Genomic DNA, 72089 nt, shown 5'->3' with positions numbered 1-72089 from the left:
AGACTCGAACTCGGGACCTTTGCCTTTCGCGGGCAAGTGCTCTACCAACTGAGCTACCGAAGCACGACTCACGTCCGGTACTCACAGCTTTACTTCTGCCAGTACCTCGTCTCCTACCTTCCAAACTTTACAGAAGCTCTCCTGCGAACCTTGCAGAACTAGCACTCCTGAAAGAAAGGATATTGCGGAGACATGGCTTAGCCACAGCCTGGGGGATGTTTCCAGAATGAGATTTTCACTCTGCAGCGGAGTGTGCGCTGATATGAAACTTCCTGGCAGATTAAAACTGTGTGCCCGACCGAGACTCGAACTCGGGACCTTTGCCTTTTGCGGGCAAGTGCTCTACCAACTGAGCTACCGAAGCACGACTCACGTTCGGTACTCACAGCTTTACTTCTGCCAGTTCCTCGTCTCCTACCTTCCAAACTTTACAGAAGCTCTCCTGCGAACCTTGCAGAACTAGCACTCCTGAAAGAAAGGATATTGTGGAGACATGGCTTAGCCACAGCCTGGGGGATGTTTCCAGAATGAGAAGTTTCATATCAGCGCACACTCCGCTGCAGAGTGAAAATCTCATTCTGGAAACATCCCCCAGGCTGTGGCTAAGCCATGTCTCCACAATATCCTTTCTTTCAGGAGTGCTAGTTCTGCAAGGTTCGCAGGAGAGCTTCTGTAAAGTTTGGAAGGTAGGAGACGAGGAACTGGCAGAAGTAAAGCTGTGAGTACCGAACGTGAGTCGTGCTTCGGTAGCTCAGTTGGTAGAGCACTTGCCCGCAAAAGGCAAAGGTCCCGAGTTCGAGTCTCGGTCGGGCACACAGTTTTAATCTGCCAGGAAGTTTCATATCAGCGCACACTCCGCTGCAGAGTGAAAATCTCATTCTGGAAACATCCCCCAGGCTGTGGCTAAGCCATGTCTCCGCAATATCCTTTCTTTCAGGAGTGCTAGTTCTGCAAGGTTCGCAGGAGAGCTTCTGTAAAGTTTGGAAGGTAGGAGACGAGGTACTGGCAGAAGTAAAGCTGTGAGTACCGGACGTGAGTCGTGCTTCGGTAGCTCAGTTGGTAGAGCACTTGCCCGCGAAAGGCAAAGGTCCCGAGTTCGAGTCTCGGTCGGGCACACAGTTTTAATCTGCCAAGAAGTTTCATATCAGCGCACACTCCGCTGCAGAGTGAAAATCTCATTCTGGAAACATCCCCCAGGCTGTGGCTAAGCCATGTCTCCGCAATATCCTTTCTTTCAGGAGTGCTAGTTCTGCAAGATTCGCAGGAGAGCTTCTGTAAAGTTTGGAAGGTAGGAGACGAGGTACTGGCAGAAGTAAAGCTGTGAGTACCGGACGTGAGCCGTACTTCGGTAGCTCAGTTGGTAGAGCACTTGCCCGCGAAAGGCAAAGGTCTCGAGTTCGAGTCTCGGTCGGGCACACAGTTTTAATCTGCCAGGAAGTTTCATATCAGCGCACACTCCGCTGCAGAGTGAAAATCTCATTCTGGATTGTTTGGTGTGTTTAAATATCTATTTTTCGCCGACACATAAGTGTCGATGGTTAGAAGGGTTTGTTGTAGTAGTAATAATTACATTCATCTGTTGATCTCGTTTACAGGAATATTGGACATGTCTTGGTATTACAGTTTAAGAACAACAAAAATAAATTCACATATATACATACTTTCAGTCTAGTATGACAATGACTAGACAGGTACTCAGCCCTTGACTTCTCATAGGAACTATTTTGGCATTTGCCTGAAGTAATTTAGGGAAACCATGGAAACCCTGGATCAGGATGGCTGGATGAAGACCGAGGCCTTCACCCTCCCAAATATGAAGCCACTCCATTTCAAACAGTGCTACCTCATTTTGTTCCTCTGTAATGTACAATATTGTTTTACAAATAAGTCATTTGTGTATTGTATTGTAAGTAACAAGCAACAGCATAGCCACAATGAACCAAAATTTATTCTTCCACATACAAGTGAACAGCAGTTGATAATGAAGACACAAACTTAGAAACAATCCAGGTACTGATACAAACAGTTGATGAGAGTAAGTGTGAACACAATATGAGAGCAACTGCACTTATAAAGAGGAGCATTCCAATGGACATGGCGAATGTTTTGCCTCATGCGTAAGTCCTGTGGCCCACCACAGGCAGCCTCTAGTGGTTGGCCAACACAGATGTCATTGACAAAATTTGAAGTGTAGCACGCTGGTGGCCTGGTGTTGCAGTATGCATCTAAGTATTATGTACATGGGTATAGCATCTAATCCAATCCCTATTGGGGAGAAGGACTCCACAGACCCAGCATCAGGGTGTTAGTTGAAACATCCACAGGCGCTGGCAACAGCTGCTGAAGGAGATTCTGGGCCAGAACCAGTGAGTAGTGGTAGCAATGGCTGGGCTGTGGACACATGCGGTGGCCATTCCTCCATAAACTGCCGTAAGAGAGGACTGGTAACAAGGTCCTGATTGTTTCTTGACATGTCGTTCTTCGACATGGTGGAACTGTGCTGATAGTGAAGACACCAACTCTCAGATGGGTGCGCTGGGGATGCCAATGTCCAAGACACCAAAGGCGCCACCTCAGCTGGTGACAGGGTCGACAGTGACAGCCGAGCATCTTGGGAAGGCCTCACAGCATATGCTGGGAGACTAGAGCCTTAAGAAAAGGCAGGAGGCGGCAACATCCACAAGGAGGACAGGTCCACCTCCACAACACAAGATACCCCACAATGTTAGGACAGGTACTAATGGAGGAGGCACAGGTGGCTGCCCCAGACCTTCACACTCATCATGGCTTCATGGCTTCAAGACACAGTTGGTTGTGGTGGTGCACCACCAGCCCATAAGTGGTGCACGTCATACAGAAGTGGTGACCTTGGCAGCTGTGGACCATCTACCTAATCTACTTCAGTCAACGACTAAACCCTTGAGCCAGGACTTCAGAGACAGGAGCAAATATGGGCAAGAGCCATGTGGATGGGTGTTAGTGGGGCAGCATGAGCAGATGCAGGAGTGTGTGTGGCTGGCGATCATGGCGCAGCTTGGCTGGACTCTGATTCACCACCGATGTAAACTTGTAGGAAATCAAGAAACATGTCAAGGCTTCATCTGTGGAGGAGTTCACGATGTACTTCCTCATTTGAACTTCAAATCCCAGGCGAGACATTCTGCCTCACTATTAGATTGGGGGTGATAAGGAGGTGCAGTCATGTGGAGAATGCCTTGATGAGAGCAGAAATTGTGGAATGTCTGAGTCATAAGCTGTGGACTGTTATCTGTCACGGGCTTATAAGGTAAGCCTCAAACAGAAAATTTATTGGAGAGGCTCTGAATCATAGCTGCGGATAACGTTGAAGGACAGCAGGTACCATATGGAAATTTAGAGAATGCATCGAAAAGCAACAACTAGTAAGAATTTAGAAAGGTTCATGTGAAATCAACATGCATGCTACCCCACAGATGCTGTGGTGCAGGCCACACAGAATTTACTTTACTTATGACAGTGAACAGTGTGCTCTGTACGGACAAGTTACTCTGTAACTACAACATATGATCTGAAGATGGGCAGCTGGCCCGAAACCGGTAATTGAAAATAAAGAATAGCGATCGAAGACTGAAACTCCATATTTTACACACAGAAAGTGTCACCTGCACTGCCGCCTGTGGTGTAGCACATTGAGAGTAGGTGTGACAAGATGCACAATATCACCATTGATGAAAGGCCAAAGCACATGTTAGTGGGTCAATAACTTGGTATACGAGACTCTCCAATCAATAACCCTTATGTAGGACTAGAGCACAAGGGATCACAGCCTGGGCGATAGCCCATCTATAGTTAAGTGAACAATGCCTTCAGATACTGAAGGGAAGTGACAGAGGGCAAAACAGTTACTGAAAAGATCAGAAACTCTGTCCAGAGGCCTGCCCGGCCAACCGTACTGACTGAGGTGAATAACTTGATGTAAAATCAGATCAGCAGCAACGGCAGCTGTGATCTGGGAGCCCATAATAGGTATATCATTTACCGTATGTTGTGCGTCTGTGTGTAAACAATGGAGTTCATCATGATAAATGTGGAATCTGGCCCTATTAGAAGCCAGGGCACTGTATCGGCGATGGCATGTCGCGTTCTAAGCCTAAAACGTATTTCATAGTTATAGTGAGACAGAAACAAGGCCCAACACTCGAGGTGATGTGCTGCTTAGTTGGACAATGAACTAGAAGGACTGAACAACCGAACCAGGGGCTTGTGGTCGTAATGAGGTGTAAGTTAGACCCATACAAGAACACATGAAACTTTTTGAGGGTATAGACTATACAAAGCACTTCTCTTCAACACTGAAGTAGCGCTACTGCGCGGGATTGAACGTTTTTGATGCGTAAGCTATCAGAGTTCAGAACCATCCTTGTATCATTGTACGAGAACGGCCCTGAGCCGATACTGAGAGATATACGTAGAGAAAACCAAGTGGTGGCCAGGATGGAAATTAGCCAAATAAGGAGCAGAATGTAATTTAGATTTCAAAACATAACACACGCTCACAGGCGAGCGTCCACTGAAAAGCAACGTTCTTTTGGAGTAACTTGTGGTGGCAATGGACCAATGTGGCTGCACCTGCAATACGTTTGTGATACTGAGCAATTTTACCTAAAAATGCTTGAAATTCTTTGATATTTGTAGGACGAGGCAGAGCTGTGACAGCGGCGACATGATGACGTAAACGCTTAACACTGTCCTCAGAATATTCAAACCTCAAATACTTAATGGATAGCTGGGAGGCGCTGATACTGGTACGAACAAAAGGGCGTGTTAACCACAAAGAGCTGTTTAGAAACCCCGCCCAATGGAACCTGTAAATAGTATGCGGATAAATCAGTTTTGGAGATGCTCTCCCACCAGCGGGTTTAGCCAATAACTCGTCTTGATGGAGCGAAGAGTAAGTGTCAATTATACACTGAACATTTACTGAAACTTTAAAGTCACCACAGAGGCGAAGCTTACCAAAGAGTTTTTAAACAGTCACGAGGGTTAGAACACTCACTCGATGTAATAGACTGTATGACACCCAAGATCAGACAGTCCAATTCTGATTTCACTTGATCACTCAAATACACTTAAATAGGGCGCACATGGGAAAAGTGCGGCGGCGCCTTAGTTTTCAGGGTAATGTGGTTGCGAAATTAGTGGTACAACCGAACCAATCCGAGAAAAGAGACGAGAACGCAGAATGCAGAGAATCTAACTGCAGAAGGGACCTGGTTGGAAACGGGGTGCACCATATCCAAACAGACGAGAACGCACAGCACAGAGAATCTAACTACTGGAAGGGACCTGGTTGGAAACGGGGTGCACCATATCCGAAGTGGAGAAAGCAAAAGCATTGAAAGCATTCAGTCTGAACAAATTATCGGTGCATCATCCACCAGCAAAAAAGTCCAGGAATGAACCACAGGCTTATACACTGTGGGAGCCATACTTGCACCAAAACTGGCTGGTTCTAATGGCTCTGAGCACTATGGGTCTCAACATCTGTGGTCATCAGTCCCCTAGAACTTAAAACTACTTAAACCTAACTAACCTAAGGACATCACACACATCCATTCTCGAGGCAGGATTGGAACCTGCGACTGTAGCAGCAGCGTGGTTCCAGACTGAAGCGCCTAGAACCGCCTGGCCACTCCGGCCGGCCCCAAAACTGGATTTGCTGCTTGTTGTAACCCACATATCACTGAGTAACCGGAGACAACGCTGGAAATTCTAAATTAACGTAAATTTGTGAATTCAGTAAAGTCTTACCTGTACCCATATTCACTTGTAGTATGAACACTTTGTCCACGACCCACACTTTTATGACCAGGATTTTATGATTTAAAAGCACTGCAGACACACAATTAACATACATGTCCATATCTACAAAAGGGGGGCTGGGAATGACACACAGATGTCCTCTTTTTCTTCAGTTGTTGCAAGTTGCCCAGGGCTTAGGGCACCCAGCCCTGCCATGTTACACAAAACAGTATGAGCTTGATGGGAGCGGGGAGTGCTGCTGTTGAATTGGCTGCTGTGGTAGCTGTTGATGTTTGGCACATTGCTATTCTGTGCAACACATAAGCCATGTTTGTTCGGTATCATGTCATTCTCTGCCTAAGAACTGAATTATGCCCAACGTCTAGGAACAGGAGCCATCGTGGCAGTGTCACACCTAGCCTCAATCTGATAACCAGCTGCAGGAGATACATTGAAAGATTGAGCAGTATTCATCGTTTCAGCCAAAGATGGATTTTCGGACTATAGTGAGCTTTAATACATCTCCTTGACAACAGGCGACTGAATCACTGAGTATCAGCATAGAAATCATGATGAGCTTTCACAACCAACTTGCATTTGCGACTGAGGCCGTGGAGTTCTGCCACCCAAGCCCAGTAGAACTGGTAAAACTGTCTACATCAACAACGGAACTCTACTTGTGCTGCAATGACACGCATGCATTTACTGTGATAATTTGAGAACTTATACATTTCATTAGATTTACTTTGGAGGTTGAGAGTGAGGTCGGTCTCCCATTCCTAGATGCATTAGTGTACAGAAGATCCGATAACACTCTAGGTCACAGAGTGTACAGAAAGCCGACTAACACAGACAGATATTTAGATGCCACTTCGCACCACCACCCAGCCCAGAAGCAAGCAGTACTCAACACTCTGCCTTCATGTGCCTTCCTTACAAGCGATGGCGACAACTTGGAATCGGAGTTGAATTTTTTAAACAGGACATTGAAGGCAAATGGATATGACAGTTATTCAATCGACAGGGCTTTTAGGCGGAATATTTATAACGCTAATAAGAATGACGAGGAACCCTATTCTCACTCCCTTAGGTTATCGTTCGTTTCTGGGGTCACTGACCGCATAAGCAGAATTCTAAAGAAAAATGATATTCAGACATTTTTCTTTAGTCAGAACAAAATAAAAGATTTTTTCCGACGGAAAAAAGATGCACCTGATTGCCTCCACAATGCAGGCATCTATCAAGTGACATGTGGCTGCGGCAAAGTGTATACAGTTGAAACGGTAAGAACTGTTAAGGAACGCATTAAGGAACACGAACGGTACATGCGACTAAAACAAAGCGCAAAATCGGCAGTAGCGGAACATAATGAGATCCGTGACTCTGATATCGATTTTAATAACGTACGTGTACTGGCTAATGAAACAAACATTTATAGAAGGAAAGTCCGAGAAGCGGTTGAAATTTCCAAGAATGCATGTAATTTCAATAGAGAGGACAGCTATAGGCTTCCGGCATCATGGCTCCCTGCCATCAAGGAAGTAAATATCGGCCGCGACGTGCGAGCGCATAAACAACGCTCTGCAAGTCACTTCGGCGGACAATAATATTTAGGGTAAACAGTACCATTTTCTTGCTCTGTTCATTTTGAATCTAGCCAATGATGATGACCAACCAATAGCAGTAGCAGGAATTTCAACCAATACCCCTTTTCCAATGTAAGTGTGGAATAGTGCCTTTCTATCCAATGACGATGGGCTGCCAATGATATCCACAAGAGATCAGCTAACAACGCCCCTTCTTCTGCGGGAATATTAGCCTATGAATGTGGCCCACCAATGGTAGACATATGAAATCTAACCAATACTATCACTTCTCCAGCACGAACGCGACAAAACTCCCTTTTATAAGAGGACGCGACACTCGTCTCTGACAGTGTTCTAGGAGTAGTGGACACCATAAGATCCTGAGGAAGATCGCAGCAGAGGGGTCAAAACATCGATCATTTTAGTAGAAATATGACGTGGCCTAATAGCCCAGAAGATTTTAACTTCAGTGACAACGGCCACGAAAACCTGCAGAATTATATCAGTTCGTGATAGCAAGCATAAGAGCTTGCTGCTGGTCAAGGAGAGATTTGAGCACTGGCTCTATGGACAGAAGGACCAAAGCAACAACCAGACAGATTGATCACATAGTAGTGAACACTTCACTCGTCGCCAATTGTGCGGTACTGTAAGACATAAACAACAGCATGGCCACAATGAACCAAGTTTTATTCTTCTTCCACATGCAAGCAAACAACAGCCGAGTACATAGACACAAACAGAAAAACCCAGGTGTTGATGTAAACAATGGGTGACAGTAAATATGAACACAATATGAGAGCAACTGCATGGTGCGCTGTGCTTATAAAGTGAAGAGCTCTGGCAGATGGGACAGCAGATGCTGTGCCATTAGCACGAGTCATATGGTCCTCTACAGGCGTCCTCTAATGGCCAGCCCACACAGATGCCACTTACAGAGTATTTGAAATGTAGTGTGCTGGCTGCCTTGTGCCATGACATGTATCCAAGTATTACATACAAAACTATAGCAATTTATAACGTAATATGCTAGTGCTGCACTGTTCATTCATCTATCACTCCAAAACACTGCACAAACTGCACACACTATACACACATTGTTTTACAGCAGTAAACATCCTGTCAGCTGACATCAGGAACATTTTGGATACTGCAACATCCCATCTGCTAGCCTGAAAAAGTGAATCAGCGTCCCTCTAATAACGAGTGAGATGCTGAACTAAAAAAGAGGATAAACAGTTAGTCTTAGCTTTGGGACACAGTATAATGTGAAAGTGTTATGAGAAATGACAGACGTTTTATTATCATTATTATTATTTATTTGTGATATGTATTATACCAAACCGCTACTCTGTGCCATCTAAGTAACCCTTCAATGTTTAAAATGTATAGCTTAATGGGTATTTTTAATTACCTTTTTAAATAAGTTTGTTTTATCAATGTTTAGAAGTATAACCTCCTATGGCAATCAGGTGTAGCTTTATTTCTTGATAGAGTATCCTGTTTTGAGTTTTGCATTTTTTAATTCTTGGTAAATGTAAGTTAAATCTAGATCTTCCTCCATTGTCATGGACAGAGCTGATTGGCAGTAAATATTACAGTTATTTCTGATGTGTACATCTGATCAGTAAATATACTCACATAGTATAGTTAAAGTCCCCAGTATTTTGAAGAGATATTTATTAAGAGCTTTATTACTACTTTTGGCTATTATTCTTATGTTCCTCTTTGTTGCAGTTTGAAAACTGTATTTATATTTTGTGCATTTGTTCCTCACAAAAGAATGCTATACCTAAGAATACCAGGTGATTAAAAGACATTAGCTGTTACACACTGATGACATGACTCCAGGGATGTAATGTGCTGACAATATTCTGTTTATAAATATCTTTGTATGTTCACACTTTTCAAAATAGAATCAATATTCGTTTCCAGAAATTTTGCATTTGGTAGAGAATTCCCAAAGGCACACTCTACATTTAATTTAATAGTGCCTTTTTCATTCTTCAAACTGAAATTTGTGGCTTTAGTTTTCTTTATGTTCATTGTCACTTTATTTACTTAATGACCAATTGTAAATTTCATTGAGGGTTTCATTTGCTTTCTCTGCAAAGAGTTTTATTGTTTTCGCAGTGATTATAATACTGTTGGAGTCAGCAAAGAGAATTCTTTAACCATGACTAACACTACTCAAAAAGTCATCGATGAATATCAGGAACGCTACCCTCAGAAACTTCTATATTAACGTGTTTTGGTTCTGATAAGTGTTTCACTAAAAGTTTAGATTTATTTCAGGCAGATGTCATCTCTGCTCTTTGGACTCTTAACTGTTAGGTATGATCAGAACCAGTCATTAGCTACACCTTTCATTCTTAATTCTTCTAGCGTATTTAGTATAGTCATATGGTCACAAGTATCAAAGGCTCAGCAGCATAGCTGAACTTGTACTTCTATCACTTTGGAAACAAATCTGTGATTCACTTAAAACATTGTATTTCAATGAAACTTTTTCTGTTTTTCCACTTCTCAGCAATTTAACATGCAAAGTCTATCAAGACTATCCTTTATGAAGTTTACTTTGGCCATCAATAAATATTATTGCTGCTAGTTCCTAAAGTCTGATATTATATTCCCACTTTTTGAATCATGAATTATATCTCATTAACTTACAACTAAAGCCTGAAATACACAGGACAGATGTTCCACATTAATATTTATTTCATAGTACGTTGTGAACTGGTTTTTAATTCGAATACATTCCATTATCCTTGATTCCAACTGATTTTAGCTTTCTGCCTTCACTTGCTCTCTGGAGAACACCTTATTTAGTCTCATAAGAACGACATTCGTTCAAAGCATGTTCAGCAAAGGTGGAATCTTTTTCTTTTCAGTCTCCAACTTCCTTCTTTTTATAAGATACCTCATTATCCCCCTGATTCAAGTGAGTGTTTTTTTCTATCCATTTGCATCACTCAGAATGATGAGCACCTAAGCAAACTTTTTTCAAGAATTAAGAAAATATCTTATAATGTATATTAATTGTAGTTATAGTTATTATGCTGCATGTACTGTAAGTTGCCTGAATGAGGTGTGGCGACAGCAGAGGCTCCTACCAGAGGTAATGTAGTCCACAGAAGCTGCATGGTTTCTATATCATGTACCAAAGTATATTTGGCCAGTAACAGTAAAGGCTGTTATTATTATAATGATTGTAACTAATTAAAAGCAGCATCTTTGTCCATAGAAAAATGGTGTAAGCGAGTTTTATTGAAATTAAGGTGTTGGAGCCAGCTATTATAATTTTATGATGTATAATACTGTATATATTTATCTTAATATGCTGGAAGATAGTAAATGAGCATGTTTCATTTCTCAAGCCTGACATTGTGTTTGTGTAGAACTAGCAGAATCTTGTATAAAATCATATGTTAAGCTTTCTGATGATAGATAGAAGGCAGCATATGATGAGAATAAATTTAGTAGCTTGAAAAGTGACTGGGCCAAGTAGGGCTAGCTCGGCATTATGTTATTTTTTATGATAAATATGCTTACCTTTGTCAAGTGGAATAGTTGGATGCTTATTTTGATTCAAAAACCATGGCTACGAGTGTGATGGCCTTGGTAAATGAAAATAAATACTGGTTCATTATCCTGTGTTCGGTATTGATCATAGTAAAAGTAGTGAATATTTGCACCAATGCTCTTTTAATGTTCGTACCGGAGGTGCAGGTTTCTATTGTCGCTAAGTAAAAGAATAAATAAGGATTATTAAATCTAAATAATACCAGATAAAATACTAATAACCACACACTATACATTTAACCATTCCTTCAAAGCGAATGATAGGCGCTAAATCTTCCCAAAAACTTCTTAAATATTTTGTAGATCAGGATTGAGAAACTAGGTAGTATAACACCATGAACACTTTTTACAAAATGTTATTAGCACAAGACAACTAAGTAAGTGATCCTTCTCTCTTAATCAGCTCAAATAACATCAAAGACAAATGACAGAAAGAGCCACAGGCATTAGTGATAATGTATTTTATTACTTCATACCAACAAGTGAGTTGCGTTGATAGTAGCAAGGAGCCCTAAAATATCACTGAAATATAGTTATTTTGGATTCATATGGTATGCTCCAAGCAGAGACAAATCTGTAGCACAAAGTGGACACTCATAAATGTAATACTATATTTACCCCAGTGGCAATTCTTCTGTATTTTAAACAAACAAGGGTTCAAATGGTTCAAATGGCTCTGAGCACGATGAGACTTAACATCTATGGTCATCAGTCCCCTAGAACTTAGAACTACTTAAACCTAACTAACCTAAGGACATCACACAACACCCAGTCATCACGAGGCAGCAAACAAGGGTGGAGCCCTTGAATTTCTCTTGTCGTTATCTGAGAATTATTTCTTTTTAAGAAATCAAGACTGGTTTCTGTAATTCTTTACAATTTTTTTTCATGTGATTTGCTATTTTAAGAAAGTGTTCATGTGAACTTTACATCGATTGCAGATGACTCATAATGCTTCGAATTTTCGAACATCATGTATCATAGTACACATTTTCTGAAGTTACAAGATTTTTGTTACACCGTTAATAAAATTTTCGTATACATTTCTCATAATACATGATTCAATGCTGACACTGATCAGCTACTCATGAGGCTGGTAATTTATTAATTGTGGTGATATTAATTATATAAGCCTTCCCGTTCTGGTGCAGTTTCTTGGGAAACCCAGAACAAGTCTTGAAAAACATCTGCATCCTCATGAGAAATGATGGGAACATGCAGTTTCAATTTACATAACATATATAAGCTCTTTTGATACATTTTTATTTGAAGTTAGATTGTGTTTCTTTGAAATTGTTTCGAATAGTACGATTCTGACCTTAAAAAATTTACATATCTGATAAATGAACTTTGGTTTCAAAATGTTTACATACGATATACAGCAAGATTACAATTCCTTCAATGCAGATTGTGACAGATTTCCATACGAGCTACAATAACGATTCCAAAAATCATTTCACATGCCAAGTTTATCTGACTTGAGAGGAGATAATTCTTTTTCATTTCAATTGTTTGAGCTAAATAAATTTTAACAAGTGATTCTTCAGTTTCTCCCATCATATTTCTTGCTCGAACAGTCCACAGGTGTACTGCCGGTCCAATGGGCACAATATTTCGGCGATCAGACATGTCGCCATCATCTGATGTGCTGACGAACTGAGCTCCTGAGGGCGGGCAGCCGTCTTAAATCCCCTCCCGTCGCGAGGCGTTCCCTCCGCGGTGCGCGCCCGCGCGTCAGCGGTCAGTGAGACGCTGTCGTCGGCGTCTGTGGTGGCGTCAGTGCCTCGTCCGCCCTAGTCGCCCGTTCGTTTCCTTTGCTGAGCGTCTTTTTCATTAGACTCAATGCTGGTTCCCATGCCCTGCTGAGGTTGTAGAGGCAGTCTCGCTTGATGAGTCCATCCTTGGTACGAATTTCGATAGACTCTCTAACGACGCTGTCCCAGTGTTTAGATGTATGTGCCAAGACCATGGTATGTTGGTAGTCCATTTCGTGATTTTCGGCCATATAGTGCTCTGCGACCGCCGACTTGTTGGGGTACCCAAGTCAAGTGTGCCTCTGATGTTCTCAGCAATGATCTTCGGTGGTGCACATTGTCGATCCAATATACACTACTGGCCATTAAAATTGCTACACCAAGAAGAAATGCATATGATAAACGGGTATTCATTGGACAAATATATTATACTAGAACTGACATGTGATCACATTTTCACGAAATTCGGTGCATAGATCCTGAGAAATCAATACCCAGAACAACCACCTCTGGCCATAATAACGGCCTTGATACGCCTGGGCATTGAGTCAAACAGAGCTTGAATGGCGTGTACAGGTACAGCTGCCCATGCAGCTTCAACACGATACCACAGTTCATCAAGAGTAGTGACTGGCGTATTCTAAGGAGCCAGTTGCTCGGCCACCATTGACCAGACGTTTTCAAATGGTGAGAGATCTGGAGAATGTGCTGGCCAGGGCAGCAGTCGAACATTTACTGTTTCCAGAAAGGCCCGTACAGGACCTGCAACATATGGTCGTACATTATCCTGCTGAAATGTAGGGTTTCACAGGGATCGAATGAAGGGTGGAGCGACGGGTCGTAACACATCTGAAATGTAACGTCCACTGTTCAAAGTGCCGTCAATGCGAACAAGAGGTGACCGAGACGTGTAATCAATGGCACCCCATACCATCACAACGGGTGATACGCCAGTATGGCGATGACGAATACACGCTTCCAATGTGCGTTCACTGTGATGTTGCCAAACACTGATGCGACCATCATGATGCTGTAAACAGAACCTGGATTCATCCGAAAAAATGACGTTTTGCCATTCGTGCACCCAGGTTCGTCGTTGAGTACACCATCGCAGGCGCTCCTGTTTGTGATGCAGCATCAAGGGTAATCACAGCCGTGGTCTCCAAGCTGATAGTCCATGCTGCTGCAAACGTCTTCGAACTGTTCGTGCAGATGGTTGTTGTCTTGCTAACATCCCCATCTGTTGACGCAGGGATCGAGACGTGGCTGCACGATCCGTTACAGCTATGTGGATAATATGTCTGTCATCTCGACTGCTAGTGATACGAGGCCGTTGGGATCCAGCACAGTGTTCCATATTACCCTCCTGAACCCACCGATTCCATATTCTGCTAACAGTAATTGGATCTCGATCAATGCGAGCAGCAATGTCGCGATACGATAAACTGCAATCGCGATAGGCTACAATCCGACCTTTATCAAAGTCGGAAACGTGATGGTACACATTTCTCCTCCTTACACGAGGCATCACACGTTTCACCAGGCAACGCCGGTCAACTGCTGTTTGTGTATGAGAAATCGGTTGGAAACTTTCCTCATGTCAGCACGTTGTAGGTGTCGCCAACCTTGCGTGAATGCTCTGAAAAGCTAATCATTTACATATCGCAGCAACTTCTTCCTGTCGGTTAAATTTCGCGTCTGTAGCACGTCATCTTCGTGGTGTAGCAATTTTAATGGCTAGTAGTGTAAGTCTTCCCACATTGACATGGAATCTGGTATGTGCCGGCCTTCCGTAAACCGAGATCATCTTCGACACTTCCAAATAATGCTCGCGTTTTATTTAGTGGACAAAAGACATTTACTACTCCGTGTTTCCTCAATATTTGTCCTATATTCCCCGATAGTGTACCAGTATGTGGTATATTGGCAGTGGCTATCTCTTTCTCCGTGACTTCTTCCGTCTCCACACGCTGTACCATAGAGGTGGGGCGGAGAGCGCGTCTGATCTGACATTCCGAATACCCGTTTTTCCGGAATACAGTTTTCAGGTGTTCCAGCTTTTGGGCAGACTCTCTGCGTCAGAGACGGTGCGCGCCCTGTGCACCAGTGTTTGTAGCACCCATTCCTCTGTGCAGGGTGGTGACAACTATCCGCTTGCAAATACAAGTCGTTGTGCGCTTCCTTCCTGTATACCCCGTGGCCCAGGGTGCTATCTGCTCTTGGACAGACAGTGCGCACCATTGAAGATCACTGCCGAACACACTAGACTTGGGTACCCTAACAAGTCGGCGGTCGCAGAGCAATGTTTGTCCGAAAATGACGAAATGGACTACCAACATAACAGGGTCTTGGAAAAGACATCTAAATACTGGGACAGCGTCGTTAGAGAGGCTATCGAAATTCGTACCCGGGGCGGACTCATCAACCGAGATTGCAGATACAACCTCAGCAGGGCGTGGGAACAAGCATTGAGTATAATTAAAAAGACGCTCAAGAAAGGAAACGAACGGGCGACTAGGGCGGTCGAGGCCATTACACCGACGCCATCACAGACGCCGACACCAGCGTCTCTCCGACCGCTGACGCGCCGGCGCGGACCGCGGAGAGAACGCCTCGCGAGGGGAGGGGATTTAACATGGCCGCCCGCCCTCAGCAGCTCAGTTCGTTAGCACTCCTGGCGATGGCGATATGTCTGATCGCCGAAATAGTGTGCCCATTGGACACTATGGACTGGCAGTACACCCCCACTTGTGAATTTCAACTCTGATATTTACACTGATTTTCATATGTAAAATAAACTTGTATCAGACAGAAAGGTTACTTTCATGTACTCTTGACCATCAGGCATCATAGGTGGACAGTTGGAGCAGGTGGTGGTAGTTTCAACTAAGTGTTTCGCGTAGGTACAGCTGTGGTTTGTTTAGTGGACTTGGAAATGCTTTGTTCGCCATCCTGCATCAGGTGGAGATGAACATGAAACATTCAAATAAAATAAGATAAATAATACATATTGATTGAAACTTCCTCTGGCAAGAATGTGAACTTGATTAATTATTATCAGGAGACAGAGATATTTTCCTTGCCCTAACTCATAATCCTAACCTGTTTTCTGAAGTTGGAGGCATTATTGATTAGTGATCTCTCAGAAAATTAGTGCAATGGTTTCATTGTATCTTCTCCCTTGCGAATCCACATGCATTTTATTTGTTGATTCTCTTTGGTTTCTTTCACCACACCCTCTCAGCATCTTCAACGTTGCATGTACTTGACTCTCAATTCAGATGATTGCTGCTGTGCTGCAATGACAATGCTGTCTCCTGGTTAAAGTGATTGTTGGTTCCTGGCCAGGCTCACTCTCATTACACCTGCTCTCACATGAGGAAAACATACTGTCTTTCCCTGATAAACACTTAGATTAGGTTTCATATCCTGCACTGTCTTTACACATACACCCACTGCTATACTGTTCACTGCCAATCATCTGCAATTTCAGTGCAATGTTGGTGTCATCTATTCACTGTCCTTGTGTGCTAACTGCTTCCCACATTCACTTCCTTTATATAGGGCCCACTTACAAACATGTGGCTGCATATTTTAATATTTTTCTATTCATTTATGCGTTATGTGCAAATTAATCTTTACGATTTTTATCACTAATTCACTATATGATTTGTTAAGAACACCATCTTAATACTACCTGAGAACAGGCTAACTTAAGCTTTAAAATATGGCTAACGTCATGCAAAAACATACTGATTAAAATTGTAAAAATCTTGTCCACGTTGCTGCTCCTTCATTTTCTGGGGATGATACACTTGTCTGAAAATACTTTTTATGGCAATCTAGCAAGTGCTTGTTATTGAATGTATACTTTTTCAGATAAAAGCTGCTTGTGTCAAGCATAACAGTGCATCAAGTGGCCTATAAATTACTTGAATACTATAATTCTTCAGATCAGCTGTAAAGTATGAATATGGCTCTATCACTCTTAATTTACTGGAAACAGAATATCTCACTATCCTTAGGCTGTATTAAGTTTAACCAAGCACATGTATGCAGTAACTTTTAGCTATCTGAATTATGTTCACCTTTCCAGGTGTAAACGGCATGTGTCATTATTATTTTCTACAAAGCCAAAATATACACAATTTGCTTGGCTGCCAACAAACAACCAATTGTTGGTATTGTTTTCTTCTATCTCTCATACTGGAAAGGTCAATCTGACATGTAGAAACCTGCCCTGAAATTTTTTATACATAAAGAATTCACCGACGGAACCATCATGTCAAAATTTTAGCTGCTGAGATAAACTGCAAGTATTTATTTTTTAAATGCTGATAATTGCCTGATTTATTGCTTGCAGGTGACTGGAGAAGTGTACACCCATACTGTAGTTGTAGCAGCCAGCACACGCACAACATGAGAGATGTGTATCCTTGTTTGTCAGCACATCGATCAACAGATGACACAGCATGACGAGATCGTAATTTGTAAAGCGAATTTCAGTTTTCGTGACAGTTTTTCTGTCACAATTGTTCACAGATACTGTACTATAATTCACAACTCATTTAATATCCAAATAATTACTAATTCTCATGCAGTACTGGTAAGTGTTAACAATGGAGATGTTACTGAAATAATTTTCTCTGTTTTTTCTTTGTATATGCTTGATAATGGCGTCTGTCTTTGTGTAAGTTTCAGCATTTCACACTAACACGGAATCCAATAATGTTTTAAATCTTGCAAACACGAAATAAGAATGTGATATGCAATTGAAATCACCTATTTCTCCTGAACATCTACATATGTATTATTTATTAGTTAACTTCTTGGAAATTATTGTGAATGATATAGACTTTTCGTTAGAAATTGTGTAACATTAGACGAAACAGAAAATAATAATGAAGGTTTGTGAATTGTGGTTCAAATGATAGTTTTCTGGAACAAAAATACAGTACCTTCCAAACCCATATAAAACATATGCAGTGATAAGTTTCTATGAAAAGGCTGTAAATTTTTGATTAAATGAAGGAGAGAGATGATGATGAAGTCCCACACCCCGTGACGGAGCTTAACGATGCGGGAGACCCGCACCGCTGTACTAGGCAAGGTCCTAGTGGAGGTGGTTTGCCATTGCCTTCCTCCAACCGTAATGGGGATGGATGATGATGATGACGATGATGATGACACTACAACACCCAGTCATCTTGAGGCAGGAAAAATCCCTGACCCCGCCTGGAATCGAACCCGGGAGCCCGTGCTCTGGAAGCGAGAATGCTACCGCGAGACCATGAGCAGCGGACAAAGGAGAGAGAAAGCACTTAAAGCTAAGTAGTATCTGTTTTGTAAAATCTGAATATAGATTGTATAAATGGAAGAAGGATTCGCACAAAGCACGAAATATGCACCAAAATGAAACTCACAAAAGTATGAAAGAAAAACTATTCAAAAGATTTTGAACTACTCTTGACAGTCACTGCACCATTACCAAGACTGATTTCTGGTTACACAGATTCTGGAAATTATAGGGAAAACGAAGTCTTAAAATTACGAAGTTTACTTGAAGTAGAGATGTCATTAATTGTTAATATTACACATGATTTCTCAGTAAAGAAATTTTCACACAGTTGAATGCACATTTTTTAGAAAATTCTCAAACAAATGTATTTTCCATAGTATTGTAAAACATCAGTCATTTGTTCATTGTCAGTTTGAGCTGTCACATTTTACGAATTTTATCAAGTATTCCTTGTACAAAGCACTATACAGAGAATGGCCACAACTATTTATTACTCCATCCCATATCTGTCTAAAGAAACTAATAATTACAGTGAAGTGCCACAACATATTAATTTTTCTTTTATCAGGTGTACATGATGTAAGGAAAACTTTTTTTCCTCATCCAACAGACATTTCGCATTTTTGTCATGACTGCAGGGAACAAACAGGGAAATTTTCATTGTTAGTAAAATACAAATTATTCAAAACTGTGCTACAAGAACTGTTATAAAAATATGTATTGTCAACAAATTGAAGTCCCATTTGGTACATCATACAGTCCCCTGATTTTCTACTCACTTGTGTAACAATTGCATCTTCAACAGCTTATCAGACGCTATTAACTGCAAGTTATTCAATTCATTAATTATTTGAAGCATTGTTGGTATGATTTCAGTTCTTAAAATTCGCATGTGTGCACTTTGGGCTTTACACCTCATGGCACTACGTTTTCTTGTCATTGCTAATTCGCCGGCTCATGGCATAGGCAGTAAGGGCTGTAGAAACTGCTGTCATAAGTGGTTCTTTGAGCAGCAAAAATACTTGCAATGTGCATTAGTAGCTAAAATTTTAGTGCTCCATTTCCTTCAGTGTCTTTGTCCTGTAATAAAAATTTCAGCATGTTTTTCAACATGTTAGACAGTAACATTTAACTAGTAAGAGAAGTATTCATTAATCTCTGACTAATTATACACAATCAGAATAAAATGGTCTAAATAATTCTTCATATCAGTTCACTGTTCTTGTCACTTAACTACATTATGCTGGTATCTTTCATCTGGTTCTTCCTATCTACAACTGCAGTCCTTTGAACAAATATTTCTTGATAAATATGTGAATCTATGTGAATGACTCTAGATGACCTGTCCTTCTGAATAGGTTTCATCCCCATCTTGCAAAAAAATACTTAGTTTCTTAGGAGGTTTGCATGGAAACACGGAGGAACTTATCCAAGCATATACACACAAATTACCTTTAAATACTCAGTATTAAATTTTCATTAATGATTAGCATTATACAAATACATAATGAATAGCTTTGTACTTATTTACACAATGCGTTGTAATTTCACAATCAACATATTAATGAAACATTTCTTTAAATCTTGGTGAGGACAAGGCTGTATATTTCTGAGTTTCTTCCTCTAAATGCCAATATCACCCTTACAAATTTGTCTAAGTTCGATATTCAGCACCATGGAAACTTTGTATCATCAAGGTTTTCAGATCTAATGCTCACAGGTATAATTATTTTGTTTACCGCCATTGTGTCGATCATGGATCTGATGTTGCCCCAAACTTTGGCTACAGCTAGTAGAGGATTGCAATATGCAGTTGAAGATGGTTCTATAATTTTTCAGTTTAGCATTTTTCTAATTTCTTTTGACATGGCTGGCATCTTTGAGTGTATCCTTTTATCTTTCATTGTTTCGTCTCAAACACATTAACATATTGCAGTAAAACCTTACTAAGGTCTGCCCATTGATCTTTAGTGAAATATTGTGATTCTGTGACTTTACTCGTAATTTGTATTTCCTGACATAGCTCAGTGAGCTATTTGGTTTGCTGTGAGTATTGCATTTGCGTCTCCTTCCCCATATGTTTTATTCTTTCCCCTGGCAGTGTCTGCTGTGTCCAACTTCCGTTTTTACGAAATCGGTCGCCACTACGTCGCTATTAAATGTTAATTTGCAATTTCCAGTAGGAAGCTCTTTTTGTGCTTGTCTCTCACATAGAAAATCAATAACATGACCAATGCATTAACTATAAAGATCGTGCAAACTGTTGCTACATTTCCTATGGTAACAGATATATAAGCTTGTCATCTCACATTCATTGATTGGGTGTCAATAGCTCCCATGATTAAGCAATTACTAATCTGCATACTCACATCTATCATCTGACGTATTTTTTCGTAAAGGTTAAGGGAGATCTTGCTAGCTGTAGCACCTGTGTCCAAAATTGCCACAGTAGAAATATTACATACATATGCAGTGAGAGCCGACTGTGACATGACACTAGCCTGAGTCTAACAATTTTAGGTATCAGAATGTAATACTGTAACTATCTGATATAAGTACCGTAATCGTATCTTACGAGCTTAATTTCTTCCTGTTCATCCTTGTTCCATTCTATGATTACCATTTGGGGCTACAAATGCTCAAATTTAGTGTCCCTTCTCAGAATGGATGATCCAGTTTCCAAATTACAACTCTGTCTGTTAGGAATCGTGTTATTAGTGTCTGGTTGCCGGATTGCTCTGCCTGCTGGATTAACCAGGGTTCAACCTATGGACCTGCGTTATTTGCTGTCTACAATTGTATTGATTGTGGTTATAATTATTATTATTACCGCTATGGGTCTCACTGTTCACGTTTGTGGGCCATGATTATATGCATGATTTTTGAACGTTCCTTTCTGATCATGGTAATTATTTGTGAAAGTATTTTAAAGTGCAAATTACGGTCAGAGAAGGAAGGAAAAGTTTTTAAAAATACTTACAACAAGGTGCAAAAAAGGCACTGATGAAATTACTTTATTTAAGTTTAAACCTGTTACATTAACTTTCTTTGGTACATTTACAGGATTTTGTTACTCTGCATTATACACATCATTTCGATGTGACGTTTTGAGCTCAAAAGCTAGTTATATATAGAGAAACACCACTTGACATCTACACAAACCAATAGAGCGTATCTTGTCAGCACCCTTAAAGGACGTTGCAATGGTCTTTATATCTAGAGTGTTCTCCAAATTTAATTACAATTTGTCTTTAGAAAATCCATCTAGGATGTCCCTAACACTCAACAAATTATTACAATTTGTTTCTAGAAAATCCATCAAGGATGTCCCTAACACTCATCAACTTCTTCCACTGTTGCTCCTTCTCCATACCTTCTTCCAAACAGATTGGGCAAACACTTATAGCCATATATTGCAAAAAGTTCCAATCTAGATCACTATTGTTGACTAACTGTTAGGCCTGCTCAATGTCTGCTGCGTCCATTGAGTGTAGGGCACATATGATGTATTTCGATTTTATCAACATTTTAGATATCAACTATTACAGCAAAATTGTTTAAATTTTATTTGATTTCACAGCTCAGGTTCACAATTGTTACTAGATTGACTATTTTCTCTGAGCTTGGTCATTGTTGCTGCAGATACAAATAATTACTGGCGCTTTCCATAAATTATATTTTAATACTTATTGGCCATTGTTGACTTCTGACTAAACAAAATCTTACAATCATGTTCAAGAAGAGAGAAAATTCTATTTATTCTATTAAAAAGAAGATAAAAATGAGAGGAAAGGTGCTTAAGCATAGAGTGTAATGGAAACAGTGCCAAAAGGGTGCAGCGGTCTGTGCTTATTTTGCTTAACTTAATGTTCCCAAATGCTTATATTGACTTGTCTGTGTGAAAACAGCTACATTTTTGGAAATTTCTTTCTGATCATCTGCATTATTTTGACAATCATGACTCTTTGTAAAGAAAAATAACCTGCAATGTAAAATAAAAGAATGTAAGACAGTAATGTTAATACAATAATGACAACAGTACAACCAACGTTTTAATGGTTTACTAGCTCAGTACAAGGTGTTGAGCAGGAATGTATTTATTAGTCCATCTCCTTCCTCCTCCCTCACTCCCTCTCCTCCTCAATAGTCGGATAAAGCAGGTACTGGGGCACTTTTGGTAGCTAAATGATATACTAATTAATTAAATTGATCAATCAAATGACTCATCTCCCTCTTAACCTATTGTTCTGATAAGTGGTTTATGACCCCCCAAGGGAATGATTTATGATCCACAGAGGAAAATCAGTCCTTATGAAAAAAACCACCCCTCCCCCTCTCCTCCTATTCCTATGGAAAAAGGGCACTTGATCAGTTCTGAGCTACACGTCCCCCAGCTGGGAAATCCCCTGGCCCTCCCTTACCCTCTGCCATTCCCCCTTTCCCATCTGGCAGTTGGTGGGAAAAAGACTCAGCCTGTGCTGGAGAGGAAGGATCTGATAACACAGAATTTAAATCAGTGTTGATACTATATTGATGCAAATTGTTTATTTTATCAGGCTCCTCCCTAGTGAGAAATAACTAAACTGCAGTATCTTCCCTCTCATGATATTACCTCATATCCTATTGGTGGATAGTAGTGCATTTAGGTCAAAATCCTTACTGCATGTATCCCACAACCCAGTAGTTCCACAGGAATGTTGAGACACTTCTGACTGATTGCTTGTATATTTGTTAGGAAATATCCTATCAAATTGACTGACTGTGTGAAATATATCCTAGGTCTTGTATGCATTGTCGAGAGATTAAACACACAGACTCCTCCACCACCACAACCCAAATCTGGCAGATAAAACCTTCTGCTCACATCTTCACACTAACTGCAGGGCAGGTGTGTCGGATGCTGCAGCCGCACTGGTCGCCTCAGGAATTCCTGCACACACAGGTTGGGAGAGAGGCTCGCTTACAGGACTAGCTTGTGGCATGCAGACCAGAAGTCACGCCACTTCCCAAACAAAGCATCAGGTGGTAGCAACCCTTTATACAGCTGTGTAACAGGTAAGAAGGGGGGGGGGTGTAGGAAGCACTAGCTTTCTGCTGCAACCAAGATCAGATATTATGTCCTGCTCTCATTACAGTGCAACAGATTGACGATGTGAATAACATATCACAAAAAGAAACATCTCTATTAAAGACCTAAAATTCCTAAGAGATCATGAAAAACCCAGCCTAACATTTACTCTGCAAATAGACCCCATAAAATACAAACCTGCTAATAGCTCCATACAGATGCACAGTTTTACAAAAATAGCTCATTTACTTCACTTCACTGGAACCATCACAACAACATGTCTGCTTCTCAAGGTGTCCAGAAGCCGTGTGCCCAGGCCTGTGGAATGCTTTCAAAAAGAGTTTAACCTGTGTTACAAACTTGTACGACTGACCAGAGCTAGTGATATAGACTGGAATTTTCATTCCAATACTTTAACTGCCACTCTTCGAAGACTATTTCATAGCAATCTCATTCCAATAGCATACTAACTCTCTAGACGCATGCATGTGAGGAGGTTAGCACTCCGTATTGGTGTATAGTAGATACAAACCTGATTCATTTGACAGTGTTGTGGTAATGGTTTAGAAGAAGCAGAAAATATGCTTTACACATGCTGTAATGATTAATCAGTGTGGTTTCCGATATATTAGTCACATGGGATGCAATGCTGTTAATACCCAAATAATCCAGGAAATATAATTCCAGCACCTGACATACATTCACACTGATAGTTTTCTGTCCTACTCACTATGGTGAGAAACTTTAAGATGTTCAGAGCACTACCTTCTACATCAAAGAAAATAAAAAAACATCCCACTCTTCATCTCCACCTATATCACTACTCTGTCCCTCTCATCCTCTTTCTTTTCTCTGTCCACTTCCTCCTCACACTTCTCCCTGAGTATCTCTTCCTCACCCTGTCTTTGTCCCTCTTCCCCTTTTTCTTTCTCTGTACATTTCCTCCTCTCCTTTCTCTGTCCATCTCCTCCTCTCCCCCCAATCTGTGTCCATCTCCTCCTTCTCCCTCACTGTCTGCCCTTCATCTCCTTCCTCTTTCTCTCTCTCCAAGTTATCACTCTCACCCAAAAGGAAACTGTCATTCTTACCCTCACTGATTTCTTTACAGATAGTAAGTAATTTGTGTGCCAAGTTTGGCTCAAATCGACCAGGGGATTAGGAGGAGACTTTTAGGGTCGAAATTCGCCCTGCAATTTCGTTTTCAAGCATCTCAATGTTGATGACGTCATGTAGTCTTAACTACGTGCCATACAATTCTATAATTTTGCAGGTACATCCAGATTTACACGTGAACACTGTCTGCACTATGTATTTCAAATAGAATCAGTAGTAAGGAAGTAATATAGTAAAACGTCTTGCATGATGTGGCAGTTTTTCACACGTATCACTATTTAGCGTCATATCTCCTGCGTTATGTCTTGTCAATGTTATATTTCAGTACATAAGTTCAGCAGCATATAAGTATACATATACATATGTACATACATACAAGTACATATATATATTTACATATATGTAATAAAGTTAAATGTCATGCATGATGCAGCAGTCTTCACACGTCTCAGTGTTTATGACGCCACATGTCCCGAACTACTGTATATGTTGTATAGGAATGAGATTTTCACTCTACAGCAGAGTGTGCACTGATATGAAACTTCCTGGCAGATTAAAACTGTGTGCCAGACCAAGACTCGAACTCGGGACCTTTGCCTTTCGGGGGCAAGTGCTCTACCAACGGGGTACCCAAGCACGACTCATGCCCCGTCCTCACGGCTTTACTTCTGCCAGTACGTCGCCTCCTACCTTCCAAACGTTTTACATGTTGTACAGTTACATATTTTTGAAGTTACATGCAGTGGCATATGTGTGTAGATACATTTGGCAACATATGTGAATACTGTCTGCAAAATGTATTGCGAAAAGAGTCAGTAGTAAAGAAGTAATAAATTAAAATGTCATGCATGATGCAGCAGTTTTTCACGTATCTCAGTGCTTACGATGAAATATCTCATGAAATATGTGACATACTATGATATAATTTTGCTGGTACATTCATTGGTAGGTGTGAATGCCTTACACAAGAAGTGTCATGATTACAGTTGCTAGTAAAGAAGTAATAAATTTAAATGGAATGCCTGATTCGGAAGTTTTACTACATGAATAGAGAAAATGTAGTAAGTGAGAAACCTTTTCCCTTTCATAATTTTTTGACGGTTGTCAGTGGGATACAGTTCCTTAAAGATGTCAGATTATGTGTAAAATTTGTTGTACATCATTAAGTGCTCTCATTCTCAAATACTGGATATATGTAATTTTACTATTTATGCCTCATAAGCTACACTACTTTTTCACACGCACCCCTCTCACTTTGATAGGTGTTTTTACGCCCACAGCGATTGTTTCAAGACAATAACTGATATATGTGTCAAGTTTGTTTGAAATCCATCTATTGGTTAGGAGGAGACGTGGAACACACATATGCACACCTATTTTTATAAAATGGTTGGATTCAATTCATCCTTTCTTTTTCCACTTCTTTCTGCAGTCTCCACCTTTGAGAGCTCGTTTACGAAACTTGATCTCAAATTTTGCAGCTAAGATTTTATTACTCTTTGGTCCACAGTTCAATACTGTCTAGATGTCTTTCATCAAACCCTTTGTACACACTACTTTTTATATTCTTTTTGTAAAGTTTCTGGATCATTTTCCATAAAAAAAGTCTTCTGTGGTACTTACAAAGTTTTTCGATGTGGTGAGCGGTTCATTCCTTCGCCATACCTGAAGCATCTGAAACTTGCTGTCTTGTGAAAACCGCAAGAAAACTCATGTACGTTGTGAACAAAGCCTGGCTCATTGTTGTAGAAATCCGCATATGTGCGCCCAGCTAATCAGCTGTTCGGAGAACTATAGCTGTTGGCCTCAAAGCTGTGTCTGCACTAAGGCACAGGTGAAGACTACAGGTGTTCCCGAATGTGTCGAATACATCCGTGCATGGCCCATCTCTAGCAACTGCTCACTTGTGACCAGTTAATGCAGACTTATGCAGACAGGTCAGTTTAGGACACTGCAGTTATCAGAGTATAAGCAACTCGCAATTACTTTGGTTTTGTTGATAGTATCTTTAGGTTATCATGTATTATTACTACTGTTATTATTATTATTATTATTATTATTGACTTTTTTTTCTCAGACTTAAGTCTGGTTAAAAATGGAACGTGACGCGGACCTCAGTCAAGCGTGACTTCCTTGTAACTGTATGGTATATGTTATATTGCATTTAGGAACTTTCGGGTAATTGAACATGTATCAATAATTACAGACTTTTGTAGTTGTATATATATGTTTGGATGTAGCTGTATTGCATTGATGTACTGGTGAATATTGTGAGGTATGACTCCTGTAGTTGATAGTATAATTGGGATAATGTCAACTTTATCCTGATGCCACATGTCCTTGACTTCCTCAGCCAGTTGGATGTATTTTTCAATTTTTTCTCCTGTTTTCTTCTGTATATTTGTTGTGTTGGGTATGGATATTTCAATTAGTTGTGTTAATTTCTTCTTTTTACTGGTGAGTATGATGTCAGGTTTGTTATGTGGTGTTGTTTTATCTGTTATAATCGTTCTGTTCCAGTATAATTTGTATTCATCATTCTCCAGTACATTTTGTGGTGTGTACTTGTATGTGGGAACGTGTTGTTTTATTACTTTATGTTTTATGGCAAGTTGTTGATGTATTATTTTTGCTACATTCTCATGTCTTCTGGGGTATTCTGTATTTGCTAGTATTGTACATCCGCTTGTGATGTGATCTACTGTTTCTATTTGTTGTTTGCAAAGTCTGCATTTATCTGTTGTGGTATTGGGATCTTTTATAATATGCTTGCTGTAATATCTGGTGTTTATTGTTTGATCCTGTATTGCGATCATGAATCCTTCCGTCTCACTGTATATATTGCCGTTTCTTAGCCATGTGTTGGATGCGTCTTGATCTATGTGTGGCTGTGTTAGATGATACGGGTGCTTGCCGTGTAGTGTGTTCTTTTTCCAATTTACTTTCTTTGTATCTGTTGATGTTATGTGATCTAAAGGGTTGTAGAAGTGGTTATGAAATTGCAATGGTGTAGCTGATGTATTTATATGAGTGATTGCTTTGTGTATTTTGCTAGTTTCTGCTCGTTCTAGAAAGAATTTTCTTAAATTGTCTACCTGTCCATAATGTAGGTTTTTTATATCTATAAATCCCCTTCCACCTTCCTTTCTGCTTAATGTGAATCTTTCTGTTGCTGAATGTATGTGATGTATTCTATATTTGTGGCATTGTGATCGTGTAAGTGTATTGAGTGCTTCTAGGTCTGTGTCACTCCATTTCACTACTCCAAATGAGTAGGTCAATACTGGTATAGCATAAGTATTTATAGCTTTTGTCTTGTTTCTTGCTGTCAATTCTGTTTTCAGTATTTTTGTTAGTCTTTGTCTATATTTTTCTTTTAGTTCTTCTTTAATATTTGTATTATCTATTCCTATTTTTTGTCTGTATCCTAGGTATGTATAGGCATCTGTTTTTTCCATCGCTTCTATGCAGTCGCTGTGGTTATCCAATATGTAATCTTCTTGTTTAGTGTGTTTGCCCTTGACTATGCTATTTTTCTTACATTTGTCTGTTCTAAAAGCCATATTTATATCATTGCTGAATACTTCTGTTATCTTTAGTAATTGGTTGCGTTGTTGATTTGTTGCTGCCAGTAGTTTTAGATCATCCATGTATAGCAAATGTGTGATTTTGTGTGGGTATGTTCCAGTAATATTGTATCCATAATTTGTATTATTTAGCATGTTGGATAGTGGGTTCAGAGCAAGACAGAACCAGAAAGGACTTAATGAGTCTCCTTGGTATATTCCACGCTTAATCTGTATTGGCTGTGATGTGATGTTATCTGAATTTGTTTGGATATTAAGTGCGGTTTTCCAGTTTTTCATTACTGTGTTTAGAAACTGTATCAATTTAGGATCTACTTTGTATATTTCCAAAATCTGTAGTAACCATGAGTGGGGTACACTATCAAAGGCTTTTTGGTAATCAATGTATGCGTAGTGTAGGGACCTTTGTTTAGTTTTAGCTTGATATGTCACCTCTGTATCTATTATCAGTTGCTCTTTACATCCTCGTGCTCCTTTGCAGCAGCCTTTTTGTTCTTCATTTATAATTTTGTTCTGTGTTGTATGTGTCATTAATTTCTGTGTGATGACTGAAGTTAATATTTTGTATATTGTTGGTAGGCATGTTATGGGGCGATATTTAGCTGGGTTTGCTGTGTCTGCTTGATCTTTAGGTTTCAGATATGTTATTCCATGTGCAAGTGTATCAGGGAATGTGTATTATTATTATTATTATTATTATTATGATTATTATTATTATTATGTCAGAAATACATGTCAAACAGCAAAGCTACTTACAGTGTCTAAGAAAAAGTGTACAAGAGAAAAAAGAAGTTTCATTTAAACTGGAGGAGGGAACCTAAACTTGTCTGAAGAAATCAGGACATAGCATGGTATGGGAAAATTTTGCTCCATCAAAGTAAGTCTATAGATTTTTCAGAGTGTGCTGGCTGTCATAGGTTACTACTTACTACCTTTCTGTGATGGCAGTACCAATACTCTACTGCGACAATTGAATACCTGTGAAGCCTTCTCTCAAGAGTCAGGTAAATATTAGTAGCACCCTTGTAGTGTCAGCAAAATCCATTGCCCTGGAGTACTGTGTAAGAGTGTGTGCAATGTTCAGCACAACGACAGGAGAAGGCTTACTACATCTTGCACTGACACTATTAGAAATAGGAGCACATTACCCCTCTGTAAATGCGAGAGACATACTTCCTCACCTGTCAACAATATCTCACACTAAAAAAGAAGTAGCAGACGAACGCTGTATGGCCATGGTCAGAGTTTCAGGATATGGAGGATGGTGCATGCACATGTACAACTGACATGTGGATAGGGGCCTACACTAAAACGCATTATTTAACTCTTATCACACATTCAATCTCGCGAGAGTAGCAGTGGAAAACTCAGGTCCAGTTTGTTGCATCTGATATGGAGAAAAGTGTTACACATGTTGGGAGGAAACAGGAACTGAGTAAGTAAAGGATGTATACAAGCCATCTGTGCAGGGCAAATGTGAAAATTGCACTTTAGAACTACTGTCGTCTTCTATACAACAACCACTCATTTAGGACGGTTACGTGCAACAACCTTGAGGAAAAAAGATTGCTGGGATATTGTTCTATTGTTTACGCATTGTCAGGACCAAAGAAGAATGCCATAACTTATTTAAAAAGGAAAGGCTCATGGTTGCAGTTTGTCATAAATCAGCACATTGAGGCCTTCCTGGAATACTTTGTGTGTCATGCTAAAATCCATATTTATGTAATGTGAACAAATTGCTTAAACTTTATGTGAATCAGATAAAATACACTTGTTTGGGAATTGGGATTACCACTAGCTGACATATTAATTCATTTTCTCGAACTATAACAAAGGGTTATCAAGACTTTGAGGATGGCAGTGCTCTGAAGCTGCAAATTCTTATGCCACTGATGTACAAGGTATAAAGAACACTGCGCTGAGAACGTGGCAGACAGGTAAGCTCTGCTGTACATGTAAACGACGCATTTATAAAAAAATTTAAATATTTTAAACATCCAAAATTGGATAAGAAATCATATTTCAAGAAGATACTGTGGCTCAATATTGTCAAACATTTGCAGGTAATAACGCTTCTTAAAGCAACTGCAGGAAATCTCTTGAGCGAAAATATGGAAAAAAAGCCAAGTACATTTCCTTACATCATTTCTGTTGTCTCAGGCACATCACCTTAAGCCGACCATGATAACTGAGAGAGAGAAAGTGTATGCTACATCACATTCCAGATATGTTGCACTTGACAGTAAAGGCAAAGTTATGTAGGTATATTAAGTAACTATTTTATCAGTAGTGATATCCTCAGTGTTTTGGTTGTATCGCAGTGAAAATGCGTAAATTCGTGCGAGAAGTGCTCCACATTTATTAGCAGCTAAAGCAATGTAACGTATTTGTATTCCATGCATGCGTGTTGTATTATTTGCAGAATGTCATACAGAGAAAGCAGCCTTACCATCGATGCCTTCAAAATGAGTGAAGAGTGTCTCCGCATCATGGGTATTGAAGGAACAAACTGTCGATGAAGCTCCCATGTATCCATTGATGGGAAAACCAGTTGAAGGACAGCTACTTCTGGAATGGTTGACGCCAAGAGCAACAACTTATCCCAGACTATCGCAAGTGGCATGAGACGTTGCATGCACACCTGACTCGAGGACCTCTAGTGGGAAGGTATTTAGTGGAGTGGGACTTATCATTATCGATAAATGTAATGGAATATCTACAAAAATTTGAATGACCTGCTAATGGTGCACTGCAGTATCACTTTAACTTTCAGATACATTTACATAATATCCTATTTTCGTCATCATAAATCTGTAACTCTTTAATTGCTTGTTTCAGGGAAAATTCATCCACCACATTATGAGATGAAGAATATTTCGTTGTTTACTTGTAGCAAGGAACTTTACATTAAAGATCATACGTCTTTCTTGTCTGCAGTTTGTGTTCCTTCATTATTTTGCTTTTAAATTTAATAATTATATTTGCATCCAATAGATGCTTTAGTGGTTGTATCATATGAGCGTGACTTCATGCAGATATTTTTGCTCATATGAGAGAGCAGTGGTTCCTAAACTTTTTCGACCCATGATCTCCTTTCTCGAAAATCTGATATACTCATACAAAAAACTGATAAAAAGGGTACTTACTGTAACATGGAAGCAATTGCATTCCAAGCAAATGGTCTAAGAGTCCTAATGATTTTATAATGCTTTACATTTCAATTGCACCACATCAAATTCAGTTGATGAAACTTCTGCATAATGGGTAGGACTAATATGCAATCTTAAAATATTTTAAACTTTCATATTAACTTGCAGTTTTTTTACAATGAAATTAACTGATTCACCCCTTCCTTGGAATTGGTGAGGAGGATCCACTTGCTTCGTATGCCACATAACTTTGAAATCAGGAACCACATGCCTTAAAGACAGTATCAAATTACCTTCCTTGAGGAGTTTATTTTTGTATTTTTTTTTGTTTAAGTGTAAGGAGGAAAAGTCTTTTCATACAAATATGTGGCTGAGGCAGACAATAAATGTGTTATCACTTTATCTGACAGCATTGTAAACTCTATCTTTAAGCTTAACCCGAACCTTATCAGTGACAAAAATTAATTTTCTATAATTTAATGTCACTGGATGTTTTTGGTAGCTGCTCATTTTAGTTTACACTTCATGTGTACACCAAAAGACTGTATCTTCCAAATGATCCAGTTGTCATTACTTGACAGAGCAGGAAAACACCCTTTGAAAGTCTTGCTAAATCTCATGATATGTGCCTTAATCATATTCTTGACTTTACAGTCTGAAGTGAGATGAATTTCTATTGGAATAGCGTGAAGAGTACTGAAGCACTCATTTTGACTGCAAGTTAAACAGATTTTCCAAACTGCATGGTTTTGGTCCTTGAAGTAATAATTTTAAACTGTTGATTTTTAACAAAATGTCTGCCAAATAAGCCACAATTGAAGCAAAAAAAAAAGGTTCAAATGGCTCTGAGCACTATGGGACTTAACGTCTGTGGTCATCGTTCCCCTAGAACTTAGAACTACTTAAACCTAACTAACCTAAGGACATCACACACATTCATGCCCTAGGCAGGACTCGAACCTGCGACTGGAGCGGTCACGCGGTCCCAGACTGAAGCCCCTAGAACCGCATGCCCACACCGGCCGGCAAACAACTGAAGCCAGACTTTGCCTATGGAAAGATGTATGTGGTGAGAAAAAGATATGTCATGTAACCACCTAACTTCTGTGCATGTCAATAAAAACTTATAAATACTTGCCACTTCTTCATAGATTATTAAAAAAACTTCAATACTTAAAAGTATGACTTTTAATAAATATAAGTATTTTCGCTGCATGACAAGTAGAGAGCTTTTTACATGCAGATAACAATAAATTGAATTAACTATTACAAGCAACAGTGGAGATTCAAGTAACCATCTTGTTGTGATGTTACAGCCACAATTTATGTTAGTGTAACAAAAGAAGTGAAGTACTATGTCAGCAAATACTGTCCAAAGTAAAAAGCTGCCTGTTAATGGACCACAGTGGTTTCCTTTTGCACCCACAACAGCACAGTGCCTGTCAGTTGCATAGTTTGATGAGCATCCGAGCCACACAGGCACCCAGGTGGACTTGGGCTATGGCAGGGCACAGCATGGCCCAGTGGGCCCTTGTGTGGTTCCACTGGCTAACAAGCAGCACAAGCCAAAGCTCGCCCAGCCTCTGGCTGGGATTAAATAACAATTTATGCAATCCTTCTTGTATGGTCACTTACCAGAATTTGACCAAGAATGCCTGTCCAAATCCATCACAAGATCGACAATAAACAGCAACATCTATGGCCCACAAGGTGTCATCCTGAAAAAGCCTTTCATGAAAGCAATTCATTGCGTGTCTGACGATGCGTGTAGTATCGCTCCACCAAATTCTTTTATAAAAACAACAGGATGCACACCTTGTTTATCTGGCAAAAAAACTTTAAATTGTTGGTGTCTTGTCAGGATTTCTTCTGTTATCATACTCGTGAAATATGTCATTGTCCGTGCATCACAGGGAAAATTAGGTGATGCAGTAGTTGGTGCATCAAGTTGCACACGCATTTTTACTCTGTATTGGCCAGGAATCTGCTCTCGATCTATCGTACTGTTCGATATTTTGTACCTCTGCTAATTCTTCCTTCGTTTCCACAGATTGGTAGCTGATAGCATTCCGCCATACCGAAAGATCTTGCCTTAGCTTTTCATTTACCTTTTGCTATTCATTATTGACTGGTCTTTCTGACCGACTTTTTAACTCAGAGATTTCCTTGGAAATCTTACCGACAGCTACTTGTATTTTTGTCAGTCAACTGGGAAATTTGCCCATCCTTGGCTGATGCCTAAGCTGTGTGCTCGTGTGATTTTTTTCTGTGATTCTAACTTGTTGCATCTAATCTTCTCTAGCTCATCAGTGAGAATGTCTACTCGAGATGTCACCTGCTGAACAGTATCCAACAGGCGGTGTGTGTCTGCCTGCCCTCACCTAAACAGGCAGAAAGTTTCTGCACTGTTCCAGGAATGCCAGCATGAGAGGGCTTCGATGTGGCTATCTCAAATTGTTCTTTTGCTAGCAGATCATGCTTAGCAGAAAGTTCATTAATTTAGGATGCAACAGCATCTTGTTTCTTGGTCATCTTCAAAACTAAGCGAAGTTCCTTGACATCATGCCTTAGTTCCTTATTATGTCATTATATCTGCTAGAAAACTCAGATGTTATGTCCTACTGTTTAGTTCGACAACTCTTCTAATGGTTAATTATCTTCAACATTAACGACGATACTCATTCTAATTTTGGAAATAAAGCACCTTGAGGATTGTGCAGCTAATCAGCAATGCAACTGTTCCTTCTCCTTCAGGGTTTCACTCTATCTTGTCGACATTTGATCTATATTAGCCATCTGTGGTCAGGTCTTAAGCATTTCAAATTAGGTTAAAATTCCCAGAATCCCCACTTTATTTCAATTAAACAGTTAATTACTGCACTGAAAATTTAATTGATTGTAGCCAAGCAATATTAAGTACATTCCCAATTTAGTTCGTGAGAGAAACAACTTCTGCACACTTAGGTCAATGTTGTGCTTTACTATTATACCACTTTAAATTACTTAAAAACTCTATCTATGATCAAAATGCTTTAAGCTGTGTTATACAGGTAGAATCATCAGAGGTTCCTTCAGACTTAACACAAGAGAGCCTTTATATGAAGAAGTAGAAATTTAACTTGCACATAACTGTTCCATTGACGAGTTGCTTCAACTTACTCGTTTATTGAACTTTTATGCCTTTTTCTCTCCATTAAGTTCAAAATGTGTCAGTTTCATGGAACAGAAAGTGCAGTCTTGTTAATACACATGAAATAGCGACTCATCAAATTTTCAAAGCGTTCTTGAGATGAAACTAATTATAGTGTACACATGAATTAAACAGAGAGAATACATGTTGTTTGCTCAATCTGGTGTAGCTAAATTTTAGAAAATCTGATTTCTATTCGAAATGAAGTTTAAAGAAAAGTTAATATGTGAATCAGACTTATATCAGAAGTGCAGATTCGATTTCGTTAAATGAAAGAATAATTAAGGATCATTAAAGGTAGCCAACAACAGGGAAGTTGTTAATGGACCACACACTATACAATTAATTTTTCCTTCGAAGTGAACAGTAGACATTAAATCGTTCCATAAAACTTCTTAAATATTTCACTGTTCAGGATTGAGAAATTGGGTAGTATAACACCATGATAACTCTTTATGGACTTTGTATTAACACAAGATAGCCACGCAAGTGTACCTTCTCGTTTAATCAGTCCAGCATACAACTGAAATAAACAACAGAAAGAGATGTGGGAAACAGTGGTCTTGACAGCAGCAATGAGCCGTTAAATATCACTGGATATAGTTACTAATGATTCATGTGTTCCAAGCAGACATAAACCTACAACACAAAGTGCGCATTCGAAAATATGATTCTGTGGCCTCTCCAACAGGAATACTGGTAAATAGTCTTGTGACATGAAATGAGACTTGCTCAGTGCTAAATGAAATAGGAATATGCTTTAATTTTTCCACTAATGAAAGCGAATTAACAATTCACATTGCCCATCTCCCCAAATCACATCAATTTGCTTAGTGCAGTACCGAAATGTGAATGTGAGATTATAAGTTACTATCTGTAGTACGAAATACCGGAATATGCTACTGGAATTGATGAACTAAGAACGATAGAGTTTATTAATGGCCAAAGAAAACTTCATAATGGACGTACTTAATCAGTTTTTGTGGTAAATTGCTAAGAAGTGAAACAATGTTTCAAAACATTGACAGTTCTTTTTAGTGAAAATATGTACATACACACACAGCAAACAACATTTACAAGATAATAAATGGAGGCTACCCATATGTTTTTTTCTTATGTAACTAATAAGGTCATAAGAAACCGTATTTTTCACCTTAATTACAGCTGACACTTTTACTTAAAATGCTTCATTATTTTACGTTCTTACAATGTGGGTATCAGCCCTGTTCTCTTATTGTAAAACGTAAATAAATGTACGCTTGTGGAAGAACACTCAATGGAAAAAAATAGCCAAGTCGCCAGCAAAGCACAATAATTGATCAAGAAGACCCAAAATGATGCAATTTACTTTCATACTCTGTGTGAGGGTGCCGAAAATAGTTGAATTTCCGATGTTAGCAGACGACGTCGCTGTCGAAACTGTCTTCTGAGAAACCTTCACATGAAGTGAAGGCCCGTTCATAGTTGTTGTGACTGCTGACATTTGAAACGCATCGCGGAATGTTCTGACGTGACAAGCTGTGATGGGCACTGTGCACTGGACTTAGGTCTTTGGCCCTAAATTAGGCTTCAGGTCTATCCACACTCAGCCATCTATCTGTGCAGATATCTGCACGAACGTTTGTACTAATATATGTAATACATCCCAGCAAATGTGGTATGTTCACACGACACAAATTCCAATCTACAGATCGCCCACCATTTGTCGGTCTAGAGAAGAAATTTCAGTAGCAAACTACTAGGCTGTTGCAACTTCAAAATTAATTTAATTTGATGAGAAATTCGTAAGGCAGGAAATTCTGTTATGGTCTGTGTTCGCGACTTGTGCTGCAAAAAGAATGCAAACAAAATGCAAGAGGCGAAAAGATCGATAGAATGTTCCAGAAAGCGATAGTTAAAGACAAGGCAGATTTTGGATATCAGTTTACTTCAGAGATTGCTGTGTGGACACAACGACTGGTATAATTTTTTGCGAATGAATTTGGTTACAAATAACTATCTTTTGACGGTCATAACCTCTTGCATTATACGGAAAAATATTTTTGTGAGGAGAGCAACTACTCCACATAAGCTTTTGATACTGAGGTTAAGGGTCTTGGCAACAGAAATTAGCGACAAGACGTTAGAATTCTCCGAAGCAGTTTTGAAATAAGCTTTCCGTGAAATTATACTCAATACATACGAAGTTATCCAGACTGTCACGGAGGAGGATTTCTTGAAGGCAAAAAAAAGCAATTCCTTAATGGGCTATATCAATTCAGACAAGCTACTTGTTTTAGATTTGCCTGGAACTTGATATATTCTTAGAAATTATAACTGTGGCCAGTTGGCTGTATTCTGTTGCAGAGTCGGAATTTTCAGTTCACTACCTGTAGACTATCAACAATCTATTGTAGACTTTTGTAATAGTGTACAAAAGTCCATTACATACTATTGAAAGGGATTCATAGTCCATCTCGAAAGTTTTACTTCTGGTACTGTGGTAATGAATCCTATAGTTCACCTCTAATTCCCTGTTTTATGAACAACATATTTTTTAGGAAGTAAAACAAGTGTCCTTATTTCCCTGATGGCACTGCTGTAAGATCAGACATTGTCAGCTTGTCACACTATTCTGGCTGTACTTTTCTTTAGAATAAATAGGGCCTACATTTTTGCTATGCTGACACATAATATTATGGCGTAGGACAGTACTGAGTGGAAGTGTACAAGCAATCCCGTTTGCAAGATTATATAATGAGAGAGATTTTTAAGTGCAAAGCAAACGGAACTGAAAATTTTTGTTGTTTTATGCTAGTTCCCCTCCCCCCGTGAACCATGGACCTTGCCGTTGGTGGGGAGGCTTGCGTGCCTCAACGATACAGATAGTCGTACCATAGGTGCAACCACAACGGAGGGGTATCTGTTGAGAGGCCAGACAAACGTGTGGTACCTGAAGAGGGACAGCAGCCTTTTCAGTAGTTGCAGGGACAACAGTCTGGATGATTGACTGATCTGGACTTGCAACACTAACCAAAACGGCCTTGCTGTGCTGGTACTGTGAACGGCTGAAAGCAAGGGTAAACTATAGCCGTAATTTTTCCCGAGGGCGTGCAGCTTTACTGTATGGTTGGGTAAAATATTCCGGAGGTAAAATAGTCCCCCATTCGGACCTCTGGGCGGCGACTACTCAGAAGGACGTCGTTATCAGGAGAAAGAAAACTGGAGTTCTACGAATTGGAGGGTGGAATGTCAGATCCCTTAATCGGGCAGGTAGGTTAGAAAATTTAAAAAGGGAAATGGATAGGTTGAAGTTAGATATAGTGGGAATTAGTGAAGTTCGGTGGCAGGAGGAACAAGACTTTTGGTCAAGTGAATACTGGGTTATAAATACAAAATCAAATAGGGGTAATGCAGGAGTAGGTTTAATAATGAATAGGAAAATAGGAGTGCAGGTAAGCTACTACCAACAGCATAGTGAACGCATTATCGTGGGCAAGATAGACAAGAAGCCCACGCCTACTACAGTAGTACAAGTTTATATGCCAACTAGCTCTGCAGATGATGAAGAAATTGAAGAAATGTATGATGAGATAAAAGAAATTATTCAGATAGTGAAGGGAAACGAAAATTTAATAGTCATGGGTGACTGGAATTCGACAGTAGGAAAAGGGAGAGAAGGAAACATAGTAGGTGAATATGGATTGGCGCTAAGAAATGAAAGAGGAAGCCGTCTGGTAGAATTTTGCACAGAGCATAACTTAACCATAGCTAACACTTGGTTCAAGAATCATAAAAGAAGGTTGTATACATGGTAGAATCCTGGAGATACTAAAAGGTATCAGATAGATTATATAATGGTAAGACAGAGATTTAGGAACCAGGTTTTAAATTGTAGGACGTTTCCAGGGGCAGATGTGGACTCTGGCCACAATCTATTGGTTATTAACTGTAGATTAAAACTGAAGAAATTGCAAAAATGTGGGAATTTAAGGAGATGGGACCTGGATAAACTGACAAAACCAGAGGTCGTACAGAGTTTCAGGGAGAGCATAAGGGAACAGTTGACAGGACTGGGGGAAAGAAATACAGTAGAAGACGAATGGGCAGCTCTGAGGGATGAAGTAGTGAAGGCAGCAGAGGATCAAGTAGGTAAAAAGAAGAGGGCTAGTAGAAATCCTTGGGTAACAGAAGAAATATTAAATTTAATTGATGAAAGGAGAAAATATAAAAATGCAGTAAATCAAGCAGGCAAAAAGGAATACAAACTTCTCAAAAATGAGATCGACAGGAAGTGCAAAATGGCTAAGCAGGCATGGCTAGAGGACAAATGTGAGGATGTAGAGGCTTACCTCCCTAGGGGTAACATAGATACAGCCTACTGGAAAATTGAAGAGACCTTTGGAGATAAGAGAGCCACTTGTATGAATATCAAGAGCTCAGATGGAAACCCAGTTTTAAAAAAAGAGGGGAAAGCAGAAAGGTGGAAGGAGTATATAGAGGGTCTATACAAGGGCGATGTAACTGAGGACAATATTCTGGAAATGGAAGAGGATGTAGATGAAGATGAAATGGGAGATACGATACTGCGTGAAGAGTTTGACAGAGCACTGAAAGACCTGAGTCGAAACAAGGCCCCGGGAGTAGACAACATTCCATTAGAACTACTGACGGCCTTGGGAGAGCCAGTCCTGACAAAGCTGTACCATCTGGTGAGCAAGATGTACGAGACAGGCGAAATACCCCCAGGCTTCAAGAAGAATATAATAATTCCAATCCCAAAGAAAGCAGGTGTTGACAGATGTGAAAATTACCGATCTATCAGTTTAATAAGCCACAGGTGCAAAATACTATTGCGAATTATTTACAGATGAATGGAAAAACTAGAAAAACTAGTAGAAGCCGACCTCAGGGAAGATCAGTTTGGATTCCGTAGAAATGTTGGATCATGTGAGGCAATACTGACCTTATGACTTATCTTAGAAGAAAGATTAAGGAAAGGCAAACCTACGTTTCTAGCATTTGTAGACTTAGAGAAAACTTTTGACAATGTTGACTGGAATACTCTCTTTCAAATTCTAAAGGTGGCAGGGGTAAAATACAAGGAGCGAAAGGCTATTTACAATTTGTACAGAAATCAAATGGCAGTTATAAGATTTGAGGGGCATGATAGAGAAGCAGTGGTTGAGAAGGGAGTGAGACAGGGTTGTAGCCTCTCCCCGATGTTATTCAATCTGTATATTGAGCAAGCAGTGAAGGAAACAAAAGAAAAATTCGGAGTAGGTATTAAAATCCATGAGAGAAAAAATAAAAACCTTGAGGTTCGCTGATGACATTGTAATTCTGTCAGAGACAGCAAAGGACTTGGAAGAGCGGTTGAACGGAATGGACAGTGTTTTGAAAGGAGGATATAAGATGAACATCAACAAAAGCAAAACGAGGATAATGGAATGTAGTCGAATGAAGTCGGGTGATGCTGAGGGTATTAGATTAGGAAATGAGACACTTAAAGTAGTAAAGAAGTTCTGCTATTTGGGGAGCAAAATAACTAATGATGGTCGAAGTAGAGGATATAAAATGTAGACTGGCAATGGAAAGGAAAGCGTTTCTCTAGAAGAGAAATTTTTTAACATGGAGTATAGATTTAAGTGTCAGAAAGTCGTTTCTGAAAGTATTTGTATAGAGTGTAGCCATGTATGGAAGTGAAACATGGACAATAAATAGTTTGGACAAGAAGAGAATAGAAGCTTTCGAAATGTGGTGCTACAGAAAAACGTTGATGATTAGGTGGGTAGATCACATAACTAATGAGGAGGTATTGAATAGGACTGTGGAGTAGAGAAGTTTGTGGCACAACTTGACTAGAAGAAGGGATCGGTTGGTAGGACATGCCCTGAGGTATCAAGGGATCACAAATTTAGCATTGGAGGGCAGCGTGGAGGTTAAAAATCGTAGAGGGAGACCAAGAGATGAATACACTATACAGATTCAGAAAGATGTAGGTTGCAGTAGGTACTGGGAGATGAAGGAGCTTGCACAGGATAGATTAGCATGGAGAGCTGCATCAAACCAGTCTCAGGACTGAAGGCCACAACAACAACAACAACATGATAGTTCCAGTTCGGTTTGGTGAAATGATTTCTGTCAGTGGCATCTGAAAGAGAAATCAGATAGACTCATGTATTAATATCTGCAGTAATTTCCCTCGGTTGTTACTTGTGTGTTTTGTAGGTAAATGTATAGAGTTGTAAAAGACAAGTAATAGTTTCTGTTATAGACCTAAAATTTAGTTTCTTGTGATCAATCTTCATTGGAATCACTCAGAAAGCAAAGGACGTCGAAATACTACAAACGTGGCTTATGTATTTCGCTGTTGTAGGTGCCAAGTTGAGTGGATTTCGTTAGTTTGCTGAGATCTCTGCGGTAAACAATCCACAGTGAATTTATTAAGTGCAGCAATGAGATCTCTAAAGCACTGACACGCATCTATCAGTTTAAAATTTACTGTGCACACACACATTTCCACAAATCTGGTGCTCTAAAGCAATAATATGTCTGCGCAAATGTCATGTGTGGAGAACAGATTGTTGCGTATGAGTGGCCTATATTTCTGGAAATACAGAGACACAATGATGACTTTTTGTAGTATATTACACTGTAGAAATCACTGCAACCAGCGATAAGTTGTTTTGAAAGGGTTTTGCTGTACCATTACTATTTGCGGGCCTGAGTCTATCATCAGATGGAAGCATTGACTTCCTAGGGTTTCACATTTATATCAACGCTACCATCTGATGATGCGCTCAGGCTCGAAACTAGTAATGGTGCAATTATATCATTAAAAAAAAAAACTCTGTGGCTGGTTGCAGCATTTCCTATATTGTGATTTAGGAAATCTGCTGCGTTGTTCTCTAACCAAAATTGATAAAATATTTTTGTAAGTATCTTTATGGAGTAAAATGTCGTGAACAAAATATTTTTGATTCAGTTTATATTCGAAATTACCGAGAAATATATCTATGCTCCATATCGTTCCCATTCGAACGATTGCATTAGGTAGTAGTAACTTTGGATTCTCAACATGCTGAAAAGTCAGTGGTGATGTTGGTAGTTCGACTGTGTGAGCTTCCGGTTCTTTTACGTCTGCCGTAAGATGGGTGAGTGCTGTGTGTTTGTGGAAATCTGATTGCATCTATTTGTGAACAGAATAATTATATGTACAAGTTTCTGTATGTGCGAAATTGCTTAATAGTGTCTCCAGAACTGAAATGACAATTGTGATCAAAGCTTTGTTTCTAATTTTAAGGTTATTTAGCTGTGGGAAACATGTGGTACTTCGTATCTAACCCTGTTGTTTTTCTTATTTGCGGTAAATAAGTTTTCTATGTAAAAACCTTTTTGTCTTTATATATTTCTCTGTGTGAATAGGTATATCCCGGGACCATTGGCATAAGAGGAGAGCTACCGGAGGGAAAAGAAAGCCGCTCCGGAAGAAGAGGAAGTTTGAGTTGGGCAGACCTGCAGCAAATACGAAAGTGAGTGAAGAGTGTTGTGCAGTAGTTGTTGTTAGTGGTGGTGGTAATGAAAAAATCAGTAGCATTCTTTTGGATGAGGTTGATTTTGTATTCTATTATTAACCAATGTAGCATCTAGAACTATTTAAATAGCGGTGCAAGTATTTACATTTGGTGTAGGATCATTTTTATTTCGTATGTCAGTGATTATTGTCATTCTAGCTTGGTCCAAGGCGTATCCACACTGTCCGCACCAGGGGTGGTAACAAGAAATATCGTGCTCTGAGGTTGGACCAGGGGAACTTTGCGTGGGGATCTGAAGGTAATAAAAATCTCAATGTGTAGCATGAATCAAAGTATTTGTTACAATGGTAATGTAATTCTTGCTTACTGTTTAAGTTGTAAAAATTGAACCTACCGATACTGTTATCAGATTGTGGATGTAAACTACTTCAACTCACATGTTCAATGGTATGTGCTGTGACAAGAATTACTAGTTGCATTGAAAGTTTCTCAACCATATGGTGGGTATGCTATCCAAAGCAACATGCATTGGTGATATGTTTATGCCTTGCTCTATTGAACGTTTCCCATTTAATTAGGTTACAGTTGGAGCTAAAAACTTCTTTGGCAGTTTTCACATTTTTGAATTGTTATGCAGAGGTAGAAAGTAAGTTCAAACTGACAAAAGAATCAGGATCTCACATTTTGTTTTGTAGTGTGATCAATGCACAGGATTGAGTGATTTTTCTCATGTTAGTAGAATGTGTGCTGCATAGGAGTGACATGCAATTTCACATTACTCAGTAGTGCTTGTGCATACTGAAATTTGAGTAATTTCAGACCTGTTATCCTTAAGGCATCTCCACATATAGCTGTCCCTGGTCTGAGACACCGGAACTTAAGTTAACCTCATCTCTTCACAACACACTGAACACTTCCAACAAAAGGCCGATTAGTTGAAGAAATTTTATTAGACAATGCACTGTCCCCCATCATTGCAGACAACTGAGGACTGCTGGCCTTGTCAGTCATATCCGTACCTACCAAACGCACAAAGCAATTTACGAAAATTCAAGACACGACAAACAGAATAAAAACAATGGCGACATAACAAAACCAAAATCGTTAACTCACTGAAAAAATGAGGATCACCTTGCATTTTTTGTAGTTTATGTATTATGCATTTACATAATGCACATCAAAATATTTGGAGATATTCCCATTAATTAATTGTTTTCTGAAGCTATCTTGCTGTTTTTTTGGCAAAAAGTGCTTTGGAAGAGTCTGTAAACATCAACATTAGGCTATGCTATTGATAAATCTGCACAATACGTATGTGTTTGATGACCTAAACTCTCAACCACATTACTTGTTGTACCCTACTGTCCATTTTATAACTATTGACGTGTGACTTTCAGCTCATATTTTTGTCACATTGCGTTATGAACATTGATATGTTATACCTTGCCAGAATTGTGGAAATGTCTACTTTCATTTAGTATATGAATGAATGTTGCATCTTAACTGAAATGGGGGGGGGGGGGTGACATAAGCAGTAATAACTTTGTTCTATTTAAATTTGGACTTTTGTTTTTTCTCCTTTTCTGTTTCAACTCTATGTGAAAAGCGAGATGCTGCTATTGGTCTTACCATTGGTTAGAGTTAATAAAACAATTGTTAGTAGCTGTAATATATGTAAGGCTGTGGTGAAGCGTAGTTGCATTCCAGGACAGCAGTACCGGGCTCAGTTTGTGTTGTGAGTAGATGTTACCTAATTTACTTTGTGCATAAGTATGCTGAAGAGTTTCTATAAATATTTCCAGGTTGCACACGAAAAACGCGTATCATTGATGTTGTGTATAATGCTTCCAACAATGAACTAGTAAGAACAAAAACATTGGTGAAGAATGCCATTGTAGTGATTGATGCTGTACCATTTAGACAGTGGTACGAATCCCATTATGCTCTGCCACTTGGAAGGAAGAAGGGAGCTAAATTGGTAAGCATGTTGAAATCTTATTCTGTAATGAAATGTAAAGCATACTTAGTAAAATTTGAGTAGCTTCAGTTAAACTGAAAACATGAATGCTGTCAATCTTGCTTTAGTAAAAGATACTTTTTGTTCAGAGATCCATAATTTGCTGTCACAGTTGCAAGTTACATATGTTTTGGTCTGTCTAACAATGTTTGCGTCCATCAGACAGCACAAGTAAAAAATGTAAGAACTAAAGTTTTAACAGTTCTGTAGTGTAAAGGTGCTTAAAATGTTGTACATTCACAGGCCAAAGACTGATAGGTTTGGTGGAGCTCTCCTTTCCAGTCCATCCTTTTGAAGTACCTGCATAAGTATGATAACCAACATCCATTTGAAGATGTCATAAAATTTGGTCTTCTTGGCCATTTTTATCACCCATGCTTCCCTACATTAACAAGTTAACTATTCTGTGATGTATCAGTTTTTGTTGGCGGTTTAGTTAAGTCATTAATTACTTGGACTGCACATGTAATCCTAGGTTTGTGTCTTCCTGTCACTACTGTTTTCCTTCCATAGAAATTACATATTTGAAGGAACAATTGAGTGTGATGGCAAATAAATATCATCTGGCAACTTGAAGATGTGATAAGAATGTGTGTCTCATATTGAGAAACTGGTAGAAAGTAGTCACAGCATACTCTACCAACATGTTAAGTGGTCTGCCCACTCAGTTCACATGTAAATATAATTATGCAGTGACTAGGACAGTTAAAAGCTACCAGTAAGACTTTGTTTGACAAAATTCCTCATGCACTCAAGATATTTATTCGGTTTTCTCTGAATAAACCGACAGATTCATGATGCTTCATTTTTCATGAAAAGCTATCCTGGCACATTTTAAAAACCCAAATCTGTGTTCAAGAATTTAGAGGAGAATCATACTAACATACTATTCTTTGACCATTGCACAGTTCTGTATGGACAACTAAGCATCGATGATGTACAGAAATAACTGAAAAAGTTGGAATCAGAATGTCGCCAGGTCCAGATGGAATCCCAATTCAGTTTTACGAGTATTCTATGGCATTTACCCCCTTGCATTGCACTTAGTGCTAATCTCTTGTCCAGTGAAAAGTACAAAGTGACTAGACAAGTGCAGGTGGCTCTTGTGTACAGGAAGGGTAAAAGAATGGACTGGCAAAATCAGACCAGTATCATTATCAGTTTGCCATAGAATTCTGGTGAGAGGACCCTCCAAGGTGTGGTGCTTGTGGCATACAAATCAGTGCACCCTATCTTACTGTACGGAGATTTATTTTCAGGCTAAAGATTGGCAGATCATTTGCTGATAGATTTGCCATCTGTTTTAATTGACAATCAAATGAATGTGGCATGACTTAAGGTTTTGTGAATTGTTTGGCTTGTTGCCCATAGTTTTTAGGCAATGTTTTTGTCCAATGTATTTGTGTTATCAGGGTGGTTGGCTCATCTGTGTTTTAAATGATCAGTGAGCCACATATTCCTGTGAATCTAATGTACATTTCATCTTGTTTTGTTTAACAGTTCTATAACATATGAACACTTTTACCAGTCACTTCCATGAAGTTAGTGTGATTGTGCAGGTGATGGTAGTTTAGATTGGGGGAGAGTGAATGGAATTTCTCAAATTGCTTTCTCTCTCCTCACGTTTTGTCAGTTTTAAATACATCTTGTCTAACATTGCTGTCAAAGTAGCAGGCTTGGGATTGAAATGAAGATATGTAGCATAATTTTTTATGATTTGTAAAATAATTTTTTTTAAAAATTGTATGACAGAAGTTTACACTACACTAATGACATTAAAAGCCAGTACTGCCACACTTTCTCGCTCCGTGCTGAAGACTACAAAATGATCCCATTAATTGTTCATGTTGGCTTCGTTTGATGTATCACCCTTCCACAGACACATATTTCTAATAAAGATTGTATGCTACAATGGTTATTCATGCAATGCTAGAGTAGTTTCCACAGGGACATAGCCAGCGCCAATAGTGTTGCATGTGGCATGTCACTGTTAGCCTTCTCACAGATTTCTAACTACATTATTAATTTACGAGAGTGTGGAAAGAGAGATGTACCTCCTCCTGGCTTTAAAAAGAAAATTAAATATGTTGGCTCCATTTGGTATGCAGCATTGTATGTCCTGAAATGCCCCAAACATAAACAGAGCAGTGACTGCATTTTTAAACTACAAACTTTCCAAAATGTGTGCCATATTTTACTTCAGTTTGAAGTTTAACAATTACTATGGGCAATAGTGAAAAGAAACTACATTGAAACCCTGCTTTTACACTTTTCGAGGGACTTCAAAAAATAGTGTAAAATATGGGAAATTCCATTTTAAACTACAAAAGTGACGTATAGGACACTCCCTTGCATTTTTGCACTTTTACTTACTATAAACAGGCATCAAAAGACTTTTCAGTGAATTGTTTATTACATAGGAAAGGTTTATTATGTAATAAAAATTGGGACTGATAACTGTCTGGGAAATAGGAACATTTGGCTCAATTTCATACGTCATAATCAATGCTTTCGTAATCCTGCAGCTGTTATTATTTAAATAATGAAATATTGCACTAGTTATGTATTTTCTCATGCTTAGAATGTTGTTTCAAGAAGTTTTTTTGTGTGGTGTTTGTGTTGTTCTGTCTCTCTTGCACTGTAGTCTTCTTGAGATTATTGGCTACTATGCTGCCTTGAAAACCACACACATGCAATCTATCACTCACACTGTTCATATAACATCACAAAAAATACATAAGCAAATACTGTGATTAACAAGAATAAATTCTCAAAACACATTTTGCTCAGTGTGAACAAAATACCTAACCAGTGATGCATTTTTAGTTTAAAACATTTGAGCAACGCAAAGTGAATGGCGGTATCAACTAGCACCACAAGTGGCTGGCCAAATGCCGAAATGCGCTAAATATGGTTTGACAAAGGTGTCAAGAAGACGACAATAACAACACTGCATTTGTGCAATAGACAGTTTGGAAATGGTTGTGGTTGGTCATGACATCATTCATTCGAATGAATCTAGCTACTCCCATCAGCCACCCCAGCAAGTATAGCTTGGCAGCGGCGGGAGATATGGCACGAATTGTTCAAACTTTTACTCCTTTACTGGTCCAAATGTGGTGAGTGAAGTGCCCTGGTATCAAGAAATTTAACAACGTAATATTTGTAAACAGTAGTGGTAGGCCAAGATCAAGTGTCTTTTTCCCTCCCCGGTAATGTGTAAATTGTGGAAAAATTATTAAGATGTTGACACAAAATCAGGTGCAAATTAGCATTGTGGACATAAGAAATTTGACAGGAACGATAAAAAAATGTCGCATACGGCAGGAAAACGTTAATTTTGGGAATGTAAAAGCAGGGTTATACTATAGTTCATAACGAGTTGTCAGACTAGGAAGTGCAAGAAAATTTTTTACGAAATGAGTTTTCTCAAAACTGAATGAGAGATTGCACAGCAAATCCCAAAACAGGTTTTTAATATTTTATGGCAGAAACTAGTAGCATTGCTTCACTTACATAAAGCCATTTTTAGGCACATTAGATGACTAGAAATTACTGTCACGTGTATTGTATGGTAGTTGCCTGATGCAACTAGTTTTCATTGTTACTATGAGTGATACAGAGAAGTGTGAATCAGTCACTTGAACTAAGTTTCTGTGCACTCTGCCAGTGTGAGTTGCTTCTGGGTTGTGTTGAGTAACATCACGTACACTGTTGTCTTCTCATGGGGGGGGGGGGGGGGGTAGCGGCGCACATAACCCTCTCCCATTCAGCTTGGTGCGAAGATATTTTATATAGGAAGATTGCAGTACTCATTTGTGCTGAGACTGAATTACTCTACATAGTTCTTGTGGGGCAGATTGTGGCAAAACAAAACCATTTGTTTGACATTTCTGGATGTAATTTCCTCTGAATTGATTGCAATCACTGTACATTGTGATTAGTTTTATGATACTGAACATTGCTGGCACCTGTTTGCTAGTTTGCTGCTCAGTATTCTCATGTACTAGTATTTTAGTTACAGCTTACACGTGACTTTATTCTTGATCTGTACCCATTTGTTTTCTCAAATAAAGGAATTGAGAGAAACACTTATGCTTAATGATGATCAACTAATTGAGGTTGTTTGTAGCTATCATTGTTTTTATGATAGCTTCATGGATAACCTGTATGTCATAGTTACTCTGAAGGCATAAGCTGAAGTTGGCACATTCATACTCCACAAATTTCGTACATTAAATGACTTGCTCTGAAATGCAAAGCTTCTAGATTTTCCAGTTTGTACTACTACAGCTGATGCGGTATAGTTCAGAGTTTTTTCTGATGGAAGAATTTGCATAATGTTTATGTATGCCTAAAAACAAAGAAAAGGATAAAATTTTATATAGCTTTTTGGGGATATTTGAAAAAATATCTTGTTAATATCATATTAACATCTCCATTGGTGTGTGGAAATGTTTCCTCATCAGCTATAGTAAAATCACACCTCAGTGACAACTTGACAAAGTTGGGGTAGGTGTCTAGAAGTGACTTGGTGCATAGCTGTACAGAAACCCCCTTCTTGTACCAAAATGCTAGTATACAAATACAGCAGACAGTTTTTGGCTCAAGTGTATGAAATGGTTTTTTTTATGGTATTCTTGTGCCACTCCACCAAGGGGTAGCATAAGGTGTAATGGATGAGAGGCTGTAGCAGAGTTGGCAGAGGAGGCCTGGGGAAGATAGTGGCATCAATGTATGTGCTTAGAGATACAGCATGTAAATTGGCGAGGAGCAGAGGACAGGTGGAGAAGGGGAAAGGGATACTGAATAGAAATGAATCTAATTCGAATAGGTAAGCTAATGAAACTTAGAGCTGAATTTCAAAGATAATAGCATGTCTTGCACTTGTGCAAAATTCAAACTCTAAGTTTTCATTTTGCTATGTCATTTTCTGTCCCTTGTCTTTGGCCACAATTCGCTACTTCCATGTGTTTGGTTTCACTTTTTGTGAACTTCTGCTTTACATAAAGCTGTAAGACACACTGAAGAGCAACATCCTGTGCATAAAATAGCTGATAACCCATGTTGTCTTCGTATATACCAGGACTGAATGGACATTACGAAACTAAATACATAATATCTAATGTCTAATAGGGTGTATATGCCCCGAGGCAACTGCGAAATCCTGCAAAAATCAAAGAATTGTACTATTGGCTGGTTTTAACTGCTCGCTGAATTTCAGGTGCACATTGTCTTCTGGCATGTATGTATAATGCCATAACACCACCACATGAGGTAATACAGTACTGGTGGTCCCAAAAAAGACCTCCTGAAAACCACATGTAAAAGCTTAATACCATGTAGGGCCTAATTCATGGTGAATCTGTACATACAAACATGCACTTTAAGCTGAATTATGTATTTTAGTATGGTTTACAAAATTCCAATGCTCTTGAAGTCTTCTGAAGACCTGTTTCTTTTATAACATAATGTACGCTCATAGTGCTGTATACATAACATACAAAAATATTAACTTGAAGATGACTAAGCAAACAAATTGGTCAGTAGTGTTCAATAAAATGTTTTATTTCAAATATATTGACAGCTGCAGCAGAATTTTACATATGTCTTCCATGAAACAATGTTTTTGGATCACAAGACATCTTTCAACATTTGTCTGGTACCTTTTCTAGGCTTGACATTATTCCTTAATTTTTATTGAGTCTTAAATTTACAGAACATCATTCTTCGGTAAATTATAGACCGGCAGCACATCTTGTTTTATCAGTACCTCCCCACAAGACTAGTATTTACTCCTAGGGCAGAATATACTGTCAATTTCAATGTTTCTTGGCTTCAGTTAACTGTTAATTTCTTTATAGCATTAGAAAAAATCATAAACTTACTGGCCTAAAGAACTGTTAGCAAGAAATCTGTATTTCTTACTAGCTTTTTGCAATACTGTGTGGTTGTAAATCTGATTGGAATTGCTACATAACAATATTGCAGAATACAAAGCCATTTGTCATTATTTCAAATTCTACTGACACATGTATTTGATATATCTGAAAGTGTAATGTGCAAAAAACAGCATTATTTGTGAAAGCTTAGCTTTGCTATTAGCTATATTGTATTTATATTAATTCTTCTTATTTGTGTGTCTGTGCTACGTAAGTGATCTTGCTGTTGGCCGGGGCAAGACCATGACACAAGAACTATGATTACCTGATAAGTGCATCACAATCAAAATTTCGGTGCTTTGGAAGCTAATATGATGTATTTAGTAAAAGTTCATATTAATACTTCTGTAATCAAATTTGCAGTGTAAAAGTTACTGCAGTGCATTTTTAACCAATGAATCTGGGAATTTTTTCCGTGTCTACTTATACACCATGTCTAGTCTTTCAACAACATGCTCGTGCTGAAGGCAGGAAAAAAAAATTACTTTGCCTAAGCACAGAAATTGATGGCAATAGCACATGGAGGTAACAGAACACAGCTGTGTGTTTGTGGCATCATAGCTTCTACAGAGACTGTTTGAGTGCAGTCTTTCAATTATCAGGAGAAAGATGTAAATAGGAAAGCAAATTATCTGTAATGGAAGATTTTATTAAAGAAGTGTTCTTCTGGACTGTTAGTGTACTGCAATGGATAAGTGTCCTAGGGCCACTACAGTCCACACTTAACAATAAAACACAGTGGAATATGAGAGCTTGGAAATGTTTGCCCCCTTGTTAATATTAGTTCAAAGTACCATAAAAAAGGTACAAATTTTTAATGGAACAAATGGATACGGCCACCTTGAGAGCTTAATTTTTGGAGACTGCCTTTATTGGATATGGAGGGCAATTTGCCTGTAATTAATTGGACAAATCTTGGGTTTTGCAATACCAACTGAACAAATATTTGGCAAGACTCAAAGGGAAATAGTAGCCTGAAAATATCTACACTAATATTGGTGTTTTGGGTGATGGCTATACTAATGAAGTCAGCAAGAGCTCGGAGTATGATCCCTTATTGGCATTAGAAAATATTAAAGTGGGTCATTGGAACAAGAGTCCTGGCAGCAGCTTGGCAGTTCTGGTGCATTGCCATGCATAGTCACAAGTAAATCTTATTCGTGAGTGACAGGATACACTAACAAGTTAAAATTGTTGCAAAAATTAATTTTAGTATTTTCTTAACTTGCTGAAAGTTTGAGGTCCAATGCAATGCAAATTCCTTTTGGGTGAAATTTTCACCTTTTACAGTATTTTTTTCTGAATGTTTTCATAACATCACCTCCACCTATATGATGATGTGAGAATGTTTGTACACGTTTCAGTCAAAGTATTAGTTTTCCACTGTTTCTGCAGTTGAAGCAAATATTTTTCTTCAGTCTTTTGGAACACTAGTTTCTTTGTAACCACTGGCAATTTTCTTTTGGAAAAGTACTGCATAATATTTTAGACTAAAATAGTTGTATGACATTTTTGGGAATTTACATTAACATTTGAAATCTGCTAACTGGCAATCGTGTAGTGAATGTGTGATAGTTGTCTGCAAATGCAGACTTCAATTTGTCTTTGTGTAAATGAGGCTTCATATGCTAACATATGCTGATTTGTTCATCAGCTATCTTTAGGAAATCGTAACCACAAGATTTTAAACAGATTAGTCTGTTTTCACGTCTTCAGTCTAGGTATAAAGTCAAGACAGACTATTCTCATTTTTTATAACTCAGAAACTTCTTTCATTTTGCTTTCTCTCATCCAATTGTGCCATCTTGGCTTTCCCTGTGGCTCCATATGTCCATAACAAGCATTGCCAGCAGGACCTAAACTTGACAACTGCCATTCCTTCTGTGCTAGTCTCTCTACTGCTGTCTTGCCACTATTGGATGGCTCATTTTCTGTGTTAGGACTCTATTATTCTTTATGCTGAAGGCAATTAATACAAGCCAAACTTGGTGTACAAACAGGTTTTGTGTGTTATATCCGCATGACCCATCAGCCAATCACTCATACCAGCAGAAAAGGCACTTCCCAATCATCATTCAGTATCATCCTGGTCAGTTAAAACCCTAACCATGTCCTGGTCTAGCCATATGCCAGGATCACATACTTGTTAAAGACTCATGTTCATGACCTGCCTTAAGAACATGTCCAGTGTGTTGTATTCTAGGCTTGTCATAGACATCTCTTACTGAGACTGTGAAGTATTCTGGACTGGAACTAGACCTTGGAACCTCTCTGTTAATTGTTCTGCCATCTGAGCTATCCAGGCAAGACTGTGTTATGTCCTAACAACTTTTACAACAGTGCTTATCAGATTTTCAAAAGTTACCGACTAATGCAGTCCTTATCTAACAGGAATTTGTGCACTCTGCTGCAGAATGAAAATGACTTAAGAATCTCATATTGTTAGATGTAGAGCCATTTGTGAAAACAGTATGGTCCTAACTTGTCAGTTCCACATAATCTTTGTTGACATTATCACCAAGCCATAGTTATGAATGCAATGACCATTGTCACTTTCCACCCAAGTGGAGTATTGGCAAACTGGCAGTGTGTTCAGCTGTTCAACCAATGGTAGAGTACACTGTTGAGCACAGTGTACTAGACTTAAATGCTTTCATCACAACCCTTACATTACTGGTCTTGAAACAGATATCATAAACACCTGTAACCTTGCATCTTGCCAGTGTGCCTGACTCATTGTTTTTGATGTTATAAGCCAGCCACACTTACATACACTAAAGCTTATTTAAGGCAAAGGCCCATATAATTATTCAATGGCTAATAAGATCTGACTGGTGATTGATAGCTCTATAAAAGACCTATGAAAGTACTGTGATAGACAAATATGTAGCTGAAGTATGTAAAATTTAGCAGTTCCACAAATTCGTCACTGATGGCTAGGAGCTAGTATTTCCACGAGGCTCCAGTTACTAAGGCCATTGTGTAAGCGCTTATGTAGCCAGAAGTGGCAGTTATTGCAGTTTAGTTTATATCTGTTATATAAAGTTGACATCAGAGCTTTACTTTTATAACTCTGAGCTTTCAAGCCATTGGCCAAGAAGTGTTTATATGTAGATTGCCATTTAAGTCTTTCCTGTTAGGTTAGAAAGCAATTAACCCACTGAAGCCTATTTCTACAGCAATGCTTATGTTTTAAGTGCTAGGATTGTTGAGCATAATCTTGGCATAATTAGTGCTCAGCTCTCGATACTTGAGAATAATCAAACATTCATACTAAGCAGTAGACTTCGTGGAACTGCTACTTCTTAACACTTTGCCATCTTCACATCTGGTACAAATTTATTCGTTTGGCACCAGCAGCACTAATTCGGATGGCTTGGCCTGGTGCTGGCCGTTCTTGACATTATCAGGAGATTATATTGTTACATTTTACTAATCTCATCATTAGTTTTCATAAGTTCTCAACCTGTTCCCATACTTTCATGATATTTCAAAGATATTCATGCCTAAATAAATACAAAATTTGTTTCATATATTTATTTGCATTGTCTTTGGTACTTAGTATTTCTCTTTCATATGATATGCAGCAAAACAGTCTCAAAGATGTAATGCAGTTCTACAAGACTTGCACATTAAGTTTTTGTTCTTTTTTTATGTTTTTGAAACATACATGGCAGTTTCTTAGTTTTCGTTTATTCGTTTTGGAAATACGTAGGCCTGTTAGTTGGTGTTGCTTTGTGACCAGCAAGTCTGTCAACTGGATCATGGGATGTAGTGGCAACCTCCAAAATTTGCTCCGCGCATTCATTGTAAATAATCGTATTCTCTCTTTCGTCTGCCATGATGAAAGGGCACAAGTTCTTATGAAAACAAAAAAAACTTGTTGTGTGTAACTTACTGTTACCTAAACAAAACACCAACAGAATGCAAATGGTACTGAAGTGTAGTGCTGTCACCGGCCACTGCGCAATACTATGTGCACGACACCATTATGGTGTCGCCGGCCATTGACCGCTAATTCGCGCACACCACTGGTGTTGCCGGATGGCAGTGTTAATTTGGCAGATGCTACCTGTCCCTTGAATGCTTCATGAAATCACTGTTCATGTGCTTCCTATTATCCCATACCATCCTTGTACTTTTGTCATACTTTGCAGCAAATCAGATTTTATGGGTATTATACATCTTGTTAAACTGTGTTGTTCAGAATAAGAAGGGTCACTGTATGGTGACCACCCTTCAAGCACTCTGTTTGTATTAACCCTTCAGCCGCTTCAGGTGTGCTTACTGCATGCAGAGTTGACTGCCGTGCTGTTGTTGCCTAATGCATCTACACCTGCTAAGTTGCTTGTGTCTATTTGCCAACCAAGAGGAACATAATTGTAGGTGTTAAAATTAGATTCTGGCTGTTAGTTGTCTGTGAATTAAGCTGTTATGAATCAGAGATTTAAAGATGACTTTTCTTTCAGTAGTTCAGTGCCATTTTTGTAAGCCATTCTGATAGTTGTTACTTTAAATACTTATCAGTATTTCATTGTTCCATCATAACAAGTTGATAATGACTACTGTGCTGCAGGTATTCTTGACTCTACTAAATGAAAATATAAAAGAACTTTGTCTTAGTTCAGCAAATGTTTCTAGATTACACTGTCTTGCTACTTCTTGCTTGTGTTCAGATTGTACTGTTTTATCGTGCATTAGGGATGACGAAAGCCATCAGTGGTCGGTTTTCTTTATAGTATTGCTGTACAAAAAAGCATCCTGTTACTTCATATGAGAAGAAAATATACTAGAACTCCATTCATAAGAATGAACCTGATGTAAAAAAAAGTACAAACGCAGTGATTAGTGAGAAGCCGTAGCACATACTGTGGTGGTGTTGTGTTCTTGGAAGTAGATCCTACGTAACGTATATTTTGTTACTTCATGATGTTGTTACACAGTATGAAACTGGCTGAGGCTGCTTCCTGCTATGTAGTTACATGCCTGTGGAATATGGTTAAAAAGTGCTAAGAAATAGGTTAACATTTTTAATATATTTACAGAAAAATTGGCCTTTAAGTATTCTGAGGGACTGTGTTTGATACAGTGGAGATATACACACTCGATGTATTGTGGAGTTAGTAGCGTAGTTTTCATTTCGAATATAAATTCTTAATTGACAATATATAATGAAAGATTATTAATAAATGTTGCTTAACCTAAGAAAAGTAAGTCTAATTTTTTTAGAGAAAAATGAAAAATGTTCATTGTTTTGTACCACAGATGTAGTCTCACACAAGCCAGAGTGATACATGTCGTAGAAACATGAAAAACAATCATTTCCGTAGCATCACGCACGCCATACAAATGCTGCATTTTTACATTTGCAACTGTACCATTACAATATGAACTCAACAGAAGTGATCTGGAGCCAAGTTAAAGGATTTGTCATGAGAAGCACTTAAACCGCCAGACGTAATGGAATGAAAGCACCCAGTGTTTTCACGTGCCATTGCCAAATGCAGGTGGGGTATAGAGTAGCACCTAATTAAAGAAAAGGAGAAAACGGTGCACCTTAGTGGCTTCATGTATTCTGTTGACTTGTTATCAACGTAGCAGATGAGTTCCAGAAATGGAATGTGTTTAAATTTCCTTTACTTTATGTCTCTAGTCACAAACTTTTTATCAACAGATTACTGGTTTCTGTCTATGACTATCTTCAGATCTGCAGCTTAAAACAATAAAATAGACCATAATGGAAAGTACTACTGATATATATACAATTGTGTGTTTAGAGTATGAAGAGGCATACCTGTGTTATAAAAACAATGTCCTAATGTACTGCAGCCATAATGGAATTGTCAAATGTTAAAGCAAAATCAACACCAGCATTGTCAAATATATAAAAAACAGCACATGCAAGTGTCATGTTGTCAGCAGCACTACTGTTCAACCACCTTGACATTACTATTAGGAAAGTTAACAACAAACATGAATTTTCGATTTTTAGAAAACCTACTTGTACAGGTAGTGTCATCAATGCCATATCATGCCATACTTCCCAATATAACAAGTCCTTCACCTTCATAGTTAACCAGCTTCTTAGTCTACCTTTGGATGAAAGTGAAATATGTAAAGAACTCTGCATTCTAAAGCAGATTGCAGTAGCTAATAGCTTTTCTGTAAATGACGTCGCGAACCCTTACTGTAGGCTAAAGAAACATAGCAGCAGGCACGTGCACACACACTAGCACACAAAATAGAACCAGTAAAGAAAAAACAAAAACCATTCCTATGACATTTAACAGCAAAATGCAGGTGCAAACAGAAAAATGTTTTAAAAATGTCAAATATGGCTTTCAGGTTATCACCACTGTAAAATTGTGAATAAAACATAAACTGAAAAGAAAGTATGAAAAGTATGGCTCTGGAGTGTACAGGATTGACTGCAGTAACTGTGACAAATATTATCATTCAAATGGGCCGCTCTTTAAGCTTAAGGTTTAAAGAACATTCACAGCCATGGAACAAAACAGCTTTGGGACAGCATTTATCTGAAACTGGTCATTCTGTAGGAAGCATTGAGAATTGTCTGCATGTTCTCAACAGAGTGGAAAAAGGCTGTGCTCTTCATTTGTTAGGAGCTTAAAATTTATAAAGCAAAAAAGACAACAAACGAAACTGCTTAACTGTCAGAGCGATTTTGTGCCCAATGCCTTCTTTTCTTTGTTTGACAATGTTTTACTTCAATCGCTGTGCGCCTTTATTATGTATAATTTGTTGATAGTTTCACCTAGTACAGATTCACTTTCATCCTAGCACAGATTTAATTCATTTTTGTACATTGTGCACACAATTAGTATTTCCTTCTTCCTTCTCTGTTTTTATAATATACTGCATTCACTGGATTATCTTATTTCTTGCAACGGTGTGCCACAGGGTACGAGGGGCCCTCTGGCAGTTGTTCCTCTAACCACTTCTCAACTGTGCACAATTCTGGTGTTAGCGCTAACAGAGGGTGCTGATTGTGTTGCAGTAGGTTTTCTTTCATTGTGGCTTCTCTAGCTATTTGTTTTATAGTTTTTATATTCTTTGCACTATGAAAGCTGTTTGTAATTATCTGTAGTGTTGGCACTTGAGCATATGTCAATTACTGTTGCTTAACTTGTCCTCTTTTATAACAATCTAACTTCTTTCTTATTTCATTTCATCGTTTTTTATTACTGTAATGCATATTATGCCTTATGAGCCCATTACATACTTTACTGATTGTATCCCCCTTTATTTTACGTTGTTCAATTAATCATTTAAGACTTGTATGTGCCTACAGTAGCGATATCTGGTGATGTTATACAACACAAACATCTTGCGGCTACTGTATGGCAGTTTGTTTCGAACAGTAATGCTGCTGACATGACTCTTGCATGTGCTGTTATATATATTTGATGCATCAGACATGCTGATTTTGCTTTTAACATTTGACGATGTCACTATGGCTGCTGTACATTAGGACATTGTTTTTATAACACAGGTATGCCTCTTCATACTTAAAGTGCACAAATGTATGTATATGTCACAAGTAATTTTCATTATGGTCTATTTTACTGTTGTAAGTTGTAGACAATTCGCTAGTATATTTGTTGTTTCATATTTTGCTGCAGATCTGAATGTGGTCATTATAGACTGAAACTGGTAATCTGTTGACAAAAAGGTTTTGATCATAAATGTAAAGTAGAGGGAATTTATTATACATTTGGGTCACTGTTTTATTTGCAACAATGTTGCAGCTTGTGAAATGTATTTTTTGGATTCTGATAAGGAAGTAGCTAAGAGATTACCAGATGACTGACTGTAATTAATATCTTCAGTGGCTTCAGTATTCAACAGTATGGGGAAATCCCAGCAGTATGGTTTTGCATCACACATAGCTTGCTCTGAAAAATTACCCAGTGTTTAAGTTCGGAATTTTCATAACTCTTGTCTGTAATTAGAATGTTGTGTTAGGTGACAGAGCATTTTATGCTTTTCATCTGGTTACCGAAGAAGATGTGGTTGTGCTGGAGTTTTGCCGAATATTATTTCATTCTCTTTAACAATTAAATGGTATTTAAAGCCATATTGTTCCTCTGCTTGACTTTTTCATCTGAACTGCAACTGCTCACATTACAGGTTAGTTAGACCAGAGGGCTGGCCAGTGCTGCCAAAGTGTGTGTGTGTGTGTGTGTGTGTGTGTGTGTGTGTGTGTGTGTGTGTGAGAGAGAGAGAGAGAGAGAGAGAGAGAGAATATCCTTACGATCTTATTTGACTGTACTGGACAAAGCTTGGCTTCTGCTCCGGAAATCAAGCAAATGCAGAAGCGTACAGGGTGTAATGTTTACATCAGGTATATTCTTATGATGGAGTATAATCTGACATCGTTCTCACATGTTGGCATTTGTTGTGAACCACATTTTCAGTTCACTGCTATTGTAGCATGGAACTTAGTAGTTTCATGAATGATGTTTTGCTAGGGGGAACGATTCTTCACTGGAGCAAGATAGATTGCTTGTCCATAAGTACTCTATGCACACAATATATCGATGGAACAAGTTTTGACCTATAGGAAATTTGACAGTGTTCTTCAAATTACTGAAAGTTCCATTTCTATTGGAAATGGATCACATGTTCTGTTAGGCAGAAATAACTGGTGCTGCTTCAGTATAATTCTGAAAATTAGGTGTGTATAATCTTGAAAGTCAATAATTTGTGCTATTATTATTATTATTATTATTATTATTTTTGGCACAATTTGTCCTCGGACAGCTGTAGATGACAAGATGTGTGTGGGCCAGAAAAGTTTAAGGAAATGTATGAAAATTGTATGTTTTGTGTTGTGCAATTAAGGCAATTGAAAACAAAAAATACAAATATCTTTTGTTGTTACATTACTATTTCAATAAAATAGATCATTTGTTGCCTCCAGTAACATTGTCAATGACCAAATGCTTGGATTGTTCTGTGGTTGAGTTGTCACAAAAGTAATTCATCAAATATATGATTAAGTGGACAAAGTGTTTCCAATAAAATTTTTCACTAAATTTTGTTTTTAAATCCTTCACTATCCCTTTCATATTCTCGAGATTCGGTAAAGAGTAAAAGGTGAAATGAAGTCTAATGCAGGGAATCAGATATACGAAATGCAATTTAGCAGCCAAAATTATGAAAACTTACTAAGAGGTAGAAAACCTGCTGTATATTTACTCGTCAGCAGCAGGCAGATACCTAATCAGTGGCATGACTATACTTACTAGTACTCAGATTGGAAAGAGGACAGAGTTAAGTCAGATGTACTCAAGGAAAACTGTCTCCACTTGAACTCAGTAGCATCTAGGGACTTTTGGAGCATGAATAGTTTCCATATTTGGTTAACACATACAGTGCTGCTGGATGCTGCTTGATATGTACCTTGACTGTTTATGACAAGCTGCTGAAGTCCTTGTATTTGACATACGGCTTAGTGCATGGATTCTCTAAATGTATTGTACAATGATGATTGTTGCGTGTCAGCTGACCATGTGATGACTTGGTTCAATAAGTGCCTGACATTATTGTTTCTTAATAAAGAAATTGGAGGTTAGTTTTTAGTATTAATATTGTTGATATTTCAGACTCCAGAGGATGAAGAAATTCTGAATAAAAAGAGATCAAAGAAAGTGGAAAAGAAATACAAAGCTCGACAGCGCTTGGCGAAAGTTGAACCTGCACTGGAAGAGCAGTTCCAGGCATCTAGAGTGCTTGGTAAGTGGATTTTGCCTTATGTTTTAAATTTATTTTTAAGTTCACACTGATGAAATTTTAACATTGATGCATATCTAAGTGATATGTTAAATGATTTTTGTCATAGTTACACTGAGTGCCAATAGATAAATGGTTTGGCATTTAATTTCGTTTCAAATGTAGTGAAAACTGAAAGGAACTTTTTTTTTTTCAGCGTGTATTTCTAGTCGACCTGGTCAGTGTGGGCGTGCAGATGGATACATCCTCGAAGGGAAAGAACTGGAATTCTACATAAGGAAAACAAAAGCTAAAAAGGGCAAATAAGGCACTAAAAATACTGTAATTTGTAAATGCTGACAAGGAAAATAAAGTTTTTCTTGTGAACAGTCAAAAAGTTTATTAGAATCCTTCCATTCATCTTCTCTCATTTCAGTATCCTTCCATCCATGTGGAATATGATTTTAAGTAATTATGGGTGATTTGCTGCAAACAGTCAAATCTTGAAATAGATGATGTGCACTTTGGAAATGTAAGATGCAATATCTAGAGTAAATGCTTTCATCCAGAAGTTTGTTAATTTGAAACAAATTTGTACTGTTGGTGTGTTTCAAGCAGTTTTGTTTAGTGGGTCTATCCCATTTTCCACCAGTTTGGTCAATTGTTTGATGTTACCTTGATACTTATTGACAGCAGTAAACATTCCCATTACTTAATTTCTATTGATACTTTTGTATTTGCATTCAGAAATAAAGGTTAGTAATTCAAGAGTACATATGAATGTTTAAATATTGTCAAAAACTGGGTAAGCAACTGTTGCACCAAACAAGAACTTAAGTTGAGGCGCGTAATGACATTGAGACATAAGAAGAGGATGCAAAATAAATTCCTTTTTTGAACTAAAACAACTTTGACATGAGTGCATTGTGGCATGTCTGATGCCTGCCAGTCCCAGCTATCCATTATTGCCACATGCCTCACTGTGTTGCTTGTTTTGTGGGTACTGGCAGAGCTTTGTCAAATGTGACTGGCTGCTTTGGCTTTGCTGAACTTTTATGACTTATATAAAACACAACTAAGTGATGTCAATACTGTACATCTATTCTCAGATTCTTGCTTCAGCTAAAATAAAAACAGTTGTTTGGTGGCGATACTTACAGCGTTCTTGGAAAAGAGCACACAATTCAGTAATATTTGTCACTTCTTCCTGTTTGTGGCCATAGTTGCATGCCTCCAGACGGTGTGTGGTAGAGCTGGGAAGTCACAGAAAAAGAAACCATTGTCTCAGAAGGAATGATATTTTAGAACAACATGATAATTAAATTCTAAACGCAGATTGGACTGTTAAAAACCTAAAAGGTAATGCACAGAAAGAACTAAAATCCAAGCACTCATTCAAAATGAGGTGCTGGCTGTTCATCTCGTACAAGAAAAACCAAGAAAGTTATTAATTTCGGTAAGTGATGCGTACTCTGGAGATAAAGTACAAGTTGACATCCTGAGGCAAAAGAAACCATGCCGTCAAACTGTACTATAATCATCGTTTTACCAAAACAAAATACAGTAAGCAAAGAGTAGTAGAGAGATTTGTACCTTGCTAAAGTATTCCGAAATTCCAGATGACAATGAGTTTTACAAAGATGTAGATGAATAATGTGCAGATGTAAGAGCAGAAACTTGACAATAACAATGAGATTGTAACATGCAATACTTTCTGTTTGCATACTTCATGTAGTACTGATAATGATAAAAGCTAAACGGTTATGTTAAAGTAGTTGTCATTGCTATTATTATGCCATTGAGTTTCTATTATTTGTCTTCTCAGTAAAGTGAAAAACTATAAATTAAAAATACTACATGTAATAATATATGCAAAAATGTGTGTTTTAAAACAATGCAAGCACATAATAAAAACTACAGCACATTAAAAAAATTAAATGGGGGGTGTACACAGAATTAAAGGCAATGTAACTGACACTAGCAATAATTAGAAGCATTTGGACTTTAGAAAAAAACTGGTAAAATAGCACCTGACTATACTGCATAAAAATTTTAATAGCTTTCATTACAACGCTTAATTTCAGTGAGATCTAGTAGTCATGAAAAATTCAAATGCCCAAACATTTCTATCTAGATTAAAACAAACCCATTTTATGAAAAATGTCTGCTGCACTTATCAAGTTTTTGAAAAACACTTCTCAGTTGTGCTGCTGCTCTTGTGGGGGTGGGACTTGCCCAAGTAGTTTGCCGCCCCCCTCCCCCATCCATTTAAACAAACCAACTTATGAGCCATGAGGGGGAATAGGTTACAACAATACATTTGGGTCATCGAATTATTGAAATCAACAATACAACAGAAAAAGAAATATTTAATGATGGAAAAATCCAGGATGGAATAATGACAATATTTTGAAAAGGATAGTTACTACTCGTCATATAGCGGAGATGCTGAGTCACGGATAGGTGCAAGAGAGAGACTGTCAAAACTTTTTGCCAAACAGGCCATAATCAGAAAACACACACACAAACCATAGTCTGTCTGCCATGCCAGAGAATGTGGTACATGATGTCTTTCTGTGATTTGGCATCTGTTATATATGGTGAGTAGCAGCCATCCTTTTTGTATTACTATCAAAAAGAAATATTACTTCCACAGACACACACAGTTGTGTGGTTTGTACTGTAAATGGAGCAAGGAGCACATCAGTATGAAATTTTTGGCTCCAGTTCATCTAGTAGTTAGTGTAGTGCTCAGTTGATCATCTGAAGATAAAAACTGCCGTCAGAGCTCCATATACACATAGTATTCATATTATGTGTTAAAAGTAAAACAATAGTGTTACTAAAGACTGCTGTAGTAGCCAGGTGGGAGTAAAGTGGCGTCTTCCTGTATTGATTTGGAGAAAACTGCAGCCTAGCTATGAACATTTCAAACAAGACAGACTACTGTTGCATTGTCAGCAAGTTTTGTGGCGACAGTTTCAGGTGTTATTGTTTGTGTTGCACTTTCGGATGGAAAGTTGCTCCTAGTGCTTAAAAGATGTTGGAAAAGGTAGGTAGACTGACAATATTGGCAACCTTTCAAGGAAAGTGATACAGGTTGAGTAAATGGCAGCTCTTCAAATCGAGAAAAATTTTACAGCTGTGATCTGTTATCTCCCTTGCCATCATCACAGTTCTGAATAAGTGTTGAATTGTTTAGACTTACTAAAAACTAAACTTCTGAACAGGCCGTGAAGGCCCAACGGTATTGACCGGCTGCAGTGTCGTCAGCCCATAGGAATCACTGGCTGCAGATATGGAGGGGCTTGTGGTGAGCATACTGCTCTCCCAGCAGTTACGTTAGTTTCCAAGACTGTTAGACTTACTAAAGGAGGCAACTTCTGTCCTGGACATAGAGCTTTTTGAAAATTTAGAGTAACTTGGTTGAAAGTCTACAAGAACATTTACATAAAAGGTATCAGTGAATAACTGATGCCTTAGTCTTTTATTCTCGGATTAAAAAAAAAATTCTATGCAGAAACAATTGGGAGATTATATTCCTTGGTGGCATTTTAAAGAATGGGATACTGTTTGGTGTTATATGTGTATGAAGATCAGTTTCACTTATTTGGTGTGGAGAACTCGTTTTTCTTGTGCGCGCGCGGTTTCAGTCAGTAGAATGGCCAAGGCAAATATAGCTATAGTTATCACGGAATTAGAAAATATGAAGAGGAAGAAGAAAAACAACTGGAAAGGTATATTATTTTTATTTTATGTGCCTAGTTTGCAGGACCAAATTGAGGAACAAATCTTGAAGGTTGTGGAATGTGTCAATACATGAAATTACAACATAAAAGTAAGAACAAATGAAATAAAACGTGTATGAACAAAAAAGACAAGCCATTAGTTTATGTAAACACAGTCAACAATAGAACATAGGAATTAGCTTAATATTTCAAGGAACCCCGAAATATTATACCATACGAATACTTTTTGTGACAAACTATCACTTATTTCAAATTCTGTTCAAATAGTAAGAATGGCAGCATTAAGTCTTTGAACAAGAGCCTGAATGTAGGCTTTCCACGACAGTGTACTGCCTATCTGAACACCTAGAAAACTAAACTGTTCAGTGCCACTAATCATATGCCCATTCTGTGAAATTAAAATGTCAGGTTTTGTTGAATTGTGTGTTAGAAAACTAAAAACAGTCTCTTAATGTCATTTAGCATTAGTTTATTTTCTACAAGCCGTGATTACTTCATGAACGGCACTATTTGAAACAGAGCCAGTGCTGTGCACAGCATCCTTCACCTTCAAGCTAGTGTCATCAACAAACAGAAATATTTTAGAATTCCGTGTAATACTAGAGGGCGTATCATTCATATAAATAAGGAACCCGAGTGGCTCCAGCAGTGACCCCTGGGGCATTCAACTCCCCTACCCCCGCTCCCCCCAATCCCCACTGCTCCCCATTGAACTGTGCCCTACTCAGACCCCATATCACAGCCATTCTCAACACTGTGAGTAATGACCATTTGCTGTCTGTTGTTAAAGTAAGAGGTGAACCAATTGTGTGCTTCTCATATTCTGTAATAGTCCAACTTAGTTAAATCAAAATAGATGCCTAGCATTTGAAACCTTTAGTTTAATCCATTCAGTACCTCGCAGAGTAAAGAGAATACAGCATTTTCAGTTGTTAAACCACTTCTAAAGCCAAACTATACATTTGATAGCAAATTATGTGAAATAAAATGATCAATTAACCTTACAAGTGCAATCTTTTCAATAAGTTTAGCAAGCACTGATGGGCATAGAAATAGGTCTAAAATTGTCTACAATATCCCTTTACCCCTTTTTATACTGTAAGATGTCTTTACTACTGAGTACTTTCATTGTTCAGGAAACTGACCATTCTTAAAGAAAAAATTACAAATATGGCTAAGTACAGTGCTAATGTGTGCAGCACAATACTTTACTATTTTGCTAGGCACTTCATCATCTCCATGAGAGTCCTTAGTCTTGAGTAATTTCACTATTGACTCAATCTCCCTGTTTACAGTATCACAGAGAAGTATTTGACATCAATCCCGGAAAGGCATTTTCCAAGGGAGTTATATGATTCCCTGTAGAAACTAAGTTTTTATTTAATTCACCAGCAATGCCCAGAAAGTAGTGATTGGTAAATACTGTACATATATCTGACTTATGAGTAACAGAAATATTTCTGCTATAAACTGACTTATATCGCCAACCTTGTGCTGCTGACCAGACACTTTCTTCACAACTGCCCATATGGTTTTAATTTTATCCTGTGAATTGGCTATTCTATTTGAATACTACATACTCTTCGAATTCCTAATAATATTTTTAATCACCTTACAATAATGTTTATAATGAGTTACTGTAGCTTGATTGTGGCTACTTCTAACATTTTGACATAATTCCCACTCTGTTCTACATTATACTGTTATCGCCCTAGTCAGCCATCCAGGCTGCCTGTTATTGTTAGTACCCTGTTTAGAACGTTCTAATGGAAAGCAACTCTCAAAGAGCATGAGAAATGTGTTAGGGAAAGCATTATATTTGTCATTTATGTTATCAGCACTATAAACATCATGCCACTCTTGTTCCTTAACGTGGTTTAAAAAACTCTCTATTGCTGTTAGATTAGCTTTTCTACATAGTTTGTAATTATATATAATATTTGTTTGAGTACATAAACCTTTTAGCCTTAATATTTACGCATCATGGTCTGAAAGGCCATTCACATTTTACTAACAGAATGCCCATCTATTAATGAAGAATGAATAAAAATATTGTTTATATCTGTGCTATTGTACCCCTGCACCCTGACTGGAAAAAACACAGTTTGTATCAGATCATGTGAGATTAGATCTTCCAACACCCTTTTTCTTGCGCAATCACATTCAAAATTATGTTGAAGTCACCACACGTAATTAATTTTTGATTCTTCCTATAAAGCAAACCAAGAACCCTCTCTAGCTTGAGCAACACTTAGAAGTTTAGTTTCACTAAATTCAATTGCCCTGCACAGTGTTCAAATACCTGTTCAGTACAGTACCGAGGTATGTCTATGGGCTCAAATAGAATACTGATTTTTACGTATATGGCCACTCCCCCATCCCGCCAAGAACTCCTTGAAAAACAGCCAGCTAGTCTGTATCCTTGTAAAGGAAGCCTTTGAATTGTCAAATTATTTAAGTGGTGCTCCAATATATCAGTAATGTCAGAGCCAACATCTGTAAGCAGTTCATTAACTTTATCTCTAATAACTCTTATATTTTGATGAAATATGCTAATTTCTTTTCAAGTTGGATACCTGACCGCCTCTGAAGGTGACACCTTCGTTATTGGGACTTCCTTTAAGCAGGGATACCTATCAGCTGACTTCAATCTAATAAAGGTGCAGCTGTAACACCAACTACTACAGAAATTTTTCTGTGAATGATTCCACCACTACCCGCTATGCTGTCACCTATAAGCTTTACCAGCCTCCCCTTCCCATACCTGTTGAGGTGCAGGCCATGCCTTGCAAAACCCGATCTATTGATTGACCCAACCCTGCACTAGGCTTCACAATGCTGGTGATTTGGTGCTCATTTCACAAAACTTACTTCAACTGCTGGCTCACACCTCTACAGCAGAACCTTCTTCTTTCTGTTAGTCTTAACAACTGGCCTAGGCCTCCTAACTGCTGAGGACTGCTGCATGTTCCCTACATCTACAACTACAAGAGGCTCCTCTCCACCCAACTCCGACAGTTGGTCAAATCTACTGGTTATACGCAAAGTACAACTGTCTGAATATCTCCTCGTCCTAGCTCCTTTCGCCAATTGCCAGTTTCCATTCCCCAGCACTCTTCATCCTCCTCAACCTATCTAGTTCCTCCTTTGCTTCATTTAACTGCTCCTGAAGGGCACAGATATTACGCTTCTGCTCCTCTATCAACTTATTTCTTATTTTACGAACATCAACTTTCATCTGCTGTAATCCGTTACGAAATGGGTCCACAAGGTTTTCTGTCAATACCCATTTTGTCAACATGAAGAGATGACTCGCATTACAAAAACTTCAGACGGTTGTTGTGAATGATGTTGCAAAGAGATGTGCCAAACTCATACAGGACTACAATAACATTCTTACAAAAGAAAAAACTGAGAAGCAGTTTGTTTGAGAAACAATTGTTGTTGGATACCATAAAAATACCAAGTTGTGACCAAATCTTCTTAGAAATAAATAATATTCAATATTCCTTCAAATTATCTTTTGATTCTACTGAAATGAATGTTGTAAAATGATTACTGTTAAGTACAAAATTTTCTCAGATTGAAAATGTGAGCATTATAGATAGTAAACTTGATATTCTTAATTTTTTTTCTTTTTTTGAATTTCACAAATGATCTTTTCAATAGTAAGTCAAAATGATTGTAAATAATTGCTGGGCTTGCTCGAATGTGTCCCATATACTGATCACACAAAAGACAAGTATTCAGTGGCGATAAGGAAGTATACCATGTGTTTTAACGGAAGTAGGTTTTGGAGATGCTATTTCCCAACTTCAAGGTGCTTGAGTGTCACCTGGAATTTCTTGGATTGAGATGAAATTTTCCAATTTTTTTAAACTAAAGTTAGGGGGGGGGGGTGCAAAGTTTGAACTTTCAAAAAATTACATACAGCTATGGGCCACCCTAGTGTCCTCTGTCTCCAAATTAACCTTAATAGTGCACATTGAAGGTTTAAGCACACAGCTGTAAAAGTATCTGACTCCCTCCCTGTCAGATTCTGGACATTTTAAAAATAAATTGAAATCCTTGACAACTCTTCATGGGTGACAATGAGTATGGTATTTTTGAATGTGAGCTATAAAACAGGCAAAAGAACTGAAGGGAAATACTTGGAATCATAGTGGTTCATATGTTACCACTTGCATTGTTGCATGTACTCATCACTTGCATATACATTTCCAAACTTTCAGCCCATGGAAAAAGTTGACTAAGCCCATTACTGTTGCAAGGTTAAGTTCCCACCTAGGTCAATGGCAGCCTTTTAATTCTGGTCACATTATGGTGGCTCAACTTGCTGTGGAGATCTTTAAAAATATTCTCTAATTTGTAAATAAAAGTTACGTAATAGTTCAGTAACTCGCAAGCACAGTTGTGTTTGTTTTATTTGAAACTTCAAGAAAATTACAGTTACATACTGGATAAGTGCCATCATACTGTGGTGCCATGGTTATCTTAATAAAACTGATAGGAAGAACTGTATATACTCCAAACAGCAGCTATTTTTCTTGAAAGATGTTAGGCCAGTCTTAGCATGTTTTACACAAGTGACTTAATCAGCTGCTCATGGAAAATGCGTGTTGCAATGTCTATGGTATATTGATCCTGAACTGAAACTTATCATGATCGGTCATTTGTGTTTACATGTTGGTGCCAAAATTGTGTTCATTTCTCTGCATAGTTTGTGGCTTGAACAGTGGAAGTTAGGTTATTATGGACCATTTGTTAGTTGAAATATAGTGACAGCATTAAGGAACTAACAGTGAAGTTTCTTAATGGTCAGATGAAAATTCACAGTGGATGTTCTTGAAAAAGTCATCATAAAGTCACACTGCTGAGGACTGAAATAACAGTAGAAGTGTTGTTAAAACACCCCAGATCATCAGTCTTTATTTGATAATGAAAATGTATACAATTCTACATAAAAAATATTTAGAAGGAAATAAACAGTGCTTTTTATACTCTATCCATACAAGGGGAAGTCCCCAAGCATGGAATTGACTTCTTGAAATGGCCTGTACGGTATTGTAGGTGGAGGTCTCAGTATGGCCCAGCAACCATTCACCCGAGCAGTTTGTCATTTACAACTAATTGACAACAATCAATTTCTTGTGATCCTGTAGAACCTGAATACAGTAATGATTTTCAAACTGACACCATAGTTTAAATGCAATTATTTTTACTCATTTAATCAGATAAAATATAATTTTTTATTCCTAATTCTTCACCTTGTCATCTGAATCAGATTAATTTAATTTACTCATTTTTTCTTCCTTTTATTTTGTTTTTATGATTTAAAAGGTTTCATGAAAATGTCAGCTTTTATAAAATAAAAAAAGAAATTATAGCAAAATGCATGGTAGAAGTAATGATTGCAATAATGTGGATGAAAATGTAAAACAGTCAAAATTAATGGAAGTAAATGATTAAAATCATGGACAAGGATTCGAAATGAAATAATGAACAAATAAAACTGTTAACATGATCTATGAATGCATGGCCTCCCAGTAATATGAATTAATAAAATCTTCTCAGGCTTCCAGCCAGGTCAGGTCATTAAAATCCCATGAGCTTTTGACTGGGGTCTCCTGGGTCATTGTAAAGTGGTAAATGGCTGATGTGTCACCATGGCCTCATTGTTATATAGCCACACTGCTGCTTGTGATGTCACTGGTGCTCTCTTCCTAGCCAAATGTGGTAATATTTTTGCCCCATGTCTGTTGTGGCCACTTCAACCTCACGATGGCTGGATCCCAGCTGTGCTGAGCTGCAAACCATTTTTCCTGTTGATGCTGTTTTCTGATATTTTTAATTCTACAGTTCCTTTTGTAACACTGTCCCAAAACCCCTTCATCTTCATAATGACAGATGAACCGAGTGAGGTGGCGCAGTGGTTAGCACACTAGTCTCGCATTCGGGATGAACATGGTTCAATCCTCGTGCTGCCATCCAGATTTAGGTTTTCTGTGATTTCGCTAAATTGCTCCAGGAAAATGCCACGATGGTTCCTTTGAAAGGGCACAGCCAATTTCCTTCCCCATCTTTGACACAATCTGAGTTTGTGCTCCATCCCTAATGACCTCAATTTTAATGGGATGTTAAACCCAATATTCCTTCCTTCCTTTCCCAGTGACAGCTGTTTTGTTGAATATAATTCAGTGTCGAAATAACAGCTGCTGTATAGGGAATATGATGGTGTCAATGTTTGCGTAAACAATCCCACAACTATACTATCAAATAACTGGAAGAGGAGATTGATACAGACTTTGACAATACAGTTGTGGGGCTGTTAAAACTCACATTGACATCATAAATTTCCCTATTTCAACCAATTGGATGGCATGGCGATGGAAAGTCCATTAGTTCCGTCCATAGCCAACCTTTTTATAGACAAATTTGAAGATGTCGCCTTGGACACAGCTCCAGCTAAGTCAAGTTGCTTATATCATTACGTTTTTATCATCTTGCCCCATGGATGTGAATAACAGGGAGAATTATTAGAACAGCATTTGCTACCACATTAAGTTTACTGGAAAACCAATGAATACCTCAGCTACAGTGTCTACAGGAAACCTACACACACAGATCAATATCTGTATTCTCTCAGCCATCACCATCTGGCACAAGAACATGACATTCTGAACACACTTGTCTATCTTGCTAAAGTTCTCTCAGATGCTGAAAACCTGCTGCTAGAAGAACTAAGCCACATCCGAAAAGTCTTCCATGTATCACACATGAAGATCCACTAAACATTTTAACTTTCTTTCTTGTTTGTTTACGTCTTTTTAGCTTTTGTTGGCATTGTGTCACGTTTAGATGAACAGTTAGTCTCTGTGCCTTTTTTTGGTAGTAACTTCCTTAGTACTTCTGAACCATAGCAGGCCCTCCCTGTTGAGTGGCATGTATTTCTGTAGTATACCATACAATACTTTCAAGTTTATGCAGCAGAACATCTCCAAACATTTGAACTTTTCTCCATTATGAAGAACATGTAGTTCCGGGAGGTGGGAGTGTTGTATAATTTTTTCGAAATATACTGAATGAGTCCAAATTGAGTCTCTCTCTCTCTCTGCCACTAAAGTTACCATAAATATGGCATGCAACAAATGCGACAATTTCTTCGTTGGATATGCAAATAATTACAGGTCGGCAGTTCTTCTGGAAAACCTGGACTTCTCAGGGAATTACATTTTATTTAAAAAAATGAGGGAATTTCATAAAATCTCAGGTAATTCTGTTTTTTTTTTTTAAACTAGCATTGAAATTTAATTTTATTAAGTTTTATAAATCACAAATTTTAAAACACTTAATATTTCAAAGTCCATTAATTATATGAATATTATTCCATGTAAATTATTGATGTTTAGAAACTACCGTTAAACTACTGCTTATGGCTGGTACAGCTCAGCTGACAGGAAAGAAAAGTCATTATTGTGGTATGATACATCTCCCCCTCCCCCGCTCAACAGTAATTTATCAAGATCTTCTTGACTTCATCTTCCTCCTTACACCTGGAATTCCTAGGGATTTTTCTCCCCAATTTTGAATAAACACACTGAATTAGCATTTCAGTATAGCAGCACAATACAGGTAAGAGTAATGCTGCTTTCATTTCTTTTCTGAGAACATATTATGCCTTGTGTGTAAGGAGGAGATACGTCTTCAAGTATGTGCTTTAGTTTGGCAGTGATCGTGACCTGTCAAGATTGCAGTTTACCCTTCAGTGATTTTGCTGTTCAGATTGTTTGGGACCCCACAACACGTGAATATGGAATCAATGGATTCAGGTGGACCATGCAGGATCTCTGTACAGTTAGCGACTGAGAGGACAGACACGTAGCTTTTTCAACTATGCAGGATCATGCATCCAGCTGCATCACATACCTTGTCAAGAAATGGGCTTGTCTGTTGCAAAACAAGAACCAGTATGGAGAGTGTGACATCTGGAGCCTTACGGACTGTCAGCAGAGTAACCGCTTTTACAGCTGATTGTAATGTGGCAGCAGACAGAGGTGTGCTGAATGACAACACTGGGCACAGAAGTGAGGACAAATCTTTTCAGATGGGTCCTCATTCTGGCTGCAACATTACAGTGGACTTAGCTGTGTGTAGAGGCCCCAGGGAGAACAAACATTGCCAGATTGCATTTGTCATACTGGCTCAGCACCTATTGTGATGGTATGGGCTGCCATTGGGTACACAACACTATCACATTCATGTTTCATAGCTGGTTATTAGGACAGCAGCCACTACCTTTATGACTTGTTCATGTGTCTGTACCCTGTCTTCAAGATTTCTGTGATGTCTTTCAACAAAGTAACTCAACGTTGCCTGCGCTGTCCTGATCTACCTCAATGCAGAGGTTGTTTGACTGTTACCCTAGCCAGCATGTTGTCATACAATGTAATTGTGTGGTCACGTGTTGCAAATAGAGTAGTACCCTATCACTCAACTCACCAATCACTGCAGCTGATCTCAGCCTCAGAGTTGAACCAGCAAGAAATGACATTCAAATATCAGTCCTCCAAGAACATTTACACTCCATGCCCAGACACATTAGAGCCTTTGTTGCTGCAGAAGGTGGCAGCTCTGTGTACTAAATTTCACACCCTATGGACGCTCATTTCACCAACAAATATAATACTGTATTCTTTGTACTGTACTTTGTACAAACAATCAGTAAAATTACATTATTTGCTTCCTACTGCAACGACAGTCAGTTCATTTGAGATTTTATTGCCAGAGATTGCTGGTTTCACCTGTAGCTACTACAGATAAGGTGAAAGAAAATTTTTGAGCCCACAGACTGAATGCCCTTGCAATTTGCTGACACTTAGTTAACATCCAAATATGTATGACTTTCCTCCAATGTTTGTAGAGACAAAACATCAAAATCCGTGACTTTGTAATTGATTGCCCCCCCCCCCCCCCGGCCCCGCCCCCCTCTTCCCATGAATCATAGACTTCACCATTGG

General features: G+C 38.5%; 1 protein-coding gene and 2 non-coding genes across 3 annotated transcripts; 2 read left to right on the top strand and 1 right to left on the bottom strand.

Annotated features, from left to right (window-relative positions):
* Window positions 1–290: 290 nt before the first annotated feature.
* On the bottom strand, window positions 291–365 carry Trnal-caa (transfer RNA leucine (anticodon CAA)). The gene has a single exon. It is a non-coding gene; the product is annotated as a tRNA-Leu (tRNA).
* Window positions 366–739: 374 nt separating this feature from the next.
* On the top strand, window positions 740–814 carry Trnal-caa (transfer RNA leucine (anticodon CAA)). The gene has a single exon. It is a non-coding gene; the product is annotated as a tRNA-Leu (tRNA).
* Window positions 815–41137: 40323 nt separating this feature from the next.
* On the top strand, window positions 41138–59720 carry LOC126162417 (40S ribosomal protein S8). The gene is made up of 6 exons (XM_049918915.1): window positions 41138–41248; window positions 41520–41626; window positions 41828–41927; window positions 43432–43607; window positions 59218–59347; window positions 59541–59720. The coding sequence occupies exons 1-6, from the start codon at window positions 41245–41247 to the stop codon at window positions 59648–59650; spliced, it is 627 nt and encodes a 208-aa protein (XP_049774872.1). The 5' UTR covers window positions 41138–41244; the 3' UTR covers window positions 59651–59720.
* The last annotated feature ends 12369 nt before the right edge of the window (window positions 59721–72089 follow it).

This window comes from Schistocerca cancellata, chromosome 2 (assembly GCF_023864275.1).
Source record: "Schistocerca cancellata isolate TAMUIC-IGC-003103 chromosome 2, iqSchCanc2.1, whole genome shotgun sequence".
NCBI classification, from domain to species: domain Eukaryota; kingdom Metazoa; phylum Arthropoda; class Insecta; order Orthoptera; family Acrididae; genus Schistocerca; species Schistocerca cancellata.
Note: the sequence above shows the minus strand (reverse complement) of the source record. Positions and strands in the feature narration are given on the sequence as shown.

What these genes read in the sequence shown, in the direction of transcription:
- LOC126162417 (XM_049918915.1), top strand. An exon ending in GACCTGCAGCAAATACGAAA is followed by an intron (nt 41,627 to 41,827) that starts GTGAGTGAAGAG and finishes TTGTCATTCTAG; the next exon opens with CTTGGTCCAAGGCGTATCCA. An exon ending in CTTTGCGTGGGGATCTGAAG is followed by an intron (nt 41,928 to 43,431) that starts GTAATAAAAATC and finishes AAATATTTCCAG; the next exon opens with GTTGCACACGAAAAACGCGT.